This window comes from Hylobates moloch, unplaced genomic scaffold (assembly GCF_009828535.3).
Source record: "Hylobates moloch isolate HMO894 unplaced genomic scaffold, HMol_V3 SCAFFOLD_1, whole genome shotgun sequence".
NCBI classification, from domain to species: Eukaryota; Metazoa; Chordata; class Mammalia; order Primates; family Hylobatidae; genus Hylobates; species Hylobates moloch.
The window spans coordinates 235,699,983-235,771,363 of record NW_026652276.1 but is presented as its reverse complement, the minus strand read 5'-3'; the positions used below and the strand labels follow the sequence as shown (position 1 = coordinate 235,771,363).

Below are 71,381 nucleotides of genomic sequence, written 5' to 3'. Positions count from 1 at the left end.
CCCCACAACCAGGAGCCAGATGGCCACAAGGCCGTGTAAGCAGCTTGTCTTCCAAAAGCCACCTTGTGTCTGCAGCACACGGAGCACCTGGCAGCCTGGGCTGGTCCTCCTCGCCGGCACTCCTCAGCTTTGCCTAATGAACGTCAACACGGTTTTGAGCTTCCATCCAGCATTCCCAGCTTACTTGTGAGATGCCAAGCTGGTGGGTTGAAACCCAGTTAGGTCACTTTCTAGAAACATGACCTTGATCTGGCTGAGTTTTCTCCATCTGTGACGTGGGGAAAAGAGTTTCAACCTTACAGGATGTGTTGAGAATTCAACGGAATATGTGTGTAAAGTGCGCCAGCCTCACTGAACATTGAAGCTCTCCATGCCGCTGTCCTCATCAGAGCAACACGACCATGCACCACGTTGGTCTTGTTGGCTGCGGTTGACTTGGCACAGCGGGAGGGCTTGGGAAGAGTGGATGACTCTCCCACTGGAAGCAGGCTGCTCAGGTCTGATGGACAACGCCTGCTTTGGAAACAGGCACCAAGAGCTCACCTCTAGCCCATTTTTCACCAAGCACCTTTGGTTGCGTCAGCACTGTGGTGGGTGATAGGACAGGCAGGGAGAGGGCGGGAGCCCAGGACATGCTTTCATCTTTAGGAACCATATAGGCGTCTTGAGCTTTTTTAATTAGATTATAACTCTTGCTGGTACTGTTTGTCTGCTTTTTAATAAAATTGTACAAATGGGTAGAGAGTGGTGAAGGGTCTGAGATCTTACTCTGCTTGCGGGCTAACAAGTTAGGCTGCCATAGTTTTGGGATGCTGGCAGAAGACACAAGACTCCTGCATCAGAGACAAAGGATGGTCTATCACTCACAGTCACAGCAGCAGGCAGAGTACTAGCCATTTTTGTCTAAGTTATTTAAGCCCTAATCCCCACGGAACCAGACCTGCACTCACTGTGGATTCCGGGACAGGAGAGGATCGTCCAGCTTAGGGAACCGGAATCTTTTCTCTGGAGGGGACACTTCATATTCCAAAGCAGGGTTGTCTGCAGACATCCATGACAAGACATCCTGGGGCAGAGGTTATGGAGATCTTTGCTTTCAGGATGTACAGACAGGAGACCCGTGGAAAATTGTGTCCCTACAAAATATGACATTGTTTGCTACTATTTATTAATAGGCAAAAACTGCAAATACTTTTGCACCAACCACACAGGGAAGAAATCATGCCCTTCTTGAACATTCAGAGCAATGAGGACTGAGATCAATGAGGACTGAGATCAATGAGGACTGAGGGCCATGAGGACGGAGATCAATGAGGACTGAGGGCCATGAGGACTGAGATCAATGAGGACTGAGAATAATGACTGAGAGCAATGAGGACTGAGAATAATGACTGAGGGCAATGAGAACTGAGATCAATGAGGACTGAGGGCAATGAGGACTGAGATCAATGAGGACTGAGATCAATGAGGACTGAGGGTCATGAGGACTGAGATCAATGAGGACTGAGGGCCATGAGGACTGAGATCAATGAGGACTGAGAGCAATGAGGACTGAGAGTAATGACTGAGGGCAATGAGAACTGAGATCAATGAGGACTGAGGGCAATGAGGACTGAGATCAATGAGGACTGAGATCAATGAGGACTGAGGGCAATGAGGACTGGGAGTAATGACTGAGGGCCATGAGGACTGAGATCAATGAGGACTGAGGGCAATGAGGACTGAGATCAATGAGGACTGAGAGCAATGAGGACTGAGAGTAATGACTGAGGGCAATGAGAACTGAGATCAATGAGGACTGAGGGCCATGAGGACTGAGATCAATGAGGACTGAGGGCAATGAGGACTGAGATCAATGAGGACTGAGATCAATGAGGACTGAGGGCCATGAGGGCTGAGATCAATGAGGACTGAGAATAATGACTGAGGGCAATGAGAACTGAGATCAATGAGGACTGAGGGCAATGAGGACTGAGATCAATGAGGACTGAGGGCAATGAGGACTGAGAGCAATGAGGACTGAGAGTAATGACTGAGGGCAATGAGAATTGAGATCAATGAGGACTGAGGGCAGTGAGGACTGAGGGCATTGAGGACTGAGGGCAATGAGGACTGAGATCAATGAGGACTGAGATCAATGAGGACTGAGGGCAGTGAGGACTGAGGGCAATGAGGACTGAGAGCAATGAGGACTGAGAGTAATGACTGAAGGCAATGAGGACTGAGGGCAATGAGGACTGAGATCAATGAGGACTGAGGGCACTGAGGACTAAGGGCAATGGGGACTGAGGACAATGAGTACTGGAACCGCCTGGGGAGAAAGACCGGGTTGCTGTGGGCATGCAGAGCCAGGCTTTGCAGAGTGGGACGCATCCACAATCTCGTCTTCTGCTGACAGCCCAGTGAAAGGCCCCTGAGCCCAGCTGGGCATTGGACTCTGCAGGCATCCAGATAAGAGGTGAGAGCTCTACGGAAGATTCTTTATTCTCTCTTAGGCTGCAGATCTGCCATGCGCTACTGTCCACTCTCAAGAACAGCCCATTCCCTCTCTTCAGCCAGATGTTCATGCATCAGTCTCAGATTACTCAACAGAGATGGGAGATTTGTGCTGGCCCTGCACAGGATGCCTCGAAGGAAGCCCTGTGGCGAGAGATGAACCTAGCTCAACTTCCAGTCTGCTGCTGGTGCCTGCCCTGGTGACCTCCATGTTACATGCAGGTCTCTGTCCTCAGAACTCCTGCACACGTGTCCGAGTGCTGAGGCTTTCACTTTGCAGTGTATTGCAAATATCTTTCATTGAACACAAATATTCATCTACCATGGAGTAGCTAACATTCGGTTTAGTGTTCCAATATGTGGGCGACAGCTCACTTAGCCAGTCACACTCAGCCGGCCAGCGTTTGACCTCTTCCCTGCAGCTTTGTCCTCTCTTAGCTTCTGTGATGTTGAGTTTTCCTGGACCTCTCCCTGTCTCTCTGATGCCTTCTGTCTCCTCAGAACACACCTTTGCTTGTTCCCTCTGTCTGCCAAATGTCTTCCCCAATGCCTTGCCTCCTTCTTCACTATGTTCTCACTCTCTCAGCGGCCCCAGCTGTGTGTGGGTTGTGCCTGCAGCTTCCTGGGGGCATCTAGGACGTCCTGTCCTCCTCTCATCCTCAACTCCTCTGCCGCTGAGCTCCCATTCTCATTGTAAAGCCAGGATTTCCATCAGAGCATCCCCATTCTTCCCAGCTTCCGGGCGGGCCATCCAGAGACTTCACATGCAGAACAATGGGAGACAGAAAGCACCCAGTAAGTGTGTGCTGAATAAATGAATAAATGCAGCCCATGGCCGAGAGGGACTTGTGCATTGTGCACATATTAGATCTGTTCTTGGAGCGACTGCATTTGCTGTCCTCTGAAGCCTTTCACCTCTGTCTTGAGCCTGCGCTCGCCCCCACCATTCCAGGTTAGCCGATCTGCTTTGTAGCCAGGGGTCTTGGTTGCTAGCAGCAGAAATCACTCTGCTCAGCTTACATGGAGAACAAAGGTACTGGAAGAGTGTGGGATCAGGAAGACGTGGGGACCGAGGGCACCGGGGTTAGATTCCAGATAGACACGGAAGGTCCAGATGCAGGCACGGCATTCATTCCCACGGCCATGCCACACCCATCATGCATGCCTGCTCCCTCCTCCCCACTCACTGGAGTCTCTCGAGCTGCGGCCAGCCCTGCCTGCTGTGGAGGTCTTCCCGCATCACTCCGGTCTGCATCTTCTTTTCTATTTCCCACTGCACCTCATTTGTTTCTTCACATAAGGAGCCCATTTCTTAAGACAGGCCTTACACTTTTTAGATCCCCCCCACCAAGCTGGACAGATGCTCCTGCCACGTCACTCTCCGAGGTCCTCATTGACTAACTGCATAGGGTGGTGTGGCCATAGACCTGTCTCTAGGTGAGGCCCGCGTGGCTAATGACCCATCAACATTCGTCTTTCCTTTCTCCACAGCAGCAGAAATGGAGCTGGGTCCTGGAGGCCTCATTTTCCAGCCTCCCTTGTAGCTGGTTGTGACGTGTGGCTGTTACCCTGAGGGCAATGTCACTAGAAACCCCTATGAGTTTTTGGGGCTTCCGTAGCAAAGCCCCACAGCCTGCAGGCTTAAACGACAGAAATGTCTGTTCTCCCAGCTCTGGAGGCTGGAAGTCCAAGACCAAGGTGTCTGCGGGACTGGTTCCTCCCCTTCCTTACAGACAGCGTCTTTTGCTGGGTCGTCCCACTCTGTGTATCTGTATCCTAATCTCCTCTCCTCATAGGGACATCAATCGTATTGGTTTAGGGCCCACTCCTATGACCTCATTTAACTTAATCGCCTCTTCAAAGGCCCCATCTGCAAATACAGTCCCATTCTGAGGTCCTAGGGTGAGGATTTAATGTGCAAATCTTGGGGGGCAAAGCACTAACAAAGCACTCTGTGCAATTTCCATATTGCTGGCCTAAGAGAACTTCCTGGCTTCCAGCTGCAGCCCTTCCTCCTGGCTGGAATGGCATCCACTGGGGTGGCCTTGGAAGCCGCGGGGTCAAGACGGCAGAGGCTCTGTCCACTGAGCTCTGTCCACCACCCGCCAGCGGGGACGCTCACCGCTGCCTGCTGCGCGAGTGGGTAGTACCTTCTTTGTTCTTTCAGCTGTGCTTTCGTTGGGGTCTCTTGTTAGAGGGGCTCCTCCTAGCCTAATGAAAACACCAGGTGCAAATGGAATAGGGAAATGTTCACAGGAGAAGTGCAGCTCAGGGTAACTGAATTCATTACCTGCTATTCTCTGCGTAGGCTGGGAAAGGCAGACGCCATTGTAATGGCAATGATGCCCCCAAGCCATCCGGTCTCCAATGAATCCTGGAAATAAATTGAACTGGCAGGAGAACATCAGACCGAAGGAAGTGCTTGACAGGAGCAATCGTGGGTATATCTAAGCTTCCTGGAAATGTGCTGTAAGTAAAGTTTTGTTTTCTCTTTTCCCCATTCTCCGTAATTAAAATATTATGTTAAAATATTTCAATACATAAAAATATATGTAACATGTAAGTTCCAAAACATACTCATATAATGAACCCCAGGGAACCAACTTCTCAACTAAGGACTGAAGTGTAGCCAGTAGCTTGCATGTACCTAGGATTCCCATCCCTGTACTCCGCCAGAGGTGACCAGGATTACCGTGGCACAATCGTTGTGTGTCTGGACTAGTGAGTGTTTGCTGCTCCTGAAAGACCATCAATATAACAAAGCGAGAGGAACTTAAGATTAATGGTGTAGCTCTTGAAAGCACTCAGTGAAGACTTTGATGAGTGCTGTGGAATGGTGGGGAGGCACGGAGCCCTTAGAATAAGAAGTTCGTGGGTTTTTATTTATACACTTTTGACTTTTAGAAAAGTTTATTTATTGTGCCTACATTGCTTCTCCAGTGCACTTCTGTTAGTGCTATGCAGAGCTGTTGAACCTTCTTTCTTTTCTTGTTGGCACCTCTTTCAAGATGAGACGTTCTGGCATCCACCCTACTGCTCAATTAATGGCGATAATTACAAATTTTAGAGATGCAAAGGAAATGAGTAACTCTATTGTAATCTTTGAAATTTCATGTCACCTATTGGGAAAATGGAATTCTCCTTAGACTTGGCTTACCTTCCTTGACTGTGTGTTGATGAACATTTGCAAATGCTTCACAGTTTGTAAAACCATTTCAAATCCATCACTTTAACAAACAGACATTTTGCAAATAAAGCAATCATCTCTCGAAATTACATGATGGGTCCTAATGTAGTGAGAGTCAGAAATTAGACCCAAAATCAAATGCATGCACCTCTGTGATTTTTTCCCCGCTGATGTTGACCCCCAGTTGGAGTGCTTGGTCAGCAGGAAGTATTCTGATGTTCTGGAGGGGCGGGAGTTACCAGGGTGTATTAGTGTCTTGTGGCTGCTAAAGAAATTACTATAAATTGGGTGGCTTAAAACAACAGAAGTTCTTCTCTTAGCCTAGAGGCTGGAAGTTGAAAGCATATCCAGGGCAGAATTGGAGGTGTCAGCAGGGCCGTGCTCCCTTAGGAGGCTCCAGGAGAGAATCTGTTCCCTGTCTTTTCTGCTTCTGGGAGCTGCTGGCATTGCTGAGCTTGTGGCCGCATCGCTCCAGTGTTCAAGGCCTGGATCTTCACATCTCTCTCTGCCCCATCTTCTCATGGCCTTCTTCTCTGAGTAGATCTGTGTCAAATTTCCCTCTGCCTCCCTCTTAGAAAGACCCAAGTGATTGCATTTAAGGCCCACCTAGCTACCACCCCCCAACCTGAAGATCTTTAATTTAATCATAGTGTGCAAAGCCCCATTTACCACATAAGGCAACACTCACAGGTTCCAGAGATGAGGATGTGGGTGTCTGGGGGGAGGGAGAGATGAGGATGTGGGTGTCTTTGGGGGGAGGGAGAGATTAGGATGTGGGTGTCTTTGGGGAGAGAGAGAGATGAGGATGTGGGTGTCTCTGGGAGGAGGGAGAGATGAGGATGTGGGTGTCTTTGGGGGGAGGGAGAGATGAGGATGTGGGTGTCTGGGGAGAGGGAGAGATTAGGATGTGGGTGTCTTTGGGGAGAGGGAGAGATGAGGATGTGGGTGTCTGGGGGGAGGGAGAGATGAGGATGTGGGTGTCTTTGGGGGGAGGGAGAGATGAGGATGTGGGTGTCTTTGGGGGGAGGGAGAGATGAGGATGTGGGTGTCTGGGGGGAGGGAGAGATGAGGATGTGGGTGTCTTTGGGGGGAGGGAGAGATGAGGATGTGGGTGTCTTTGGGGGGAGGGAGAGATTAGGATGTGGATGTCTTTGCGCGGAGGGAGAGATTAGGATGTGGGTGTCTTTTGTGGGGAGGGAGAGCCACCACACATAGTGAATCGATTCTTTAAAAATAAATTATATATTTGTAATCACGATAATAATCCTTAACAGCTATTTTGAAAGTTGGGACCATTTAAAAAGTTACTTTCCATATGGAAGTGAGATTAGAATACTTTAGATTATAAACCAACCAAGGGCAAGAACACTGGAAAAAAGTAACTCTGGATTCAGCCAACAGAACACACTAGAAAGCCTTGGGAGCCCGTGTTAGATGGTACCATCCTGTGGCTGCTCACCTGGCTGAGGGCCACACACCTTCCAGGTGGCAGATGTGCCTGGGAGACCCTGCTCCCCTAGTCTAGGCACATGCCTCCAGTCTAGACACACACCCAGGGGTGGTCTGAGCAGGGGTCTGCTTGGCCTAAGCCAATCAGCAGTGCCCACCCCGTCTCTGGGAAGGGACCTAGGGAGGCTCAGCGGCAGAGTGCCCAGTGATCCTCTGCAAGATGCTTGGACCCATCCCACCCAGGACAGAGGATGGTGGCCTGTGGACTCTGCACCCAAGGCCTTGGAGAGGGAGGGCTGGGGCCGGCATGGGAGGCATGCTTAGGGATCCTGTAGGGGGAGGGACTGCAAAACGGGGCTAGGTTTTGTTGCGATGGGGCTCAGGGCTATGAGAGTGGCTAGGAGGCGTGTTTAGGGCGGGGCTGGTAGGCAGAGCTACGAGGTGTTTGGGGGTGGGGCCGTGCACATGGCCAGGCGGTGCACAGGGAGCCCAGCTGCCTGGCTGTGGTTAGGGTGCAGGTTGGGAGGGTGTGATTTGGGCATGGGACTGGGAGGGGGTTTCAGGTCTGGGTCTGATCAGAGGTCAGAGGTAGGGGTGGAGGTTGGGATCGTGGGTGGGGCTGGTGCGGCTGGTGCAGCCGTTGTGGTAAGGGTAGGGTCAGGGCCGGCAGGGTCAGGGTTGGGGGAGAGAGGGGGGCGCAGGGGTATCTCCCAGTTAATGCCCTTCAGTAGTACAGAGTGTCTTTATTGTCATTACCAGTCTTCAGGAGTCCCCGTCACTCGCTCCCACCACTGTGAGATGGCTGCCCTGGCACGTGAGTCCCGAGGTCGCCCCTGACTTGAGGTGACCTGGGCCAACTTTTAGCTTTCTGTCCAGGTGGAGGAGGGAGGAAGGAATCTCATACCGTTACTCTATGCAGTAGCTCAGAGATAATATACTTAATTTTGTAGATACATAAATCTGTGTGATAAAGACTCCAGAAATAGCAAGGACTCATGGCCATAAGAACATCCTTTTAGAAACATTGAATGTGCATGCTTTCCACCTATCTGTGGTGTTGCAGACCTGGCATTCTGGTGGCCAGTGTGCCTGCTTTCCTGGGGCTCCCTGCGGTCTTGGGGGCCCCTGCTATCTTGGGGGCTCCTGCTGTCTTGGGGGTGCCTGCTGTCTTGGGTGTACCTGCTGTCTTGGGGGCCCCTGCTGTCTTGGGGACCCCTGCTGTCTTGGGGGCCCCTGCTGTCTTGGGGTTCCCTGCTGCCTTGGGAGCACCTGCTGTCTTGGGGGCACCTGCTGTCTTGTGGGTGCCTGCTGTCTTAGGTTCCCCTGTTGTGGGGCTCCTTGTGGTCTTGGGGGCGCCTGCTATCTTGTGGGTGCCTGCTGTCTTAGGTGCCCCTGCTGTCTTGGGGTTCACTGCTGTCTTGGGGTTCCCTGCTGTTGTGGGGCTCCCTGTGGTCTTGGGGGTGCCTGCTGTCTTGGGGGCCCCTGCTGTCTCAGGGTTCCCTGCTGTCTTGGGGCTCCTGCTGTCTTGGGGGCCCCTGCTGTCTTGGGGGCCTCTACTGTCTTGGGGCCCCTGCTGTCTTGGGGGCCCCTGCTGTCTTGGGGGTGCCTGCTGTCTTGGGGGCCCCTGCTGTCTTGGGGTTCCCTGCTGTCTTGGGGGCCCCTGCTGTCTTGGGGGCCCCTGCTGTCTTGGGGTTCCCTGCTATCTCGGGGTTCCCTGCTGTCTCGGGGTTCCCTGCTGTCTTGGGGGCTCCTGCTGTCATGGGGCTCCCTGTGGTCTTGGGGGTGCCTGCTGTCTTGGGGGCCCCTGCTGCTTCGAGGTTCCCTGCTGTCTTGGGTGTATCTGCTTTCTTAGGGCCCCCGGCCATGAGAGAATGTACAGCATCCCTTCTGAAAGGATCCAGGGCCCTGCACATGGGGCCTCTGCTTCTTGGGTGAGCAGCGGGCAGGGGCCCCACATGGTTACCCCCTAGGAAGGCACAGCTTCTGGCGGGGTCTCCTCTGACCTCCCCGCCATGTCTCCAGATGTTTAATGGCCCCTCCACTCTAAGCATAAGAGAAAAAGGAGGTTTCTCTTGGGGAGTGTTTTGTGGGGCTGGGCAGGGTTTAAGTGCCTGAGGGTCGAGTCTGCTTGGCCTTCTCCTCATGTTTGTTTCTGCAGCCACCACTGACCATGGAGCAAGAGTGGGTGGGCGCAGACAAGAGCAGGGCGCAAATTCATCAGGGAATACCCCGGGCTAGCTGCTTCTCCACTTCCCCTGTTTGACAGATTTATCCAAGTAACTGCTAAGATCTGTGCTGGGGTCTGAATGCGCCCTGCAGATTTCACGTGCTGAAACTTAATTGCCACTGTGATGGTATTAGGAGGTGGGGCCTTTAGGGGTAATTAAGTCAGGAGTGGGACTCGTGTTTTGTAAAGGAAGCTTCACGCAGGGCTTACCCCTTCGCTCTTCTGCTTTCACCACGTGAGGACACAGTGTCCCAGCCACCGTCCTGGAAGCAGAGACTGGGCCCTCTCCAGGCACTCAAGCTGTGAGAAGGAGATTTCTAGTATTACAACTTACCCAGGTGGTGGTGTTTTGTTACAGCAGCAGAAACAGGCTAAGACAAGAGAAATAGCTCAAAAAACCACCCTCAACGGAGCACAATCTTGAATTTGTTTCCTAATTGCTTTGGGTCCAATGGTCTATGGGCCTGCACCTGGCCAAGCTCCATGGCTCCCCAGAGTACTTGGAGCCAGTGCCGGGGCCTGGTGGACAGAGGGCTCCCTTGGGATTTAGGATTGTGTCTGTAAAGCTCCAACCACCACTTGGTTCCCCATCTCAGATCCTGGCAATGTGACCTTCAAGGTTTTCAAAGCAAGGACAAAACTTGTGATGATGCACCTTTTTTGTTTGTTTGTTTGTTTGTTTTTGAGACAGGATCTCGCCTGTAACCCAGGCTAGAGTGCAGTGGCATGAACATGGCTCACTGCAACCTCCACCTCCTGGGCTCATGCAATCCTCCCACCTCAGCCTCCTAAGTAGCTGGAACCATAGGCGAGCGCCACCACAGCTGGCTAATTTTTTGTATTTTGGGGAGAGACGGGGTTTCACCATATCAGCCAGGCTGGTCTCGAACTCCTGAGCTCAAGTAATCTGCCTGCCTCTACCTCCCAAACACTGGGATTACAGGCATGAGCCACCATGCCCGGCTGATGATGCACCTCTGACCACAAAGCACTTCTGGGTAGAATTCTGAGTGAGTCAGGGTAATAGAGTTAATTTTAATTCATCAACAGTAGTCAGGTAGCTGGAAAATTACCTGGGCTCTGTGGCCAGAGGGCTGAACTCCAGCCTAGGTGATAGATGGATGTCTGTTCCAGCTTTTCACATGTCTTTTTTCCATTAATAGAAGCAGTGGGAAGTCAACCAGACATTCAGCCTAGTTCTAGAGCTCAAGGATTCCTTTACTTGGGATGGTCTAGATTCTGGAAGGCCATTTTTAAATTTAAGATTACAGAAAATACAGCCTCTGGAGGCCTTTCCACCAAATTGGAATATGAGTCCATCCTCTGCAGCTTTTAATCCAGGCACTCCTTTGATCTCTGCTCAGTTTGTTGCCAAAAGGTTATCTATGTTAAAAATCTGTAGAGGCGAGTAACTATTCTTTAATCTGACCAGTGTTCAAGACTCAGACTGGCTGAATTTTGACCCCAGCTCTGCCACTTGCTGACTGTGTGACCTTGGGCAAGTTACTCAACCTCTCTGTGCCCTGTTTTCTCATCTTAAAATGGGAGTAATCCCACTTCATAGGTTATGATAAGGATTGAATGAGATAATACAGACAAAGGGTTAGAACATTGCCTGACACACATCGAGCCCCCAGTGAGTGAAGCTGTGCTTGGGATTACTGTTGCCACGTTCCGTGTTATACAGGACGCCTTGGCAGTTCTGGCCTCCACAGTAGCTGCCTTAGAAATCACTGAAATGACCCATGGCTTCGGATAAGACTTTCATCACCAGTACCTGCAGCACGCTTAGCCTTTAGCTTCCAGAACACACACCGGTATTGCTTTGGGCACCCAGCAGCGGTGCAGATGCCCTGGCCATCCACTTAGAGCCCTTTCCATCTGCTGACAGGACTCTTCTCAGCTTCTTCTGACGCTCTTGGTTACACAACAGAGTGCATGGCTGAGGTTACCACGTGCGCCATAACATATGCGTCTTCAGAATCACTGGATGAGGTGTAGAAGCACCAGGAGGGGAGATTAGGTGGTACTTTGTTCTACTTAATTCCAAGTTCTTGGTTCAGATCCAACTTTTCTTTATGTTCCCACCATTTACCTTCAACTAAGAATGTAATCCAACAGAAACATCCTTATTTTTGGTTCCTCATTCATTTGCTCATCCATTCAGCAAACACATGTTGATTATCTCTACTAAGTAATGCAATAATGCATTGTGTTTATACAGCTGAAAGATCTATCCTGGGGATTTTGTTTTTAAACTAAGAACTGTCTGCTCTAAAGGGGAATTGAAGTGTTTATCTCCAGAGACAGACAGCTTCATGCAACTCTGGGGCAGTTGATTCTGTGTTATCTTTATCATACTTGGCCTTTGTAAATAAAAGAAACCCAAGTGCCATGGAGGAAGAGAGAGGCAGACACAGCTAGGCTGCGGTGTCAGGTATTGTTTATCGCTCCAACCCAGATGCTTCAGAGTGAAGGGGGAGCAGCTAATCAGTACACCAAGACAGAAGGCACAAGCTGGGACCGTCCCAAGCACACCAGGGCATATGGTCGCCCTGTACATAAAAGACAAAGGGTTTATGTTTCTAACATACAAATAGGACCTGGAAGTTAGAAATAGCAACAATTAAGAATAAACAACCATGTAGAAAAATAGATCAGCAACCAGCACCCTCATCAATCAGCAACCAGCACCCTCATCAATCAGCAGCCATCAACATAGAGACAAGATCCTTCGGGAGTGAAGGAATTCCCACTCGCTGACGGCTCAGATGATTGTTAGCCTTTTTTAGCAATAAAGCATTTTTAAATTAAAAAAATGAAAAATAGATCAGAAAATCAGAAAAACACAAATGACTAATAAACAAATGGCTAGTGATCAGAGAAATGCAAGATAAAAATCAGAAAACATTTTCACCTGTAGACTGGCAAAAAGTTAAAAGCTGCTCAGTATTGGCAAGGTTTATTAGTTCATTTTCACACTGCTATAAAGAAGTTTCCAAGACTGGGTAATTTATAAAGGAATGAGATTTAATTGACTCACAGTTCCATATGGCTGGGGAGGCCTCAGGAACTTACAATCATGGTGAAAGTGGAAGCAGGCACTTCTTACATGGCAGCAGGCAGGAGAGACAGAGAGAGAGAGAGAGAGAGAGCAGGAAAAACTACCATTTGTAAAACCATCAGATCTCATGAGAATTCACTCACTACCACAAAAACAGCGTGGAGGAAACCACTCCCATAGTCCAACCCCACTTCCCTCCCTTGATTACAATTCAAGATGAGATTTGGGCGGGGACACAGAGCCCACCCATATCACAAGGGTTCAAGGCTCTGTAATGGGGGAATAAATAGGAACAAAATATTTGAAGGGAAATTTCACAGCATCTGTTAAAAATGAGCTATGCAAATGCTGTTAAGTCCGGAAATTTCCCTTCCAGAGCTCTAGCAGTAGAGATATTCAGGCAAGTTCCACAAGGATCTATGGACAAGTATCTTTGCCTTGACAATGCTGATTAGAGTGAACAACTGGAATCAACTTCAATGCTCTCAGAAGGAGATGTTTAAGTAGTTTAAAATCTATTCCATAAAATTGCATGCCGCTAATAAGAGGAAAGAGATTGTCACACAAAGAATGACATAGGTAGTTTGCATCTGACAAACCATGCCTCTTCTGAGTCTCTCAGCCTTTCTGTCCCTAGAAACGTTGGTCATTTGCTCGCCATGGAGACCTTCCTGACTGCGTGCTCGGAGCCTCAGGTTCGTCTCGCCCTTTCTGGACACTCCTCAGTTGCAGGACATGGGAGCTGCTTCCTGCAGGAGTTGACAAAGTGTCCAAGCGACACAGCTCAGAGACCAGGCGACATGACTCATGACTCCTGTGGCTCCAGCTGCATCTGATGGGAGGTAGGAGTGAGCAGCCAAAAAGATTTCTCTCTCCCTGCTTCCAATGGGCCATTCTCAGGCATGGTTTTTCCATGTGAACTGTGCGGAGATGCCCCTCTGGCTGAGCGCCTGGTCTGTATCCCTGTGGCTCGTAATGAAGCAGTGGTCAGCCCGCAGCCGTCTCAGCCTGCATGGTCTTCCCTGGCTTCCCTGCCTTGATGCCCTGTCTTCACTACTCTGCTCTGGGATGGCACATTCCAAGGAAGTGTTGGCACTTAAGCCTTGCCTAGGGCTCTCTTTTCCATTTTTTTTTTTTTTTTTTTTTGAGATGGAGTCTCGCTCTGTTGCCCAGGCTGGAGTGTAGTAGCACGATCTTGGCTCACTGCAACTTCCGCCTCCCAGGTTCAAGCAATTCTCCTGCCTCAGCCTCCTGAGTAGCTGAGATTACAGGTGCCCACCACCATGCCCAGCTAATTTTTTGTATTTTTAGTAGAGACAGGGTTTCGCCATGTTGGCCAGGCTGGTCTCGAACTCCTGACCTCAGGTGATCCACCTACCTTGGCCTCCGAAAATGCTGGGATTACAGGCGTGAGCCACCATGCCTGGCCTTGGGCTCTCTTTTCTAAGGAACATGGACTTAGCCACTTTCTCAAGGAGATTTCTAGTTCAACCATCCTACTTAAAATCACAGCCCATCTTCCCATCTGCCCTCCTAATTCTCCTCACTCTGCTGTACTTTTTCTTTTACGTCCACAGTACCTATCAGGTCCTAATTTACTATACCATTTATTTACTTATTAGCCTGGTGTTTAGTGTCTGTTTGTCCCTGCTAGAAAAGAAGCTTCAAGAAGGCAGGGACAGGCTAGGTGCAGTGGCTCACACCTGTAATCCCAGCACTTCGGGAGGCCAAGGCAGGCGAATCGCTTGAGCCCAGGAGTTAAAGACCAGCCTTGGCAACATGACAAAACCTCGTCTCCACAAAAAATATCCAAAAATTAGCCGAGCATGGTGGTGTGCTCCTGTGGTCCCAGCTACTTGGGAGGCTGTTGTGGGAGTATCACTAGAGTCCAGGGAGGTCAAGGCTGCAGTGAACCGTGATTACACCACTGCACTCCAGCCTGAACCATAGAGTGAGACCCCATCTCAACTCACCAATATATCCCAAGTGCCTAGAACAGTTCCTGGAATATAGTAGGCACTTATTGGACTCTCACTGAATACATGGATGGATGAATCTGTATGTTTGACTCATGATGATATATTGTTGAGTAAAAATCATCATTTTCAACATCCTATGATCATGGATCAGAGGACTTAAGTCCTTAAGTTAGGATGTCACTACTACCCAAAGCAATCTACAGATTCAACATAATCGCTGTCAAAATCTCAATGGCATTTTTTGCAGAATTGAAAAAGTCATGTTAAGATTTATAGGGAAGTTCAAGGGACCCCACATAGCCAAAAAAATTGAAAAAGAACAAAGTTGGAGGACTTACACTTCCTGGTTTCAAAATATATTAAAAAGCTATAGTATTGTAATCCCAGCACTTTGGGAGGCCAAGGTGGGCAGATCACCTGAGGTCAGGAGTTCGAGACCAGCCTGGCCAACATGGTGAAACCCCGTCTCTACTGAAAATACAAAATTAGTTGGGCATGCTGGTGCACGCCTGTAATCCCAGCTTCTTGGGAGACTGAGGCAGGAGAATTGCTTGAATCGGGGAGGCAGAGGTTCCAATGAGCCAAGATCGTGCCACTGCACTCCGCCTGGGTGAGAGAGTGAGACTTCATCTCGAAAAAAAACAAAGCTATAGTAAGAAAAACAGTATAGTACCAACATAAAGAGAGACATATAGACCAATGGGATAGAAGAGAAAGCCCAGAAAACCCTTGTGTATATGGTCAAAATGATGATCTTTGATCTTTCACAAGGATGTCAAGACCATTTAATAAGGAAAGGACAGTTTGTCCAACAAATGGTGCTAGAAAAACTGGATATTCACAAGCAAAAGGATAAATTTGGATCCTAACTTTATACCACATACAAAAATGAACTCAAAATGGGTTAAAGACCTAATTATAAGACTCAAAACTAAAAAACCTTGGAAAAAAGCATAGGAGAAAAACTTCGTGACACTGGACTTGGCAGTGATTTCTTGGATATTACACCAAAAGCACAGGCAAAAAAGCAAAAATAGACAAATAAGACAACATCAAACTTAAGAAACTTTTATGTATCAAAGGATACAATCAACAAAGTGAAAAAAAACAACCTATGAATGGGAGAAAATATTTGTGAATCATATATCTGATAAAGGGTTAAGATCCAAATATATAAAGAACTCCTTCAATTCAACAATATTAAAAAATGGGTAAAGGACTTGAATAGACATTTCTACAAAGATGATACAAAATGATCAACAAGCCTATGAAAAGAGGCTCAGCATCACTAATAAATGCAAATCAAAACCATAATGAAATATCACTTCACACCCATTAGGATGGTTACTGTCAAAAAAAAAACCCCAAAAGACAACAGGTGTTGGTGAGGGTGTGAGCAGAAGCTGGAACCCTTGTACATTCTTGGTGGGAATGAAAAGTGATGCAACTGGTATAAAACAGTATGACAGCTTCTCAAAAAATTAAAAATAGAACCACTGTATGATTCAGCAATCCCACTTGTGGGTATATATCCAAAACAATTGGAAGCAGGCCCTCAAAAAGATATTTGCATATCCATGTTCATAGCAGCATTATTCACAATAGCCCAGAAGTAGAAGCAAATCGAATGTCTGTTGGTGGGTGACTGGTTAAATACAATGTGGTATATACATACAATGGAATACTATGCAGCCTTACAAAGGAAGAAATTCTGACATGCTGCAACCTGGATGAACCTTCAGGATGTTATGTTATGTGAAATAAGCCAGTCACAGAAGGACAAATACAGTATGATTATATAGGATATCTAGATGAGTCAAATTCATAGATAGAGAAAACAGAATGGTGGTTACCAGGGATTAGTGGAAGGTGGCAAAGAGGAGTAGTTATTTGATAAGTATACACTTTCAGATTTGTAAGACAAAAAAGTTCGGAAGATCTGTTTCCCAGTGCTGTAAATACACCTAACAACACTGGACTATACACTGGAAAATTGTTAAAAGATAGTAAAGCTTATGGCAGGTATATTTTACCACAATAAAAACAGCACAGCTTTCTTTCTTCCTTTTTCTTTCTCTTTTTTTCTTTTTTTTTTTTTTTTTTTTTTTTGAGACAGTCTCACTCTGTCACCAGGCTGGAGTGCAGTGGCATGATCTTGGCTCACTGCAATATCTGCTTCCCGAGTTCAAGCGATTCTTCTGCCTCAGCCTCCCTAGTAGCTGGGACTACAGGTGCGTGCCACCATGCCCAGCTAATTTTTGTATTTTTAGTAGAGACAGGGTTTCACCATGTTGGCCAGGATGGTCTCAATCTCTTGACCTCATGATCTGCCTACCTCGGCATCCCAAAGTGCTGGGATTACAGGCGTGAGCCACTGCACCCAGCCAATTTTTTTTTTTACCGTTATAGTGCATCCATTATTCTGATTTTTTGTGTGTGTATCGATGAAGACCTGGAATAATACACACCATCTTATAAATAGTATTTACCCTGGCAAGTGGGAGGAGAGAATTCCAATTTTTACTTTATCCATTTTGATATTATTTGACATTTCCAGAAGAAAAGTATATTACTATTGCAGTTTTAGAAACCATAAACATAAGTTTAACTATTTGAACAGTTTAAATAGGTAGACGGACAATAGCTGGTTAGCTAACTAAAGACAAATGCATGCCTAGGAGTGCTGAAGCTCAGTTCATTTTTCCGTCTTAAGAAGAATTGTTATTTTTCACTTCTAGCACCCTGAGCCCTTAGGCTTCAGGGTTATAATTCTAGAAATCAGAATTAGGGTTCTGTAAATGTGAGCTGTATAATTTTCCTGATGCACCTCTCTGTGGATTGACATAGACACAAAGCAAAGCAGGGCAGAGCAAATAATAAGAATAAAGAAGGCCAGGCGCAGTGGCTCACACCTGTAATCCCAGCACTTTGGGAGGCTGAGGCAGGTGGATCACAAGGTCAGGAGATTGAGACCATCCTGGCTAACACGGTGAAACCCTGTCTCTACTAAAAATACAAAAAATTAGCCGGTCGTGGTGGCGGGCGCCTGTAGTCCCAGCTACTTGGGAGGCTGAGGCAGGAGAATGGCGTGAACCCGGGAGGCGGAGCTTGCAGTGAGCCGAGATCGCGCCACTGTACTCCAGCCTGGGGGACAGAGCGAGACTCTGCCTCAAAAAAAAAAAAAAAAAAAAAAAAAAACGAATAAAGAGATGATGATGATTATTATGAAAATCATGATAGTGATGATTATGATGATGGTGATTATGATGTGATGATGATTGATGATGGGGATAGTGATGGTGGTGGTGATGAGGATGATGGTGATGATGACAATGATGATGGTGATGGTGATAATGATGGTGATGACAATGATTATGATGGTGATAGTGATGGTGATGATAATAGTGGTGATGATGATGATAGTGATGTTGATGATAGTGATGGCATTGATCATGATGGTGATGAAGAAAGTGATGGTGATGATGGTGGTGCTGATAGTGATGATGATGGTGGTGATGATCATATGAGATGGTGATGATGGTGATTATAGTGATGGTGATGGTGGTGATGATGATAGTGATGATGATGATGATGGTGGTGATAATGATGAGGATGGTGATGATAGTGATGGGGATGGTGGTGATGATGATGGTGATGATTATGATGGTGATGATGGTGATGATGGTGGTGGTGATGATGGTGGTGGTGATAATGATGATGAGGATAGTGATGGTGATGGTGATGATGATGATGATGGTGTTAGTGATGATGATGGTGGTGATGATCATGATGGTGATGATGATGATAGTGATGATGGTGGTGGTGATAGTGATGATGAGGATGGTGATGATAGTGATGGTGATGATGGTGATGATGATGATGATAATGGTGATGATGATGATGATGATGGTGATGATTATGATGGTGATGATGGTGATAGTGATGGTGATGATAGTGAAGATGATGGTGATGGTGACAATGATGGTGATGATGATGGTGATGATGATAGTGATGACAATGGTCATCGCTAACATTTGTTGAGCTTACACTCTTGTCAGGCAATCACAGCCCCATGAGGAAGGTACTATTATTATTCCCATCTTACAGAAAACAAAAGTGGGATCCTGAGAGGTCATGAGCCCAAGCTCATGTAGCTATGAAGGGATGGAGCCCTGGTCTTGAGCCTGGTCTCAGGAAGGATGTCCCAGCTCTCTCTTTCCTTGTCTCCACTGTAGGACTTGACCTGAGGCTTGCAGAGGCACTGAGGAGGCCTCCTCAGCTGAGAGAAGGAAGGAGTTAGCCAGGTAAAGCAGAGCACTCTGGGACTAGAATACCTTCAGGCAGAGGGAGCAGGCCTCATGGGCCTGTGCCAAGGGTCTATTCATAGCACCCCAAAGCTCTGAGGAGACACCCTCAGAACACTGGAGGGAAGTTCGATGTACCTGCCTTCCAGTAGCCACAGGGCTTCAGTTATCAGGAAGGTCTAGGGAGACAGTCAGGGCTCTGCTGCAGAAGGGTACCAGCCTGCAGGGACAGGCACCAGGACCAGTGCACTACAGGGTCTAATTATGTGAACTGGACACATGGAGCTCACAGTGAGAGCACAACATGGTTAGGTCTCCCTTATTAAAAGATCACAACTGGGTGCTCTAGTGCAGGGGATGAAGGACAATGGGGAGTGCAAGGCACAGTGGCTGGGGGCAGGCAGGGCAAGGGCACTGGAGCTTCTGGGCTGTGAAGTGGAGGTGGGGAAGGAGTGGATGTGGACAAGTCTGAAGACATTCTGGTCTCTGATGTGACTGTGTTCCAAATAACAGGGGGCATTCCAGCCATGGAGTCCACAGTGGGAGTGCCCTTTGGGCCCCCTGGGAAGGAAAGCTGCTGGGCCATGGCCCACAGGGGAGGGCCTGCTGCCAACCTTGCTTGAGTCTGAATGCGGTGCCCCCAGGCCTATGTGCCTCTGCTTTCGGTTCTTTCTATTTTGTTTGTCTTCTTGAGTCGGTTGTGTAGGGGCTGGCTACTGAAAGGAGGTGGACTGATCTGCTCAGCAGGGGAATTTGACACTGGGTGTTGAAATTCTGCTGCTTAGTGCTGATTTTCATCTGAGCCAAGTATGTTTACACAGGACTAGCAAACTTTCCCCTGCTTGCTAAGGAGAGCCCTTCAGCAACCATCTTCCATGGCCCTGGTTCTCCGTGTCCTGGTGTCCTCACCCTGGATGGAAATAAGTGGTTCCACATGAGGACATTTTCCAAATAACAGAAGCTTTTGCTTCAAGTAGTAGACTCTTAGATTTTAACCATTTTTAATGGAACTCTTTCTGAAATATTTTGTGTCTTTCTCCTGCCTTACATAGAACACCCTGATGACGAGCGTACCCTGAGGCCATCAGGAGCCTCTGCCTCCCATGCTCTGCCCCCTGCCCTTGCTCAGGCCTCAGCAGGCTTCACCTACACCCGCTGCAGCTACGCATTCACGCCATGGCCGAGGCGTCCCTCCCCACCTGCCTTGCTGCCCGCACAGTTGTGGAGGGAAGTTCTGGGTGCAGAGCCGCCTCTTTTCAGGCTCCTCCAGACAATTATCTCAGAACCTATAATTGTGTCCACACTCCTTGGGAAGCAGGGGCGTTGCAGCTGCCTTTTCTTCCTTCCTGTTTGAAGCTGGAGACCTAAGCCGGCTTGATGCCCCCTCAGCACACATGGTCTTCAAGCTGGGACTGAGGTCGTGGTGCATTCTTAGTCCCCTGGGGCTACCCCAACAAAGTACCGCAGACCACCTGGCTTAAACGGCAGACATTTGTTGTCACACAGCTCTGGGAACCAGAGGTCTGAGATGGAGGTGTGGGCTGTACTTGCTTCCTCTGAAGGCACGGGGAAGACTGTGTCCCAGCCTCTCCCCATCTGTGGCAATGGCAGGCATTCCCAGGCTTGCAGCTGGACCCCTTGATCCTCTGTCTTCATGTGGTATTCTTTCTGTGTCTCTTCACGTCGTCTGCCTCTGTACGTGCCTGTCCAAGTTTCCCCCTTTTATAAGGACCCTAATTTCTTCGTCCTAAATTGCTTAATTTTGCAAAGACCTTATCTCCAAATTACATCACATTCTTTGACATTGGAGGTTAGGACTTGGACATATCTTCTTGTGAGGGAGGACACAACTTAACCCAGAACACAGAGTGAAGAACGTGAGATCCCAGAGCAACATGACCCAGGATGGACAAACTCCCAGCCTGTGGACTCAACACAGGAGGCACGCTGACACTGACAGGGGACGCTTCTCCCAGCTCCACTTTCTTCCTACTGCCCAGAGAGCCAAGGGGACACTAAATTCAGGTGCTAGGTAGGCTAGCACCTGAATTTGGTAGGTGGTTATAGGCTATTTTAAGTTAAAAATTGGTTTAATAATGCTCAGCACCTGAACGTTTAACAGCTAACCTCCCTCTCTCTCCCCCCTCTTCCTTTTTTAATTCTTTCCTGTCTTCATTCATGTTTCTTTTGAATATCTAGTATGGAGAAAACCTGGGGTTACTAAGATGAAACAGACAGTGTCCCAAAAGCATTTTATTTTTTATTATACTTTAAGTTCTGTGTTACATGTGCAGAACGTGCAGGTTTGTTACATAGGTATACACATGCCATAGTGGTTTGCTGCATCCATCAACCCGTCACCTACATTAGGTATTTCTCCTAATGTTAGCCCTCCCCCAGCCCCCTGCCCATGATAGGCCCAAGTGTGTGATGTTCCCCTCCCTGTGTCCATGTGTTCTCATTGTTCAACTCCCACTTATGAGTGAGAACAGCATTGTTTGGTTTTCTGATCTTGTGATAATTTGCTGAGAATGATGGTTTCCAGCTTCATCCATGTCCCTGCAAAGGACATGAACTCATCCTTTTTTATGGTTGCATAGTATTCCATGGTGTACATGTGCCACATTTTCTTAATCCATTCTATCATTGATGGACATTTGGGTTGGTTCCAAGTCTTTGCTATTGTGAATAGTGCTGCAATAAACATACATGTGCATGTGTCTTTATGGTAGAATGATTTATAATCCTTTGGGTATATGCCCAGTAATGGGATTGCTGGGTCAAATGGTATTTCTGGTTCTAGGCCCTTGAGGAATCACCACACTGTCTTCTGCAATGGTTAAACTAATTTACACTCACACCAACAGTGTGAAAGCATTTTCTATTTCTCCACATCCTCTCCAGCACCTGTTGTTTCCTGACTTTTTAATGATGGCCATTCTAACTGCCATGAGATGGTATCTCATTGTGGTTTTGATTTGCATTTCTCTGATGACCAGTGATGATGAGCATTTTTTCATATGTCTGTTGGCTGCATAAATGTCTTCTTTTGAGAAGTGTCTGTTCATATCCTTTGCCCATTTTTTGATGGGGCTGTTTTTTTCTTATAAATTTGTTTAAATTCTTTGTAGATTCTAGATATTAGCCCTTTGTCAGATGGATAGATTGCAAAAATTTTCTCCCATTCTATAGGTTGCCTGTTCACTCTGATTGTAGTTTCTTTTGCTGTGCAGAAGCTCTTTAGTTTAATTAGATCCCATTTGTCAATTTTGGCTTTTGTTGCCATTGCTTTTGGTGTTTTAGACATGGAGTCTTTGCCCATGCCTATGTCCTCAATGGTATTGCCCAGGTTTTCTTCTAGGATTTTAATGGTCCTAGGTCTTACGTTTAAGTCTTTGATCCATCTTGAGTTGATTCCTCAAAGCATTTGAAGTCCCCAGAAGTGTAACCAGGATCTCCGGTGAACAAGTAGATTTCTGACAGCTCCTATCTGGGCAGGAATCTGCTTTGCACACTGCTGGGCTCCCAGAGCACAGCATGATTCCTGGCACGCGGTAAGCGTTCCAGAACATTCCCCCACAGTTTCACAATGAACAATCAAAGAATTGCAAATACCTGTATGTGGAGCTTAGGAAATGCAACAATTTCATTCAGGAGAAACCTTAGGAAAGGGCTTTTCCATGTGCCCAGCCTAATAAAAGGACTCATGATTTATTTCCAGTCCTGGCAAGATTAATACGGTGCAGACTGTCCCTCCTGGTTGATGCGTGAAACTCAGAAACTGTCTTCCACGTAATTTGTTGGCGTGCTGACCTTCCTTCAGGGAGCTCCTGCAGCTGGCTGGATGTTTGAGGAAGACATGAAGAGCGGTGTGTGATGAGGAGAAGGCAGGAAGCCCGAGCCGGCCCAGCAAGCCGGGCTTGTGGAGGGGGATTGAGTACACGCAGGCTCGCACACCACTCCTGGGCTGGCAAGGACGGGGAACAGGCGGTAGGAAGTGGCTTTTTAGGAGCAAGGCTGGTGCGGCTCCATGGACACTGCTGCCCTCCTGACCCTGGGATCTTTCTCTCGTAGTCATCTGCTCACATTCACCCTGCCCTAGCTGGGTCTTTGCAACTAACATGATTGACGTGGAATGAGGAGAAAAGGGGATGCCAAATGTCCACATTAGCCTGGGTCAGTAGGCCCCTGGGCACTAAAGAAAATAGGGATGGGTTTGAAAGCAGTCGATGGCAAATGAGACCTAATTTGAAGGGCAGGGACAGATATCACATGCCGAAGCAAGCAGCCTTCCTCCTTGAAAAGATGGAATTTCTGAGGAATCAGTGTGTACCTGGGAAAGGCAGACTGGCAGGTGGGAATGGGCGAAGGCTCTGAGGGATTCAAGGACTCTGCACTGGTGCTGCCCACGGGGTGCTTCCTCCTGGGCCTGTGGGTGTTACACTGGCCACCCACAAGCAGATGCCGGGCACCAGGGCAGTGGGGCGGGAGGGTGTGGATGGTTCAGCACACTTCCAACCCCGTTCCTGGGAAAAAGAATCCCTAATTCTGTAGCAGCTCATATTGGTGTTAAAACAAATCCTGCCACTGAAACTCATCCACTCTACTTGGAGGAGTCCTCCCTGGATCTTGACTCAGATTTTCATTGTATGATTGATTCTAACAGCTTTATTTATCTCATTCCCCACAGACTGGAGATCACAAATCAGAAGGGGACTTAAGGGCTGTTGGCAACAGGATGGGACTGTGGACAGCTCATGTGCCTGCCTCTGTCATGATAGGCACCCAGAAATATTTCCTGGATGGCCAGTGACCAAGTGGAGGAAGTCATGTCTTCACACGCTTCCAGCACACACATGTGATGAAGCAGGATCCAGGCCGTGGCAAGGCACCAGCATAGGACAAGCAAGGAGGCGGCTCCTCTCTGCCGGGGGTCTGGCCTGCGGGAGGAAAGCAGCCTGACGGCGCCCACTCTGGTGACCGCTGTGACAAGTGCTCTGCAGCCCGGAGGAACTTTGGGAGGTTTGATGTGAAGAGGACAGCCAGGGATGACCCTCGGTGAGGTCTGAGGGATGAACTGGAAGACACTTATGATTTTAAATGAAAAACTTGCCTGAGAGAAGACACAGAAAAAAATACGAAGAGCTAGGTTCTGATGAGGAAATTACTTCTGTGGACCCAGTGCTTTTGACTTCATCTTCCTTCTGTTCCTGAACTTCGGAGCATGGAGAACAATGACGAAAAGGGTGTCAAAGCACTCAGAAAAATTAAGTGTCGAATACGTGGAAATAGTAATAAAAAACCACTTTTCATGTTATGTGACCATTTGTCTTTTTTTTTTTTTTTTTTTTTTTTGAGACGGAGTCTTGCTCTGTCGCCCAGGCTGGAGTGCAGTGGCGCGATCTCGGCTCACTGCAACCTCCGCCTCCCGGGTTCACGCCATTCTCCTGCCTCAGCCTCTCCGGGTAGCTGGGACTACAGGCGCCCGCCACCACGCCTGGCTAATTTTTTGTATTTTTGGTAGAGACGGGGTTTCACCGTGGTCTCGATCTCCTGACCTCGTGATCCGCCCGCCTCGGCCTCCCAAAGTGCTGGGATTACAAGCGTGAGCCACCGCGCCCGGCCCCATTTGTCTTGAAGACTACAAACGTAGACTGGCACTACCATACCTAAGGCACGATCTCAGCACGTTTATTCTTCCCTGAGAAAACCGGGACAAGAAAGGAAAGTAACATTTATTGAGAGCTTATCTTGTGCCAGGCACTATTAGGTGTTTTTATAAATGCTCAGGGAAGCCATTCTTCAGGTATGAATCTTACCAAGATTTATAAAGTCCACAGGGCACCATGTTTGGGTATTAGGACTTGGATCTATTTAATTTTGAGACGGAGTCTCGCTCTGTCGCCCAGGCTGGAGTGCAGTGGGGCGCTCTCGGCTCACTGCAAGCTCCGCCTCCCGGGTTCACGCCATTCTCCTGCCTCAGCCTCTCCGAGTAGCTGGGACTACAGGCGCCCGCCACCACGCCCAGCTAATTTTTTTTGTATTTTTAGTAGAGACGGGGTTTCACCGTGGTCTCGATCTCCTGACCTCGTGATCCGCCTGCCTCGGCCTCCCAAAGTGCTGGGATTACAAGCGTGAGCCACCGCGCCCGGCCCTCTTTGCATATTTTGACTACGTTTAGGGATCAATATGAAATCCGTCCTGTGACTAGTTTATTGCTTACAAGCTCACCTCACTCCGAGTAAGCAAAATGGTAGATTAGTGAGGACTAGGCCAGCTCCTTATTGCATAATATACATTAAGGCTAAATTTTAGTATCTTTATTAATATTTTACAACGTTAATACTCTTCAAAGAGAATATCCCTACAAGTTTATGCTAAAGTTACATTATTACAAAGAGAGAATCTGAAACTCTGAGAAAGTGAACATTCTTAGTAAAAGGTCTGTTTTAACAGGTAAAGTAGAAAAGACAAGTTTAGATTTATAATTGTTCCCTTCTCTCATTTCTTTTTACCACCAGGATAAAGGAAATGTCTATAATTCAAGGGTGGGGAGAGTGCCAGGTCACCAAATGATTGTATCTAATTCATTTAAACCAATCTGCTGGAAATCTTGCTTAGGTTAAGATCACAGGTAGCTTTTAAAACTAGCCAAACAAACAAAACATCCTTGAGTCTATCTTGAGTTCCTATTTACTCAGCCTTGCTCGTTCAGTTGAAAAGAAGTGAACAAGGAAATCTTTTGTAAATTACACACGTCCCCTTAATGAAATGGTTTAATCCCATCACTTGCTCAATAGATCAGAAAAATTCCAGGAAACGTTTAACCTCCAAAACTTAATTCTAAAACATGAATAGGCCAGGCACGGTGGCTCACGTCTGTAATCCCAGCAGTTTGGGAGGCCGAGGCGGGCAGATCACTTGAGGTCAGGAGTTCGAGACTAGCCTGGCCAGCATGGTGAAACCCCATCTCTACTAAAAATACAAAAAAATTACCCAGGTGTGGTGGCACATGCCTGTATTCCCAGCTACCTGGGAGGCTGAGGCAGGAGAATGGCATGAACCCAGGAGGCAGAGGTTGCAGTGAACCAAGATCGCACCACTGCACTCCAGCCTGGGCAACAGAGCAAGACTCTGTCTCAAAAAACAAACAAACATGAACTTAGACTAGTTCACCAGGTATTCCTATACTCGATCCACATAAATTGGGTTAATCTCAGGCAAACCTCAAGTCTCTGTAATGAGGGAAATGTTTTTATCATGAGCTCTACCAGTTTTTCCATACATGGATGTTTTATGTTTTAATGTAGTAGAAACCTATTGGTTTGGATCTGTATTATAAAATGTATTGGTACATATAAGGTAAGGCCTTTCTCTGCTAGTACTGAAATGCGATTTCACAACTACAAGTAATGTTAAGCCTGCATGGCATTAATGTTCTGGGTGCTCAACGCATCTCTTCAGTTCTCGTCCCATCGTCATAACCTGTGAGTGCAAGTAACTCCAGCCATGCTGGCTGGCAGCAGGGGAGCTGCCCCTGTGACAAGCCAGGCACGCCCACTCCTCCTGCCTGAAAACCGGGTGCCTGCGGTGGGGAGGGGTAAGGTGGCAGGTTCAATTCAGCTTGTGCTGCACTTAACTTTCTACCATAAGAAAAACACATACTTGACCCTTAAACAACACAGGGTTTGAACCTGTGGGTCCACTTATACAGGGAGCTTTTCCAGCCAAACATGGTTTATTTGCGGAATGTGAAACCCACGTATACGGAGGGCTGACTTTTAGTGTACGCAGGTTCCATAGGGCCAAGTGCCAGACTTGAGTATGCAGATTTTCGCATCCGTGGGGTATCCTGGAACCAATGCCCTGCGTATATTGAAGGACAATTCAAATACTTCCCAAGAGGTTGTGTCAAAATTCAGTAAAATTTGAAGAACTGCAAAATATTTCTCCATTACAAATTCTAACATCCTAAACAGAGAATACCACCCCAACTGTTTTTTAAAAAGCAAACAAACATAAATACAACACTTGGTTTTGAACCTTTAATAAAAGTAAAAAATGAATGCAAAAAGAACACAAGGTTGAAAACTTAGTATCAGTGTGAGTCTCACTAGATGTTCAAATCTGGTATAGTGCAAATTTTGTTCATACTATTTTACATTTTTACAAACTCAAATCACTTTGGTTCATATATTTTCTATAAACTATTGGCAAAAAAAACTTCAAATTTACATTTTTTTTGGCTACATTATTTCTAACAGATATAGATTTACTTCTGGTTTCGGAGAGAAAGACTTATTGTTTGTGCATCATCAAGTCTGTTTTAAAGATTCACTCACTGCTTTCATCTAATAACTTCTGGTTTTTCATAAAATGCTGACATCTTCATTGGAAATTTTTTTTCATGTAACCGTTTTCATTTTCAGAAAATATATAAGGGGGTCATTCCAAAGTTCAGAATGATCCTATTTAAAAAAAAAAAAAAAAATTCCTCTAAAACAAATTAGCTCCAGGAACTTAAAATTTACTCCAAGACATTTCCCTCAAAACAAAGCAAAAAACCCCAGCAAAGATCATTCTATACACAAAACCAAACACAAAGACCAGCGCTCACAGGCAAGTTCCTCTAAGCTTCCATTCTGCTGACTGGTGGCTTCCATTTAAAAGGGGTCTTTTAATCAAGCCACTTTCACAGAATTTAAAACAAACCAAACACATGTAAATTGCAAAATACAAAAAGGTAAATTTGTAAGTAAAAATGACTAAACCCACAAAACTGGAGTATTTCGAAGGTTGAGGGTTCAGTGGAGGGTGTAACACGAAAGGAACTTCACAACTGAAAGAAATCATTGCCGAGTTTCCTCCATGCAGCACTGAAATGAATGGAGAACCCTTCTCTCGAACATCTCACACGTTAAAAAAAATAAATATTTAAGAGATACAAGGCTCAGATTGGTTTTCATATACATTGCACTTGAAGTTTAAGACCCAATACTTGCAAATTAGGTCTGGTATGGTCTATGCCATTAAATGAATACGTTGTGCTCACCAATATCACTGACTATTTAGAAACACCACATGTTTAATGCAGTGACATATGCACTCTCCTTTTTACAAGGCAATCACAGATTGCAAATTCCATAGGGCTGTGGCAAAAAACAGTCATCTCTATATCCTCTAGTAACAAGGAAACAATTTTGGCTCACTAAGATTGAAATACGTGGCAGACAGGTATTCATTCTTAGATGATTATGGATTTCGAAATAAACTTCATAAACTGAGGTGAAAATTCCAATATATCGCAGTGTGGGAACCAAGACTTTTCATTGCCTTTTGCTCAGTAAGATTGTCTACACAAACTTCCACGGGTGGAATGAAAAGCACAGTTGACCCACTGGTGATACACACACTTGTGACCATGTAAACACGCCACTGCAGGATGAACGAGCGTGACTGTGAAGGCGTGGCCACACCGCAACCCCACTTAGAGTGTGACCTCTCTATAATCACTGCTGCTTTTCTTGTTGTTGTTGTTTTTTTTATTATTTATTTATTTATTTATTTTAAACACAGCCCTATTTTTAAAAAGCTTTTGGATAAATATTATTCCTATTACACCATACTTCATGTTTGTTAAGCACCATCAACCTACCTCCTTTGGGCACTGATACAAAACTGAGAGTTGGTAATTGAGTCTTAGTTCAAGGCTTTGAAATACGGCAACTTGTTTTAATCACATGAATGAAATCTAATACCTGGGGAACTGCCACCTGCCTGAACCCATGCAGCCTGGGCAGAATGATCCAGGGCACAGACAGGCGCCAGTGCAGTCAGTCAAGGGAAGACTTCAGGGTGAGTCGTCATACTCTCCACCTCCCTATTCTAGACTAGGTGGACAGTTTTTTCCAGGAGTCATTTGTACAGTCAGCCCGATCTAAATAGATTATTTAAGAAAAAAGATAATCTTTGTCATAATCCACAATCAGATTTTCTTCCAAAATCTTCCTCGCTCTCAGAATCGGTGGTTTTGAAGACTCAATCACTATGGGGCTTTTCAGGAACACCCTATGTGTAGAAAGGAAAAAAAAAAAGGAAAGAGAAAATTAGCACTAAATGTATAAATATTTTAATTACCAATTAAGTAGGTCCTAACATGGGAAAGATTAACACTTTCTTTGACTGAAGAAACAAGATTGAGACGTGGGACATGTGGAGAGAACTACAGCCCACGGCCAGCTCTCCCAGCTCCCCTGCGCCGTCTTCATGGCTCTGGCCCCGTGAGCCACAGCTCTCACCTGCAAAATTAGGATAATTCTCTGCCTCAGGTGAAATTACGCTGCTAAGGCCCTTACATAAAGCCTGTTATATAAGTGTAAGATATTGGTGAAAGTATAAATTAATATCTATATAAAGGAAACACCCAATTTCATCAAAGCATGGTGATGCTTAGGGTATGATAGGTTCCTGAAAGTTCTAACTGCAATTTAAAGGATTGAACCTTTATCTGAAGGGAGGTTTTTGCCACAAACCTTTATTAGTATCTGATGCTTGTGTAATAACCCACCTTACCAGCAGTTTGTTGAAACAGACACTGGAAATAGGTCATGCTTTGTAATACTGAATAGTAACTCTGCCCTCAGTTCACACAGAGCTTCACAGTTTGGAAATCCTTTCTACATATTCTTCCTCATTTGACCCTCACAGAGCTTCTGAGAGGTAGACACTGCAGTTACTGCTATGACCAGGCACCTCGGGTAAATTCTCAATAGTGAACAGTATTTCACTGACGAAGCAGCAAACCCAGAGAGATTCAACGACCTTCCTGAGGCCACGGAGCTTCTGCTAAACGGCAAAAGAGAAACCTCCATACAGATTGTTTTTCCCTCAGAATCGTGACTTCCCACGTTACTTAATTGCCCTCCATTCACTTTCAGAGGAAGGAGCTGAGCTCCTCACCTTTGGCAATGAAGGAGATGACTCATCCAGAAAACCACAAGATCCTCTCATCTCAACAGACAGGTAAGAAAGTCACGAGTCTGGGCTGAGTCACCCAGGTATGCCAGTTACTACCCTGGGGACACACACAATAAAATCTTCTAGGAAACATACATGCTTTTAGGAATTGATAATGTGAAAGCATAGCCAATTGTTAAATATGAACACTAGGAGGGTTCTATACAAACTGCAGTGAGAAAACAAAAGAGCAAACTCTTGGCAGCAACCTGGAAAGAAAATTTGACTACCTGTTCACTAATGTGCTGATAAATAAATGGGAAGCGGGCTTTTAGAATCCCTGGTCGACAGAGGCCACAGTGAGGCCTGGCATTGGCGTAAGAACACAAAGACGCCAGAGATGAATGACAGCCAGCCCGGGCGGACCTGACATGTGGCACAGGGACTTGCAGCAGTGTTGCCTAATGGTGGCACATTGTAAATGGCAATATGGATCCTCCTCTCAACCCAGACACCAACACAGGCTGCTGTAAACCTACTTCCAGGGTGAAGGCAGGTGCGAGCCATGTGTTGAAAGGGCAGTGTGGTATACTGATGAGAAGCATGGTGCCACGTCCACCTCCGCCACCCACTTGGCCAAGTTGTTTAATCTTCCTAAGCTGCAATTTCCCCTTTTAAAAATGGGCTAATAATAGTTTCTACTTCAAAGAGCTGTGTTATGAGGACTAAACTGGCTAACAATCGAAACGTTTAGCACAATGCCTCCTGTGCAGCAGTAAGAGCCCAATAAATGTAAACCCTCAATAACAATAATAGTATTATCATTAGCAGCTGAATTGGGTCAATCAAAAACAGGAACAGCAAATTAAATCCCAAGCTGACACTGAGGTGGGTGGGACTCTGCCTCCAGGTGGCCCAGTGGGGCCGGGCAGTGGAAGCAGGACAGGCTTGATTGCTGTTGGCAGTTTGCAGCTTACTCTTGAGAAAAGACTTGAAGCTACAAACAGCAACAACTACAAGTTCTATAAATGATGGTTACAGACTCATTTTCTTTTAAATATTCAGGCTGGGCTGGGCGCGGTGGCTCACGCCTGTAATCCCAGCACTTTGGGAGGCTAAGGCAGCTGGATCACCTGAGGTCAGGAGTTCGAGACCAGCCTGGCCAACATGGCGAAACCCCATCTCTACTAAAAATATAAAAATTAGCCAGGCATGGTGGTGGGCGCCTGTGATCCCAGCTACTTGGGAGGCTGAGGCAGTAAAATCACTTGAACCCGGGAGACGGAGGTTGCAGTAAGCCAAGACTGTGCCACTTCACTTTAGCCTGGGTGACAAAGCAAGACTCTGTCTCAAAAAAAATAAAAATAAAAACAAACAAAAAACCCCTAACAGGCTGGTAACAAATGTTTCTGCTGTATTTTCGGACACAAAGGACAACGGCATTTCGGTGGGGGGAAATACCACGTAGAAAAAGCTAGGAGAAGGCCGGGCGCGGTGGCTCACGCTTGTAATCCCAGCACTTTGGGAGGCCGAGGCAGGCGGATCACGAGGTCAGGAGATCGAGACCACGGTGAAACCCCGTCTCTACTAAAAAATACAAAAAATTAGCCGGGCGTGGTGGCGGGCGCCTGTAGTCCCAGCTACTTGGAGAGGCTGAGGCACGAGAATGGCGTGAACCCGGGAGGCGGAGCTTGCAGTGAGCTGAGATTGCGCCACTGCACTCCAGCCTGGGTGACAGAGCAAGACTCCGTCTCAACAAAAAAAAAAAAAAAAGAAAGAAAAAGCTAGGAGACCATATAGCTTGAAGCAAAGCCAACTTGTAACTTTTGCGCATGGTTATTCTTGCAAGTAACTACGTTTCTTCTTAAGGGAGGGAAGCCTAAGTTAGAACAAAGGCATCTGAAGAGAACTGAGACAGCTAAGAAGGACAGGGTGTCAAGCGCACTGGGCAAAACCATCAGCACCAAACACAGACCTCGAATTACCCTGGATCTGGGCGGGTCTGGTCCCGGTACTGAACTGAGCCTCGGAATCTCTTCACCTTCAGACTGTCATCAACTTCACTCTCGTCACCTCCCTTCACAAAGCCCTACTTGGTGTAGGTTTCAACATTAAACCAATAGCTCGTAGATACTATCCCTGGAACATCCAGGCACTTTCATTTTGTGAGTCAACAGTATGACAAGAGTGGAATGTGGGGAAGGCTGCCCTGGGAGAAAACACGCACCACGAATGTGACGTGGGGCACAGCCTGAGGAATGGATGCGGTAGGAGGGAGGGGACTGCACTGTGAAGCCCCTGGGCCATTTCTGGGGTTTGATGGACGGAAATGAGTTTGCAAATTTTGAAGAGACAAAAGAGTAACAGTTGGGATCCAGAGGTAAGGATTTAAGTTTTTATGAATAAAAATGGTGGTAGGCGGGGTTAGGCTTAGAACCTCTGAGGTCAGTTTCATGTGATAGCCCAGTAGGGAAGGGGATTAAGGCGGTGATCTCTCTCCTCCAGTTTTTTTTATTTGTTTGTTTGTTTGTTTGGTTTTTTTTGAGATGGAGTCTCGCTCTGTCACCCAGGCTGGAGTACAGTGGCGCAATCTCGGCTCACTGCAAGCTCCGCCTCCCGGGTTCACGTCATTCTCCTGCCTCAGCTTCCCAAGTAGCTGGGACTACAGGCACCCACCACCATGCCTAGCTAATTTTTTTTTTTTTTTTGTATTTTTAGTACAGACGTGGTTTCACTGTGTTAGCCAGGATGGTCTTGATCTCCTGACCTCGTGATCCGCCCGCCTCGGCCTCCCACAGTGCTGGGATTACAGGCATGAGCCACTGCGCCTGGCCTCTCTCCTCCAGTTTTAAGATACGAGAACATCCAAACATTTTCCCCCCAAGTTTAAAGAATAAAAAGGATGAAGAGAAAGCTGAAGTAAGGAGAATTATAATTACACCAACTATCCTATTTTGAGTTATCTTTAACATTTTTTTCTGTAAGCAAAGGAGCACAGCAGGGATTACTTAATGAAACTATCTTCAAAACTGAAAATGTTTCCTCCAACCATTTCTAGATGTTCAGAACTTATGAATGTTGTGAAATTTCTACCTCCACCAAAATAATGCTTATTTCTTAAAATCGATTTAAAAAGCCTTTACATATAACAGCATCAACCTATCATACAGAAATAACCAACTCTTTAAATGTTATTCAAGTTGTAGTTATAATGTGTAATTAGTCAATCTGGTTGAGGACAATTTTATTTTAAAAACCTTCTTAGGAATTCTCTCCCAAAGAGTACCGGAACAAAAATCTCAAAGCAAGAAAGCAATGATGGAGTTGCCAGCTCTCCTTTGAAGACTATTAATGGGGATGATGGCGAATGCATGAAAACAACATACTATTTTCCTGTGGGACCATCTGACCAGATTTTTAATATTAAAAAAAGCAAGGCCAGGCTCATGCCTATAATCCCGGTGCTTTGGGAGGCCAAGGTGGGAGGATCGCTTGAGCCCACGAGTTCGAGCTCGGCCTGGACAACGCAGGGAGATAACATCTCCACAAAAAATAAAAAAGTTAGCCGGGCATGGTGGCATGTGCCTGTAGTCCCAGCTACTCGGGAGGCTGAAGCGGAAGGATTGCTTGAGCCCAGGAGCTCAAGGTTACAGTGAGCTATGATGGCACCACTGCACTCCAGGGCTCTTCCAGAGCTCTGTCTCAAAAAAAAAAAAAAAAAAAAAAAGTAAGCAAAGTCCTTTCTTCTCCATCACGAGAAATTTGGCAGCAGAGACTCAGTAACCAGTGGAACACTGCAAATTCTACTTGTAATTACTTCTCTTTTTGTGAAACAGCCAAGTGGCCTTCAAATTCAACTCCTCACAGAAGGGTATCAGCTGGCAAAAATAAATGTACTGTTTTAAAAATAGCATGAGGTACCAAGATAAGTTTTCCCAGAGCTTATCTCCGAGAGCAACAGCTCTAGGTTTTTTTTTTTTTAATTTACTTTATTTCAGCCTGCCAAAGTCAACTCAAAATAACATTTAAAAGTCCACCTCTATTTTTTTAAACTGAAGTGCTAAGATGTCAATTTTGAACTAATGAGAACTGCTAAAGCCATCCTGGCATTCATCTACCTTTCCATCTCCGTCAGGGCGGCTGTGAGAGAAGCTCTGCGGGGTAGCGCTGCTTTCTCCTGCAGCAAGAACAGATGCAGTGTTCAGGCAGGACAGTCCGGCTACATGGTGACCCGGCCACGTGCAGCGGTGCTCTCATCAGCACTTCTCCATGCCCAGGGCCACCTGCCCCACAGAAAGGTGCTGCCCGCCTGAACCAGGCTGTCCCCTTGCCCGCCAACACCAGGCCCTGCCCTGGCCCGAGACAGACTCTGCAGCCTCAGGCTCGATTTGCTTGACTGTGGACTGAGGCCAGCATCATCTGCATCCACTCTGATTCTGTGAAAAGGAACACTGGTGGACTGATGCTCAGGGAGTAAAGTATCACTGCATGAGGTCATCCAGATCTGCTTCTGATGGTGAAGGAGGAGGGGACACTCACACACCAGTCACTTTCTCTACTGCTTACTACAGAAATTTCAAGAATTCACAACACTGACCACATCTGCAATTCAAAGGGGCAGTGTGAGGGCTCTAGTTCCTATTCTAGATCAAATATTATGCATTTATGCATCTATGAATCTTTATAATTTAGCAAAGAATTACCTGGGTATCATTACCTATTTTTTAAAATATAAGCTTTGCTCAGTAATTGTCACTCAAGTCTGAACCAGAATATATAAACACAAATTTGAACATATCATGTAAAGTAATTCTTTCAAGGTAAAGAGATGCAAGTTTTAGAAGATAATATGATCATTTCACTTACCATAGCTAACTGTCGTCCTATGTTCCCCACTGTGACACCTCCTGAGAAAAATATACAAGGGAGCCAAGAACGAATATAGAGGAAATCTGGGGATGTATACCTGGAGCAAGAAAAGACACCATACCTTAGCAGTCAATTTCACCTGGCTCAATTCTGCATCGCAGATTCTCTGTAGTGGGGATATGCAGAATCAGCCATCAAATGTTACAAAATGTTCATATTTGAATGTTTGGTTGTAACTGCTACTACTTGGTTTTCCTTTGCATTAAGTTATGGATAGCAGCATTTTTGAGCATTTCATGCCTAAATCTATATCATTCTATATAAAAACCAAATAAAATATGAAAATATCTAAGCTTAGTGGATGTTTTAATGGGAGTTAAGTAAGCTTTCCAAAGCCAATATTTGAAAACACACACTTACTGATAGACACCATTATACACGAGAAACTGCGTGATCAGCGTAGCTAGAAAAGCTATGGTGATCCCCAGCCCAAGGCCACTTCTGGAACGATCAAATGTCCACCAAAGGCCCAAAGATAGGGCTGCTAAAGTCAAGGACAGCTGGACATTATTGGCAAAATCCAATTTCTGGTGATGTAAAAGTTAAGGAAAAGTTTGCTGATTCTTAATAAGATCAAAAACAGGAAGAAAACCACAAGGGTTAAAAACATGGGTATTTTATTATTGTACCACAAATAATTCACTGTCCATAAAAACTGTGTCATGAGCTAAAGAAAGGATTTGTTGGACACAGGTTACACAATCATTAAGATCACCTGGAATCTCCCTGACATCACTGAGCCAAAAACTTAACCATAAGAATAAACTTGCTGAAAGCTATATATAAAATGCTGCTAGCGTTTTGACCAGAAAACAATACATTTTACTATAGAGTCATCGATAGCCCCATTCTTCTTTCTCTTGTTAGTAATTTGAAATGGGCAGGTACCACCATCATGTCTGTATTATGACATGGAGTCATTTGAGTATATAACAAAACAAAACGCTTCAATATAGAACCTAAGAAGATACTCTGGACATAGCACAGAAAATTAAGGATACAGCACTGGCGTGGTTAATGCCAACAAAAACTGCTATGCAACGCATGACACTGGCCCATTCTCTCTTAAATTTGTGGGGTTCTCCGAGGTGACTGTCGATACAGGGGTACAGTAGGCCAACAACGGCTGTTTTAAAAAAAGATGACAATGTTAGAATACAGCAGATTCAAGGTCCAGAATTTCAACGTGGTCATTAGTAACACAGTACATTACTCAAACCAGTCCTTTTCCTAGAAAAAATTATCAGCTATAACTTAATAGTTAAGAGCGATTTTATATTCTTGTTCTCCTTGAGTACCACTCCCACAAAATTGTACTGTTTAGAAAAGTTTTTTAAAAATCACTATTACTTAGTGTAGTTAAACATGTCTCAGTAAACACAGAAAGGAATCAAGCAGGGATTATTCATATTAATATGAGCAATATGTAACCTTATATTTAATATCCACATTTGCCTAAAGCACACAGAACTTAAATGACTAAGTAGTTCACCTTGTCTTTTCATCCAGTGTGATTTCTATCTTACAATAAAAAGGTTAGCATCTGTCCACACCCTGTCACATCACAGCTCTGACACTCCTGCTACCACCCAGTACTGGGATTGGGCACGTGATGAGATACATATTTGCTGATGTGACTTTGACAGTCTGGGTCACATGCTCCTAGAGTGGCCCTGGAGTTGATTTTCGGGGGTTCTAGCATGTACTGTGAGACACTGAGCACCTACCGTGCACACATGCCCGTGGGCAAGTACAGGGTGAGACAGCCCCACACAGGCTTCACTTATTCTCCATCTGGTTCCCGCATGGTCAAGCCTCAAGTTGTGGAAAGAACAGCAGACCAAGAAGAGAAAACTCAGCCTCAAATCCCAGCTTGCCCTCTGATGGGACACGGCTCTGCATGTTTGTTTTCTCATGTGTAAAATTATAAGGATTATGTAACTGGGACACAGAGAAAGCAGAGATCACTGTGGTCTGGAACAGTTATTCTTTATAGACACGAACTTGGAATTTGGACAGGTGGGAAGGAATGGCATTCCAAAAGAGAGGTAAAATGGCAAAAATGAAGAAGGCAGGAATGAATGTCTGTAGGGGGGAGTGGGGTGCCGGCCTGCGGGGCTGGATGCTGGGACACAAGGGTCACTGTGTCCCAGGGCTCTTGAGAACCCTGCAATTGTTTCACCTCAGTCTAGTATGAAAGAAATACACATTTTAGGTTCAACTGAGAAACAGGAAACACAGTTTGCGTCAAACATTCAGATAAAAAATGTTCAGTTTTCAATTTATTATACTTAATCATGTTCTAACTTTGGAGTTTTGAAAAATGGATCCCCCCAAATTAACTTCACTGTAGCTTAATCTTACCTTTTAAGGTTAAAAACTAAATAGGCAAAAAAATACTATGAAAAATTTTACTTATGCTCTTGGCTGATGGTTTAAAAAAAAAGTACAATATAAGAGTATGAGAAATTGTCCAGATATTCCTAGAAACCCTTGAGGCTCCAATTACAAATACTGAAGGCTAAACCATTTCATTTCTAAGATCAAGTTTTTGATTAAAGGAAAGAAACTATTCTGCCAAATGTATATGAAACATGGAATTTTAAATCTAGATATATTTCTCAAAAAATTTTCAATTAGTACAGCCACATACTTAAAGTGTTTTGAAAAACGAAAGTGGATCCCGTCCCTCCGAGAACAAATATGAAAACATTCTACTCACTACTTAATAATTACAGACACACGTCCTAGTTCTTGAACACACAGCCCTCTGTTAATCTTACAAAACTCTTTGCTGCTTGCTGTTTTCAGTGAGTCAGCTGAGGCAATGTGTTTCCACAGTGCAGGAGACACACCTACCGAGGCAGCATGAGCAGTTAGCAACGATGGCTTGGCCTGTTTCTACCTGCGCACCCTTGGATGTGACTTCACCTGTGATTCAGTTTCCACATCTATAAATGAGGCTACACGTGGTATTGCTGTAAGGAATGAACACAGCAAAGCATCTGAAGCCTATGGTCAGCAGTCAGCTGACAAACGTCAGCCACAAGGCGAACAGCATGCTCCCTGCACTGCACTGGAGTCACTAACATACTGGTTTGTTTTCCCCACCAGACTCTAAGCTGCTTAAGGATAGGGGCTTGTGGTGCTCACTTTTGGATTAACATTTCAACAGCTTATAGAGTTGAGGTTGCAGAAAGCACCCGACAAGCTCGTTAAATAAACAAATGCTGTGTGACTACAGGAGCAGTAAGTGATCTGCTGGGCCAAGATTAACTCAACATTTCTATAAAAGCGGTTCAATGACAGCCAAGAAAGTCTAGTACACACCCCCAGCAGTCCCCGTGTCCACAGTTCAGACTGACCCAGTGTTACATTGTACAGCATCTATGCTACTGCTTGGGTGTACGAAAATCTAAACGCCGTAAGGGGGTTACTCTTTTCCTTAAGAACGTAATCTACAGAGCTCTAACAGTTCAGGGGGTAGACGGTTTGGCTTCAGACCACAGTTTACTCAGCGACCCGGCAAAAGGAAGTGCTGAGAAGTTGCTCCCCTGGCAACCGCCTCCTGAACACATGTGACGGGTTTGTTTTCAGTTATCCAGCAGGGTAGCATGTTTGCTGCCGCGACCAATGGCCTTTCAGTCCCGCTGCTCACCAGTTCCCCAGGCGGCCAATCCGGGGCGGCTGGCGCGGGATGACAGCTGGGGCTGTACCCGGACGCCAGGAGGGAAGGGCCCTCAGTCAGCTTGGCACAGCACCTGCTTGAACAGCCAATTATCTCCCTGCCTCATCTCCATCACTGTGCTTCCTCAAACTTCAGAAAGCTGTGGCCCGAACCCGCCCTCGGGGGTGCCAGGTCCTCTCTACCCCTCCTTCATTTCTCTAAATCCCAAGACTGGAGATGCACACTTCCAATCTGTGGATAGTTCCAGTTTCAAATGCATGTTTCTTATAGGCTGAAAAGTACTTTCAACCGAAAAGACACCCTTTTTACTTCCAGAAGAACCAGGAGGGGTACTCACCAGCTGCTGTCCCGCAGCAGGGAGGGACCCACCAGGCGGAGGAAAAGATGGTGGCGATCACCTCCTCGGGGAATAGAGTGACATTCCTCTGGATCTGCAGCAGGTTGAGCACCAGGGCTAGGACCACCCCAACCGAGAAGAGCACGAGGCTCCTCTGCACCAGGCGATGATGCCAGGTGTTGGGGTAGGGGCCGTTGGGGTAGGGGCCGCCGGGCTCGGGGCCACTCATAGCAGCACTGCGGCCCCCGGGCGCGGGGTCAGCGTCCGGGGCACCGTGGGCCGCCAGCAGGGAGGGCCCGGACACGGAAGCGTTGATCATCTCCCCAACCTTGGCCGCCAGCCCCGCGGCGCTGGCTCGCGGGGGGCCTCGGCGCCTCGCGCTGTGCGCACAGGAGCAGCTCCAGAAGTGGTCGTGCAATCTGGGCATCGGTCACCCGCGTCCAAGAGGCGCTTCCTGGAAGAAGGGGGTCATCAAGTTCACTCAGAAGAGACAAAGAGCGAGGAAGGCCCCGCGGGACGCGAACCCCGGCACCCGGGCCAGGCGGCAGCGCCGCCCCCCAAGGTTAGACCCCCGTGCGCCCGCCCGGGGCCAGCGGCGGACCGGACCCGCGCCCACAGCGAGCAGCACCCCCGGCCCCAGCGCGGCCCGCGCCCGCCTACCTCCGGGGAGGACCCGCTGCGGCGCGACCAAACCCCTCCCGCGACCCCTATCCCAGCCCGCCGCGTACCTGGCCGAGAGGCGCCCGCCCGCGGGCTCTCCGAGCGGAGGCGGGGCGGGAGGAAACGAGGAGTCACGGCCCGGGACGGCCCCAAGTGCGGCCGCAGCGCCTGGCGGGCGCGCGGGTTTATATGGCGGGCCGCGGGGCCCGCATCATGTGACCCTGCCCGGCCTACCCGCCGCCCGCGCGCACCGCCCAGGGGCGTGGCCTGAGCTTGCCCCGCCCCGCCCGCCAGCCGGTCCGCACGCGGTCTGGTGAGGCGGCCGCAACCAATGGGAGGCCGGCGGCCCATATGACGTGCGCACACGCCACCGCTGGCCCGCGAGCGCTCGGGCGGGAGCCTCGGCACTGACTGCGGGGCTCGTGGCGGCTGCGGGGCACGCGGGCTTGAGCGGGACGGGCCGGCTGCGAGGGGGCGGCCGCGGAGCTGGGGCCTGGGAGGGGATGGTCCTGCCGGGAGGAGGCGGAGGGAGGACAGGGTGGGGTTGCGGGCCCGGCGCCGCCCCTCCCGGCTCCTGGCTCCCCTCGCCTGGTGTCCCGCGCCTGGCCGGGAGGCGGCGGGTCTCGATCGCGCGGGCCTCCCCGGAGGGGCGCGGGCTCTGGCGGCGGGGCCAGACCCTTCTCGGCGCAATGGCGGGCTTGCATCCTTGGGTGATTTTTTCGGGCCTCTTGTGGCCTTTGCTCACGCCTGGAGAGCAAACCACCCGCACCACCCAGGAGCACATAAAATCGAGACCACAGTCTCCAAAGGAGGGCGCCTCCATCCTGTTTGCCCCTCGGGTCGCCGTCTAAGGGCGGGCCCGTACCCGCTCAGAGCCTACATCCGAGTCGTATAAAGCGCTGACAGCAGAGAAAGCTGCGGCTTTGCTCCGTGCAGATGAGCAGGGGCTGAGGGAGGACGCTGGGCTCTCAGTAGCCGCGCTCGGCCCGGGGACCCTGCAGGCTTAGAAACGTGAGTCACGCCTGCAGCGTGGCGAGGAGACGCCGTTGATGTGGCATCCTCAGCCTGTGGTCGTGGCTCTAAGCCAGAAGGTTAAAAAAAGTCTTCCTGAGCTGGGACTGCCCTGAGTCGCTTTAGGGGCGAAATTCTGAGCATCCGATTGCATTTCCTGAGGATGACACGCCCGGTGGGTGTGGACGGCCTGCAGGGGTCCGTCCTCAACGGTCCCTCTGCAGGGCAGAGTCTCGCTCTCACCCTCCCAGCTGACTCCTCTCAAGCCTGTTAACCATTGTACACGTTCCCAAGGGCTCCAAGCAGGTTGGACTTCAGGGAACGTTGCAGTTTGGGTCTTGGCCATTGTTTACACTCCACCTTGCATAAGTGCTTGAGGATCACACAACCAGATACGTAGATCATCCGTAGATCATCGAAGTCACATCGAAGATTTGTTTATAGTAGGAAAAAAACAAGCTGCCCACTGTCATGCGCTGGGAAACTGGTGAGCTGAAGGATGACCCATCTGTAAATGGGGTGCTCCCTAATGGACAAGGCACCCTTCAGAAGCCTGTGCTGTGTCTCCTTGACCCCACTATGAGCTCCCCATCCCTCACACTGATCTAAATCAAGCTGCTAACCTCATGGAGAGGCACGGCAGCCCCGGCCCTGAGATGCAGGGCAGTCACCCATTCAATTAGGAAACACCAGCAAGTGTCAGAAGCTTCTCATTAGCAGGTCAGCTTTCAATAACTGGTTTATCCAGGTGTGTGAGACCCGATAAGCAGAAGGGAAAGCTCTTAGCGACCTATCCAGCTGCTCTACAGTGGGCTCCTGACATCCCAGAAATCAGTACGTCTGTCTTCTGGGGTCCAAGAGGTATTTCAATTTCTCTGGCTTTGTTTCCTGTCATTTCTACCTGGCCCTGCAGACTACCCCAGTATTTCCATCATAATACCCCTGTGGGCAGGTGCATACCTCATGACGATATTTAATATTAATAGATTTCTGTGTTGTCTCCAGAATGGAAAGGAGCTATCTATTCCTTGAGCTAGTTGGCTTGCTAAAGACTATTGACTTCATCTTTTCCTATCTACCTAATAAACCAGTGTTAATACAACCCAGCCTCTCTGACTCTGTCCCTCCTCTCATCTGTACTGGGACATTATGAACCATGGAAGATCCTGGAGTCATAGAGGCACCCTGTGGCTCTGTGGCTGTTGCACTTACACCGACCAAGATGTCCTGTGGGAATGTGGGAGGGTTGCCCGTGGGGTTCCTGCTGAGGGCCGTCAGCGTGGCCTCTGAGTCGTAGGTAGAGATTGTCACTGCGTTCCCAATGTGTGTTTGCCCAGGTGCCTGTGGAGTCTGGCCCCCATGAAGGAATGCAGCCTGGGGTAAAGACAGTGGGAGAGTTTGAGTTTACCCCCTTGACTACCCCCCTTGAAGACCGAGCCTCCATATCAGTCACCACATTCCAAGATTTTCCGGGGTTGAAATTTGCTTATCCTCAAGCAAAGCTGTTGTTGATTTTGTTTCCCTGCTAATCGTGGGCTGTGTGTTGAGGATAATGGGGTTCATTCTCTTCAGCCCCTGTCAGCCACTCTGAGTTAAGCATTTAGGGAAATCTGCTCACGATGGCACTATTTAGTTCTTAATTGCCCCACAATGATCATCACACATGTGGCCTTACTCTAGGGGAGCTGACTATTGTTGAGTTAAACACCTCGCCATGCCTTCTCAGATCACTAAGTAACCCTCAGAGTGGTGGCCTCTGTACTGAACAGGCTGGTAGAAGGGAGTACAGGACGGCTGTAGCTCTTTCAGATACGGAAGAATCATGCACTCATAAAGGCCTAAAGACTGGGAGGTGTCAAGAAGTGAGCAGTCTTGCCTTTAGTCTGTTCTTGCTGTTCTTTTTATTATAACATCAATAACCATTTGTAAGAAATATTCTTAAGGTAGATTACCAAATATATATTTTTCATATAAAAGCATCACATGCTCATTGTAAAACATTGTGGAAAAATATATTTTAAAGAAATCATCTATAATCCTACCAACTAGAGATAACCACTGTTAACATTTTGGGGTATTTCCAAATATTTTTTCTATCCATAAATGTGTTTAAAAAAACACAAATAGGATCAACTTCACATTAGTGGAACCAGTTACTAAGTAATCATGAACATCTTTCAAAAGCAATCAATACAGACTATGCCATTTTTTAACAGCTTTAGTGACAGCGAATTCATGTATTGTGCAATTCACCCATTTAAACTGTGAATTCAGTGGTTTTTTGTATATTCACAGAGTTGTACAACTGTCACCGCAGTCCATTTTAGAACATTTTCATCACCCCAGAAAAGACCTTCATATGCTTTAGTTATTGCCTCTTTACCCCCTGACTTCCACCGCCAGCCCACAGCAACCACTGATCTACTTCCTGTCTCTATGGATTTCCTGTTCTGGACGTTCGTATGAATGGAATCATATAATATGTGATGTTTTGTGACTGGCTTTGTTGACGTAATGTTTTCAAGGTTCATCCATGTCCTAGCATATGTCAGCACTTCATCCCTTTTTATGGCTGAATAATGTTCCATTGTATGGAGAGGCCACATTTTGATTATCCGTTCACCAGCTGATGGACCTTTGGCTCATATCTCACTTTTTGGCTATTGTGAATGATGTTGCTATAAATGTGCACAAGCTCCATGTGGATGTAGCTCTTCGTTTCTCTTGGGTGGAATTACTAGGAGTGCGCTTGCTGGGTCACATGGTAACTCTGTGTTTAATCGTTTGAGGAACTGCTGGACTTTTCCCAAAGCAGCTGCATGATTTTAAACCTCCATCAGCAGGGTATGAGGATTCTGATTTCTCCACATCCTTGCCAACACGTGTTATTCCTTGAGTTTTTGATTCTAGCCATCTCAGTGGATGTGAAGTGATATGTCATCGTTTTCAAAAGCGGAATAGTGTTTGTCTATGAAGGGAGGTGACTTAGCTTACTTGCCATGAAAGTACAATCCCCTAAGAGTGAGGGAAAGAGGTGAGTAAAGCAGTGAAGGAGAAGCTATGGTGAGGGTTACCTCACTGAGCCCGCCATGGCTGTTGTGTGACATCTGGTTGCTAGTCACACAGGGTACCTTCCATACAGGCTGTGGAGACCCATCATGCCTTGCAGGAACCGCCCTTTGGGGGAAAAGAAAGAAAAGAAATGCATCTGGTAGCTCTCTATCTTCTGTCTCTTACTGGCCCCAATTTACCCCTCCTTCATTAACTCAGTTTTTCTGATTCTAGTACAGTCATACACTGCACAATGACATTTCTATCAATGATAGGCTGCATCTACGATGGTGGGCCCATATAATACCATATGTTTATTGTACCTCTTCTATGTTTAGATATGTTTAGATGCACATATCCGTGCCATTGTGTTCCACTTACCTACAGTATGCAGTACAGTCACGTGCTGCACAGGTGTACTAGGAATGCCCTCCAGCCTAGGTGTGTAGTGGGCTCTACTGTCTAGATTTACGTAAATGCACTCGATGGTGTCTGCATGACAAAATCACCTAACAATGCATTTCTCAGAATGTATGCTCGTCGTTATGTGACACATGACTATACTCAGCCCCTCACTGCGGCTGATGGGACAGCCAGATTCCACAGCCAACAGTGGGCTCATCGTCAGAGCCCCAAGTGGTAAGAAGAGACCAGAGCTGCTTCTGCAAGTCAAGTTGGTCAGACTGTCCATGCCTATATTGATCACTGGAAAGGGGAGTAGAAGAGTTATGACTGGCAGAGAGACGACCCTCCAATGTGAAGAGCTGTTGGTGAATCCATCGCAGAGACTACTGCAGATGGTGACTCTGCATTGGAGTGGAGGATGGGCCAAGGCAGACTGTGTAGGATGAGAAGTCAGTGTCCTCGCACAGCCCTGAGGCTGAAGCAGAGGAAAGGGGCTGCCAGAGGCACTGGCAGAAGGTCCAGTAAGATAGGAAGAAAGTGTGTGACCAAGAAATCCAGGGAGGGATGTTCTGGAAAGGAGAAAGTGGCAGCCATGGCAGGCAAGACAGAGACCAGTCATGTCTGGGGGTCCTGTGATGTGGTCAGCAGGAAGCTCGGTGAGAGTGGCCTGAGTCACGGGGGAAGCTGGGCTTCCACGAGATAAGGAGACAAGGAAAATGAGGCTGCCAGTGGAGATCCCTCTGGAAGGGGTCTGGCTGTGAGAAGGAGGGGAGAGATGATGGAAGCTGGAGGAGAGAGTGATGGGGAAGGCGTTTAGTTTGTCTGTCTGTCTGTCTGTTTATTTATTTATTTATTTTGAGACAGAGTCTTGCTCTGTCACCCAGGCTGGAGTGCAGTGGCTCGATCTCAGCTCATGCAACCTCCACCTCCTGGGTTCAAGGGATTCTCCCTCCTCAGCCTCCCACTCAGGATTACAGGCACCTGCCACTACACCCGGTTAAGTTTTGTATTTTTGTAGAGACGGGATTTCACCACGTTGGCCAGGCTGGTCTTGAACTCCTGACCTCAGGTGATCCACCTGCCTTGGCCTCCCAAAGTGTTGGGATTACAGGCATGAGCCATGGCACTCAGCCTGTTTTGTTTTAAAAATGAGAGAGACTTGAACAATTATAAACGCTGATGGACCCGGTAGAAAGACTGAAGAAGAAGGGCAGGGCGTGGTCTCTCATCCCTGTAATCCCAGCACTTTGGGAAGCTGAGGCAGGTGGATCATGAGGTCAGGAGTTCGAGACCAGCCTGACAAACATGGTGAAACCCTGTCTGTACTAAAAATACAAAAATTAGCCGGGTGTGGTGGTGCGCGCCTCCCAACTACTCGGGAGGCTGAGGCAGGAGAATCGCTTGAACCCAGGAGGTGGAGGTTGCAGTGAGCCGAGATCGCTCCATTGCCCTCCAGTGTGGGCGATAAGAGTGAGACTCTGTCTCAAAATAATAATAATAAAAAAAAGAAACACTGAAGAAGAGGGAGCGAGAGCAGGCAGTGGAGAGTGAGGTCCCTGAGGAATAGAGGAGGAGACTGGTGTCTAGGACCAGAGCCTGAGTGGGGATTCCCAGGCAGGCACACCCTCTACTGAGGAAGTAGGTGGGAGAGATGGGTAGGTGTGGTGGGGTCGCCTTCCCCTCAGGAAGTTTCTGTCATTTCTGAAGAAGGAGGAGAGCGCCTGAGTTAGGAGGGAGACAGGAGCGATTGGAAACTGGGAGTGTACACCCTTTGGTGTGGAGTGCCTGGTGGAGGTTTGTGATGGCGACTTCACAGGGCCCGATCTGCAGAGTGGCGTGGGAGTTCTTCTCTAAGGCTCTCCAGGCTGGGTAGCAATGGCAGAGCATTCGAGGGGCCCCTAGAATTGGCTTTTTTCCTGGTGGTGCCAAGGAGGGACAATGGAGCTCTGGAGTGCAGGTTAGTGGCAGGCGGCTGGTGGCGTCGTGGAACCTGGGTCAGGTGAAATGGAGGTGAAAGGAGTATGCCAGGAGGAAGAGGGCCCCACAGAGGGAAAGGCCAGTGTGTAGAGGCTCACCCTATGTGAACACTGGGTGTTGGCCCCACAAGGGCAGCAATATTCATTGATGGATAGAACCCAAGCTCCCGCAGATTCATTACTGGATGGGTGATCTGAAGGCGAGAACCTGGGCAGGAGGAGGCTGTGTGGGCGCGTGGCGTCAGGGGAGAGCCACTGCAGAGGGTGGCAGTCCCCGTGATGAGCCTGGGATTGGGTGGCTGGAATGGTGTGGAGTGAGTCACCAGGGCCAAGGAGGTCAGGGGACCCAGAGGCGAGGCCTTGGATGAGTCATGCTTGAGTGGGACGAAGTCCTCAGCCCAGTGACAAGTTTGGGATATGGAGACAGACTGTGTGTCAGGTATCTGAGTCCCTGGGGAGTGAGGGCAGCAGATAGCAGTGGCAGAGGGGGTGCACTGGGTGGGATGGTGTGCCCCCAAATTCCTGTCCTTCCGGGAACCTCAGAATGTGACCTTATTTGGAAATCGAGTCTTTGGAGATGTAATGAGTTAAGATGAAGTCCCACTGGAGTAGGGTGGGCCCAAATCCAACATGACTATTTCCTCCTAAGAAGAGGAAGTGAGACCCAGAGACAGACATGCAGGAGAAGCCGTGTGAGAACGGAGGCAGAGACGCGCCACGGTTTGCTGGGAGCCACCAGAGGCTGGAAGGAGTAAGGAAGGATTGTCCCCTAGAGATCTCACAGAGAGCAGGGCCCGGAAACACCTCGCTTTCAGCCTTCCGTCCTCCGGGACTGGGAGGGAGTGTGGAGCATGGAGCAGGAAGGAGTGAGGGGCGGAGGGGCCAGGGGCTTGCCACCTGTGTGGTCATGTCAGGCCTTGGCCCCACTGTCGGTGGCTACCACCCAAAATATAGACACACCATATAATCTGTGTTACTCAATTTCACTGCACCTGAAAGGTGAGTGTTCTCTCTATCTGGTGAAGAACGTGAAGAAATGGAGTCCTGAAGCAAGCAATGTGCTCAAAGCTGTGACAATGCTGAGGGGCAGAGCAGGGGTTGAGATCCTGCCTCCCTGAGTCCATAGCGGGGCTCCCCGCACCCCCATTGCTCTCATCCCTGGAGTTCCTGCTGTGCCCAGGCACTGTGCTAGAGACGCAGAAGGGCTCTTGCTGCATGGTCCTGGAGCTGCTCGCAAACGAATGCGGGAGAAGGACCTAGGAGGAGGCTCCCAGTGCTGCTGTGACAAACGACCACAAACACGGTGGCCCTGCGCAGCACGCATGTGTCATCTCAGAGCTCTGGGGTTGGGTGCCTGAACTGGGTTCCGCTGCAGTAAAATCAAGGCACTGGCAGGCTGGGTTCCTTCTGGAGGCTCCAGGGGGTCTGTTCCCTCGCCCTTCCCAGCACCCAGAGGCTGCCTGCCTACCCTGCTCAAGGTCCTGTCCTGGTATCACTCTGGCCTCCTGCTCGCTTCGAAGGGCCTGGAGTTAGGTTGGACTTGCCTGAATAACCCAGGTGTTATAAGCTGAGTGTTCGTGTCCTCCCAAATTCATACGTTGAAAGCCACACCCCAAGGCAATAGTGCCAGGAGGTGGGGCCTTTGGGAGGTGCTGAGGTCATGAGGGTGGAGCCATCATGGATGGGGTCGGGGCCCTGAGGAGAGAGCCCCAGAGAGCTCCCTGGTCCCTTCACCACGTGAAGATGCAGGAGGAGGCGCCATCTCGGAACTAGGAAGTGGCCCTCGCCAGACACTGTCTCCCAGTGTCCTAAGCTTGGACTTCCAGCCTCCGGAACTGTGAGAAATGAATGTCTGCTGTTTATAAGCTCAGTCTCTAGTACTTTATTAGAGCTCCCCACATGGACTTAGCCACCAGGAGAATCTCCTTATCCCAGGATCTTTAATCGACTTTGCAAAGTCCCCTTGCCATGTAAGATCACACATTCATGAATTCCAGGGATTAAACTGTGGGCTTTTGGGAGCGGACTGGTATTCTGCCTACCACAGACATGAAAACATCATTTCAATGCATTTTGGTGATTTTTATCATAGAAATTCATAGACAAGCGGTGCTATGGAAACACAGAAGAGGGACAATAAGAAAATGCTTCTCTGGAGATGTGACATTTGAGCTCAGTCTCGAAAGGTGAATTTGTCACGCAGAGAAGGAGCAAAGCCATTCCAGGAGAGGAACAACTTGTGCAGAGGCATGAGGCCCTTGGGGGATTCTGAGCGCATGGGAGACAGAGTGAAGAAGTTAGCTGGGCTGAAGCCTGGGGACAGGCTAAGCAGCTTAGCCTTTGTCCCAGGGGCTGGTGTGGCTAAATCTTTTTTGATCATCTGTTTCAGTTGGCTGATGTTTACCTTGTTCCCCCCAATACATCTATCAATGTATTTACTACATATATATATAGCTGTCCTCATATCTTATATGCACTACATGATATATTATAAATAGATATTTAATTACAGAGCCTCTTGAATTTTAGCTGAACCAGCTAAGACTGGGCACCAGCTAGACTGACCGTCTTAGCGGTCGGCGTGGCCATTTGATGACTGAGCTCAAATGTCACATCTGAGCCTAAATTTGGGCCGGTGGGCAGTGAGCAGGTGGGATGTTTGCAACTCCCAGTCACTCTCTGAAGATGAAGGCACTTCCCTGGGCTCCCTCTTGACCTCTGTTTTTGCCTCCAGCAGGGAGTGTGGGTGTGGCAGCAACCCTGCATCTACCATGCCGACCATGTGCCATGCCATGCACCGCGTGTCATAACAGGACAGCAGAGCAAGAGACCCAGCAGACCGGGGTCCCCAGTAACCTCATGAAGCGCCATTCACTCACCTCCAGACAGTCTGGGGAGAGAGACTGAAACTTCTGTCTAAGCCATTTCATCTTTGATCTCCTTGTTTTTGCGGTTCAGTGTGTATCTTAATAAATAAAATGTGTTTGAGTTCATGTTTACATCCAGCCATTAAAAAAGTATATTTTGCCATGAGATAAACAATGAGACCCTACACGAGATGAAATATTTCCACGGTCACTCGTCATCTCCTTACAGAGAATTACTAAGATTTTATTAAAACAGTGTAGATTATGAGAGTTATGGTGACTCTAAAGTGATGTTTACGTTTAGATGACCCCCGGGCCCGCGTAGGGAGCTGCGGTGCTGTAGCTGAAGATGGAACAGAGGCGCAGGGAGAGCTGCAGTCGCGCTCTCCGAGGCATGGCCCCATGTCGATCGGACACGTCATGTTCAGTCAGTGCCATGCAGGTGTGCAGCGGACAGTCTGGCTGAGGCTGGGGGTGCCACGGTCCCCCCGTCTGCTGAGTAGTAGCAAAGCTGAATATTTTCCTGGAAACATTTTGTGCACCCCTGGGGTGTGACAATGGGAAGTCTTTGGAACTCAGCAGCAGCACACACTTGGTGTTTGTGCTGGAAGATGACCAGCCACAGACTGGAGATCAGGATGGCCCGAGACCAGGGCCACTGCCTACCCTGGGCGGGCAGGATGCGGTGCGGCAGAGGCCTGCACTTGTGGGATGGGAGGAGGCCTTGCTGGGGAGCTTGGAGGTGGAATGTGGTGGTTGAACGTGGCTTCTCTCACCACAGACCCCAAGACAAACATGCCCACTGGTGGGAGGCTGTGACCACTGTGGTGAGTTGCACCACCTGGAGCATCTCTGAGAGAGCAGAACTCACCGTCCCCACTGCATAGCTCTTCAGGCCCAGGGCTTGCGAGGAAGAAACAGGTGATCATCTTCCACCTGGCAGCTCCCAGGAGACGGGTGGGGTCAGTGGACCCTGCTCTCAGAACTAAAGGCGGGAAGACCCTGGCTTCCACTCACGCCCTCAGAAGTGAGCCAAGGGCCCTGGGCTGAGGACAAGGACTCTAAGAACCTTGCAGGACTGTGCAGTGTTCGTGACTTCCCCTTGCCTGTTGTTTTTAAAATCCTTTGTCAGTTTCTCCGTAGTTATTGGCAGAAAAGTCTTTATTCGTGCCCCTGTTCAAGATTAGCAAGAAAGAGGAAATGTGGAAAAGCCACATCCTGTTCTGCAGCCAGGCTTTTGTATGGTGGAGGGACAGGGGACAGGACCTCGTGGGATGGGATGAAAAGGGATAAAGACGGCCTGGGATGGAGACAGCAGGAAGGCACCTGGGATTCCTTAGAGCAGCACAGGCCCCAGCTGGGGTCTGGAGGACGAGGCTGCCATCAAGCTCCATCATGGGCCCTGGGGAGGGGTAGGCAGGGCAGGGGGACAGCCAGAGGAAGGGGAAGAGGAATGGGTATACCATAGACCTGCGGTGACATGGAACGGGCACTGGTAGGAAGGCAGCCGGGTGTTTGGGGGCCTGGGCCACAGCAGATTTCAACAATAACGTGGATACAACATGAAAAGAGCAAAGAAGACAGTACAGGTGGCCCATAAGCACATGGAAAGGCAATGGAAAGGCACTTAGCTTCACCAGTCAGCAGGGAAATGTGAATCAAAACCACAGTGAGTCCTCACTTCACACCCTTTAGGATGGGTATTGTAAAAACAAAAACCAGAAAAGAACACGCACTGATGAGGGTGTAGAGAGACTGGAACCCTTGTGTGCTGTTGGTGAGAATGTGAAATGCTGCAGCTGCTCCAGAAAACAGCATGGTGGTGTATTTGTCAGGGTTCTCCAGAGGGACAGAACTGATGGAATAGATACATAGATATACAAAGGGAGTTTATTAAGTATTAACTCACACAATCACAAGGTCCCACAATAGGCCGTCTGCAGGCTGAGGAGCAAGGAGAGCCAGTCCCAGTTCCAAAACAGAAGAACTTGGAGTCCGATGTCCAAGAGCAGGAAGCATCCAGCACGGGAGAAAGATGTAGGCTGGGAGGCTAAGCCAGTCTCTGTTTTCACATTTTTCTGCCTGCTTATATTCTAGCTGCCCTGGCAGCGGATTAGATGGTGCCCATCCAGATTGCGAGTGGATCTGCATTTCCCAGCCCACTGACTCAAATGTTCATCTCCTCTGGCATCACCCTCACAGACACACTCAGGATCAATACTTTGTATCCTTCAATCCAATCCAGTTGACACTCAGTATCAACCATCACAGGGGGTTTCTGAAAAGAAATAAAAGAAAGAAAAGAACTACCATGTGAGCCAGCAAGTCCACTTCTGGGTATTTGCCCACAGGAATTGAGTGCAGGGCCTTGAAGAGATACGGGTACCCCTGTGACCCTCACAGCAACATTCACAAGAGCCAAGGGTGGAGATAACCCAAAGTCCACTGATGGGTGAATGGGCGAGTGAGCAAGATGGAGCCTTTCCGTACCATAGAATATCACTCAGCTGTAAACAGGAAGGAGATAGAGGAATCTGGGGGACGTTATGGTGAGTGGAATCAGCCAGTCACAAAAGGACAAAGACTCCTTCTCCACTCATATGAGGTCCCCAGAGTCGTCAGATCACAGAGGCAGACAGGAGAGTGGGGGGTGCTGGAGTCTGGGGGAGGGATGGGGCATGAGTGTTTGGTGGGGACAGAGTTTCTTTTCAGAAGATGAAAAGGGTCTGGAGATGGATGGTGGCGATGGCACAACAATGCGAGTGTGCGTAATGCCACAGAACTGTGCACGTAAACATGATTAAAAGGGTAAGTTTTATGTTATATATGACTTACCACAATAAAAAAATATGGAAGGAGACAAAAATGACATCGGCCTGGTTCTTCCTTGACATGAGGTCCCGCCGGGGCCTGTGTTCCGTAAGTCCCTGGGGTCGGAGTGCGAAAGCGATGAAGAGGAGACACAAAAGCAGAGGGGTGAGGGAGGGGCATCGTCTTTGGGTGCAACGCTCTGTGCTCTCAGCTGCTGGAAGCTCCAGCGGCATCCACAAGGCAGCAGGTCCTTCATTAGGCTTCTTTGTCCTTCTTGAGGTTCTCTGCATATTCTCTGGCCTCTCTTCCCTGCCCTCTCAGGCCTCCACCTGTGTACTGTCATGCTGTCATGCTGGAGGTTAGGGTTTGCTAGAGCTGAGCTTCATTGCAAGAATTCTCTCCACTCTCATCTCCTTCATCTCTTCTGGGTCACCAGGTAATCCAACGATGTGTCCCTGGATTGAGTTCTCCCAGGGTGAGTCCCCCAGAGGTCTCATCCCCTGTGCTGGTCTCTCTCCCTTTGCTCTCAGTCTACTGATCCATTTTCTGCCCTTCTGGGCCCTGCCTGGCTCCCCAGGCTGCCTGCTGGCCCACTGCCTCTCTCTGACCCCTGCTGGCTGACAGCAGGTTGAGAGGGCGAGAGAGGGAGGCTGGATGCCCATCCTGCTCCCTCCTTGCCCAGCTCTCTGTCTGTAGCAGTGGCTGTGCCCCCATCCCTGGACAATAGCTGCTCCCAAGGCGGACCCTCCTAGCTCCCCACTTAGTCTGCAGCCCTGAGGATGGGAAGGTGGGTCCTTCTGGCTCCTTCCTTGGTCTGCAGCCCTGGGGAGGAGAATGACTTCCTCTGTCTCTTGTATTTGGTTGCCTCACCAGCCCTTGTTTGTTCCTTCGCCCTGGCCACACCTCTCCAAGTAATCTTTTCATTAATGCATCTTTCTTTAAAGGGTCCAGGGGACTTCTGGTTCCTGCTGGGACCTGAAGGACTTATCACTACTTCTTGTCTCACTCTCAGCAAGCTGCTTTCAGGAAGAACTGACCCCTCCGCAAGCCTGGCTGTCCTCAGTCCAGTTTCCCAGGGATGACACGGAAGCCTCTGAAAGCCATCCCTGGGGCTGAGGAAGTGGAGGCTGCTGCGAACGTGCAGGCTTCCTCACACTTAACCCAAGATCGCTGGGGGGCCCTTGCCCTACACCAGGGCAGGGCTCCCTGGGAGCTTGGACACAGAGACACTGAGCTATTTAATAATATTAGAAAAGCCCAGCCAGGCGAGGTGGTTCATACCTGTAATCCCAGCACCTGGGGAGGCCGAGGCAGGTGGATCACTTGAGGTCAGAAGTTCGAGACCAGCCTGGCCAACATGGTGAAACCCCATCTCTACTAAAAATACAAAACTTAACCGGGCATGATGGTGCATGTCTGTGATCCCAGCTACTCAGGAGGCTGAGGCAGGAGAATCGCTTGAACCCAGGAGGCGGAGGTTGCAGTGAGCCAAGATCATGCCACTGCACTCCAGCCTGGGCGACAGAGTGAGACTCTGTCTCAAAAAAAAAAAAAAAAGCCCCAGACAATAAAAATATGATTTGGTTTTGGTGGGGTGGGGTTTTTTGTTTTGTTTTTCCTGTACTTGCACCAATAGGTACAGTAGGATTACTGAGAGTGGGATTAGGAGACACAAGGGTGACAGCCAGGCACCACTAACCCCAGCGACCGTTTGAAAACAACATTCTCGGCCAGGCGTGGTGGCTCACGCTTGTAATCCCAGCACTTTGGGAGGCCGAGGCGGGCGGATCACGAGGTCAGGAGATCGAGACCAAGGTGAAACCCCGTCTCTACTAAAAATACAAAAAAATTAGCTGGGCGTGGTGGCGGGCGCCTGTAGTCCCAGCTGCTCGGAGAGGCTGAGGCAGGAGAATGGCGTGAACCTGGGAGGCGGAGCTTGCAGTGAGCCGAGATCGCGTCACTGCACTCCAGCCTGGGTGACAGAGCAAGACTCCGTCTCAAAAAAAAAAAAAAAAAGAAAAGAAAACAACATTCTCTAATTTACAAGGCAAGACATACGGTTTGCCCACAGCAAGGAGTTTCAGCCACGCTCTAGAGACTGCATATGATTGGGGTTGAGTGCACCTAATTTAGAGAATGTGTTTATTAATAGTGTGAAAAATACTATGGGGATTTCATTGCATAAGCTTGAATAAAGAATTGAGATATGTTAGAAGTGGGAAATGCCCTGGAAGGTTGCCTTAAAAAGCTTGTTTGTTTTTAGTTACCTAAGTAATTCATGCAGAAAAGCCAGAAAATACAGAGAAGTAAAAACAAGAAAATAGAACTCACCTATACTCCCCAGACTCATGGCTGGTCATAGTTAGCATTTTGGCATATACACTACCAGGTTCTTTTGTGACATAATTATACACGTAAATTTATGTACCAGTTTTGGTATGTAGAACCATATACTCTACAGATTATTTTGTATCCTGTTCCTTAGCCTATCCCTTCCCCAAGAATTCAGGGCAAATATTATTCTGGGACAAGAAATACCTTCTCAACTGGGCACTGTGGCTCACACCTGTAATCCCAGCACTTTGGGAGGCCAAGGCAGGTGGATCACTTTAGGTCAGGAGTTCGAGACCAGTCTGGCCAACATGGTGAAACCCCATCTCTACTAAAAATACAAAAATTAGCCAGGTGTGGTGGCGGATGCCTGTAATCCCAGCTACTCGGGATGCTGAGGCATGAGAATCACCTGAACCTGGGAGGTGGAGATTGCAGTGAGCTGAGATTGTGCCACTGCACTCCAGCCCGGGTGACAGAGCAAGACTCTGTCTCAAAAAAAAAACCTTCCCGACAACATTTTTACTGGCTACATAAGGGGGTGTGTGTGTGTGTGTGTGTGTGTGTGTGTGTGTGTGTGTGTGACAGATTTGTTACCTATCTAATATTGTTGGGCATTAATAGATCATTTCATACTTTTCAGTATCATAAACAAAGCTGCAACAAATACGTGTGCTAAGTGTGTACACATCTTTTATTCTTTTTCCTTAGGATCAATTCCAGGACTGTCTTCTGATAAAATAACCTGGTTGCACAGTCAACCAAGTGTGGTGAAATTCTTTCTCATGTGTGATCCTCCAGCCTGGCTTCTGCCACTGGGATCAGATGCCCTGGGGGTGCTGCCTCTGGACAGGCTCTTCCGCTTCCTCCGGTGGGCACGGGGTGCCATCAGTCATCAGCTTGGCATCACCAGTCCCCTAGTCCGTTACTTGTGGGACAAATGGCTCTTGTTCTGCTTTCCATTCGTAATGATTTCCTGTTTCCCTTTTTAATCAGAGCTCACCTAAAACATCTTCAGCTATGCTTTAACAAGAAACCCTTAAACTGTACTTTTAAGTATTCAATAGCAGTTTTTTTCCTTAGTGTGTTACTCTTACTAGAACTTTCCATATGTATATAACTAAGGAACTGTGTGTACGACAGAGCTGAGAGAATTCACCAAATCAGAGCAAAATGTCCACCCCTCCTCACCCCAGGCCATTGCGATCCAGAAGCAAAGAATGGCAAGTAGGTTAACAGCAGTAAATTTGGTTAAGGTTTATTATGTGAAGTTTTATCACTGCACTGCTGCTGAATGGGTCGCACTGGAGGCTGACACCTCGCTCCAGGTAAAACAAGTTACACTGGAGGCTGTCTCCTCTTGCTTAGAAGTAGAGGTCATCTGTCCCTGCAGAGAAGTCACATGGCACCCACACATCCCAACTCCTAATGGTTCTCTCCGTTTGGGTGTGACCCCCTGGCCAGAGAACAATGCCCCAGTGCGTGGGGAAGGGTGAGCCTGGTCTCTTTTCTTAACCCTTAATGTGTAGACATGTTTACACCCAACACTCTTGTATCTGAGGAGGAAATTAGTCCAATACTTAATTATAACTACTAAGTTAACAATTTCAAAGATTTTACTTAGTGCAAAAAGAAAGAAGAACTTCATTAGCGAGATTCAACTGTTATTTAGCAAAATTTAATACACAGTGAAAGCAAGCTAAATCTAGCCTCAATGAAGTGACCTATTCTGCTTATTAATAGCACTGTCTTACTTTAAAACTGCGAGTAACAAAAGCAAGCTGAACTAGTTTTGTGTTGACACACTTTATTATCACTAGTATTGTGTGTTGAGATCACAGTGATGGCTATGACAAATAAGGTGATGAAATGTCGTCCCATTCCACACTGAGTCTACAATTAAGGATCCAAGCATAAGAAACACTTGGAAAATTCTGTGTTCTCCAAAGTGGACGGGGGCATGGTTTAGTGTGCCAGACACCAGAAGCCTACCTGTGGGCTGCTCCAAATGTGGTCCTGGTATGGAGGTCCAGGGTGTGGACCTTTTATCATTGCACTGCTGCTGAGTGAGTCGCATTGGAGGCTGACACCTGGCTCCAGGTAAAACAGGTTACACTGGAGGCTGTCTCCTCTCGCTTAGAAGTAGAGGTCATCTGTTCCTGCAGAGAAGTCACATGGCACCCACACACCCCACCTCCTAATGATTGTCTCCCTGTGGGTGTGACCCCCTGGCCAGAGAAGGTCCACACGCTGTGGGGTCACTGAGAAGGCGGAACCTGGGGCCCCACCCAGACCCTGGCACCGGAACTGAATGTCAGTAGCTTGGTGATTCGTGCATACGTTAACCTTTGAGAGCTTTGCTTTAGATGGAACTTGACAAATATTCCTTGAAGATGCTGAATTTACCACTCTTTGTCTTTTTTATGTAATGAAGAGCCAACTGCTGTCAAAAGAGGCTTGTTATCCTCAACAATGCTGAACAATTACTACATGTTTTTGGTAAATATGATGTTGTAGTAGGCACTTTTGAAAAAAAAGAGGAACACATTTTTTTTTCCTTCCCAAATAGGCTGAGTTAAAATAATTAACTGGTCTCTTACACAAGGGAGGGAGATTTCAAAAAGTCTCTTCAAGAAAGAAGCCTTCATCTAATTCCTTTAAGTTAAGGAAAGTCAGAAATTTAGGAACCAGCAGAAAGAGGTTTTGAAGGTGCAAGAAAGAGAGGATTACTGAGAGAATGTGGTGTCTTAGGATGGGTGGTATGGAGTCACAGGCTTCTCCAGACCGGAAAACAAAATAAAATAATAAAATAAAAGCCTGTAACATGGGGTGGGGTGGAGAAAAGTAGAGTAGCAGAGTAAGAAGTGGAGGAAGTTCTTTGTCAGATGGCCCCATCAGATTGAGTCAGGGGTGAGAACGTTTGTCAAGGAAAAGGGAAGTGGCTGCTGTGATTAATTCGACAGGCGTCACCAGAGATGGGGCTGGGGGCGGAGAGGGCTGCCACCCCATGTGGGGGAGACCCTGACGTGAGCACAGGCTTCTCCCCAGACCTGCACAGGTCCCTGGAGATAAGAGTGGAGAAAGCTGATGTCTCTGCAAAAGATACAAATTCTCGTTTCAGGTCATGCAGACTCACAGGCAGCCCTGCTGGGCGCCCGGTGTCTCCTGCTGGGAGGGCCACGCTCACTCCACAGTGCACCCATCTACACAGTGAGACCTCACTTGGTGTCGTCGATAGGTTCTTGGAAACTGTGACTTTAGGTGAAATGACGCATATCAAACACCAATTTCTCCGGAGGCTAATTGATATAAACAAGAGTTACGTTCCTATGGTGTAGTTCTGGCCACAAAAAAAATCACCAAAGAAGCACACTTCTAATACGAAACACTGAAATACATGTGAGCTCTGCGTGCATTTAAGAAAGTAAGATCGCCCTGTCTGGGAAGTGAGGAGCGCCTCCGCCCAGCCCCCGCATTGTCTGGGATGTGAGGAGCGCCTCTGCCCGGGGGCCCCCCGCATTGTCTGGGATGTGAGGAGCGCCTGTGCCTGGCCGCTGTGCAACCCTCCAAGTGTGAAGTGCCAGCCTTGTGTGTGATCTTTCTGCCCTCCCCAAGTTTGCATTTTCGACATTAAAGTTTACTTTTTAATTAAAAGTTTTAAATTGGAGAATATATGTTTAAAGTAAAAAAAAAAAAAAAAGTAAGATCATTACCCAATTTCTGGTGAATCCACGAGTGACCGGGTTGTGGAGGGGGCTGCGTTAAATCAAAGATAGTGTTGGCCAAGCCAAAGCTCTGAAGCGCCTCCCCCTACCATGCAGTTTCAAAACAAACAAGAGCCAATTCTCAGCCCCTGGGCCTTTCCTACTGCATCGGGTATTGTCCTGCATCTCTGTGTGAATACCGTATGCTTCACGAAGTTTTATTTGACAGAATTTGTATCCTTTCATTCATTTTCCAACCTGCTTATTCCAGTTCAGGGTGGCAGGGGGCTGAGCCCATCCAGGCAGCTCAGGACCAAGGCGGGCAACAGTCCCGGAGAGGACGGCATCCCACGGCAGGGCACACTCACACTCACACTCACACTCAGACGGGGACGCACCAGTGAGCCTCACGTGCACAGCTTTGGGATGTGGGAGGAACCCGGGGTACCTGGAGGAAACCCACAGCACATGGGGCGGACGTGCAAACTCCATACAGACAGTGGCACCTCTGGGGATCAATTTTTTTTCTCATCCATGTTATAACTACGTTATCACTAAATGATGTTGAATGAAGGACTTTAGTGAGAAGTGTGCCCTCGCCCATCTGTGACACTGCAGCTGGCTTTCCTAAGGGCTTCCTTATGAATCTGCTGACTCTGGTCATTTCATCTTCCTGTGTGTAGGCAAGTTGCTGATTTTTATTTTCTGAAATAACTTCTAGAATCAGAGTGAGGTCCTTAGTATCTTGCTAGTGCACCCTGGCTTCAGAATAAAATGTATTGACTGCAAGAATATAAGACCATTCCCTGGCTTTATAAATAATATTCTGTTTCAAATGTTTCTCTTACTGGACATGAACTTCAGAACCAGCTTGGGATCAGCCACATCACGTTCAGAGACAAGCTTCCCAAATGCTGCGTGATGGAGAAGCTGACCGCCCTTTGCAACCATTCTTGACTGAGAGCCATGGGTGGGGCTCGTCGTGGGTGCTGTGAGAGCTGCAGCCTGGGTGGAGGCTTTCGGGGCTTCAGCTGCAAAGTGCTAGGAAGACTCGAAGGGCAGGGCCTGAAAGTCCCCCTGAGAGGCAGCAACACAAACCCAGGGAGGGCTCTGTGGGCACTAACATACCCGTGCCTCTGCTTAATTCATCTAGAACCCCTATGGCTGGTTACATAACAACTATAACACTTCATGCGGCTTATACGAATGTGGAGGTAACACGTATGCCACTAGGAAGGGGGACAGTGGTAGATGGACCTTTTTTAGTTGCAAAGTTCTTGGGTTTATGTGAAGTGAAGCAGTATTAACTAAATAGGCTGGGGCAAGCTAAGGATGTATATTGCCATCACTAAAGCAACCACTGAAACAAAAGTGCAAAAGAAGATACAGATTATGATGGGGTGGTACAAAAGTGTTGGAAATAAATGGTGGTGATGGTGGCACAACATTGTGAATGCATGCAGTGCTACTGAATTATACACTTTATACACGGTTTTCACCATTTGGGAAGTTTTATGTCATATATGTTTTGACGTGATAAAAGAAAAATTACAAAACGTAGCTTAAAAAGCCAATAAATAGAAAGCCAATAGGTAAATAAAAATGGGATTGTAAAAAAATCAGTCAACTCAAAAGAAGGCAAAAAAGGAAGAAAAGAACAACAACAACAACAAAACTGAGGGACAAACAGAAAGCAAATCTCCAAATGGAAGACCCTGAGCCATAAGGAAGATCACATTATATGCAGTGGATTCCACTTTCCAAAGAGAAGGCAGAGATACTCAGAGTGGATAATAATGCAAGACGCAGTGCTATGCAGAGAAGCTGAAAGAAAAGATGGAAAAGGCAAACCATGAAAACAGCAGTGGGAAGAAGGCTGGAGGGGCTTTGTGAATATCAGATAAGATCCCTGAAGACGGAGTGTTACCAGAGACAATGAGGGATGTTCATAATCATGAAACGGTGCATTTAACAGGAAGACATAACAGACATAACAACCATCAATGTATATAAGCCCAATAACAGAGTTTCAGAGTCATGAAGCAAGGCTCAACAGCATTGAGGGAGAAGCAGGCAGACCCCGGGCCAACTTCCTTGGAGGGCTGCTGGGTGCACAGGGCTGAGGTGTTAGTACAGGGGGCCCCGTCGACACCCGGCTATGCACGCTCTGCAGAACTGTCTACAAATCAGGAGAAAACCCCTTTCCCCCGTTGTGATCAGAAATCCTGACTTTAATTCCAGTTGCAGTGTGTGTGGCAGAATGTGGCCTGTGAGTCAGAGGTTCTGAGTTCCGGTTGTGACTTGGCCACTCAACTCGTGACCTGGAATAAGTCATAAACTTATTTGAACTACAGTTTCCGTAAAAGTCAGTGGACAATTTAAAAAGTCATCAGATAATGTTTAGGACCATTTCTACCTCCAGGAATTGGATACTCATTCTAGGCTTTGGATATTTGAACCAGTTTTACAAAAAGGTATAAGGTACACAGTTTTATTGCATAAAGTCTTTGAAGAATTATCTAAGTAAAACCATTTCCCTTGAAAGCATATTGAGGAAATTTGAATAAGGCTGGAAATATTTTCATAATCTTGTGCTTGCATAGTAAACATACTAAGTTCTTTTGTGCTGAACTTAACATCTGCTGCAGCTAGATTCCCTCACTACCTTACCTGCTCCCCACCGTCTTCACGGAATTGTTGTAACCACAGAAAGCAGATACAGGTACAAAGCACCGGCTCCCCCTTCACAAGCACTTTTGGGAAGTGGTTTCATGTCCAGTGCCTCAGTGCTCCCATGATTGAGTAAAGGGAGAAAGGAGTCGTCCCCAGCTCACAGAACGGTCCTGCGGCCCCGGGAGGCAGTGCCTACAGACAGCCTGGAGACCCCGGAACCTGCTCGGCCCTCCCCTCCTGCCAGCTTTCTGCAGTTCCCCATCCCCCATTCTGCCTTCTCTCAAGGTAAAATTGTGGTTACAGCAATTAAAAGTCTTCAAACACAGCAGAGCAGATTTACATCAGCTGTGATGGCTTTGCAGGCACTAGGTCCTTCAAGACCAGGCTCGAGCGTGCGGACTGTCCTCTCTGTTGGGTTTGGAAGGCTTCCCTGTTCCTGTCCTCTCTGGTCATGACCTGTGGTGACTGCGTCAGGAGCATTTGTTTGGCTCAGCATTATTGATTTATCCTGCAGTATTCCTTTCCCAAACTGAGAGAGGTCCAACAGCAGGAAGTTAAAGAAAGTCAGCCTTTTGGGATATGGCCAAAGAGGCCCTCTTCCCAGAGATTTTGGCTTCACCCGCCACTGCAAGTAGCCTGCAGGGTTGTCATTTTGGATGACTGTGGGACAGTACACTTAGAGGCAGGTGGCTGTCTGCAATCCCCTCAGCTTCTTTTAACATGTGACAAGATACGGTGGCATCTGCAAGTGGAAGCTGATGCTCAAACCGAATCATGGCTTCACAGCCCCTGGGGCCTCCGTACCCAGATTCTGCAGGTGAGCAGGTCTGGAGTGGGGCTCAGGCTTCTGCATTTCCAGCAAGCTCCAAGGTGAGGCTGAAGCTGTGGGCCTGCGGACCCCACTTTGAGAAATGGGCTTTAAGGAAACCCATGTCATGAATGATGCAACTTGCCTTGTGTGTTTTCTTTGTCTCCCATGAGAACGTGAGCACGATTTTAGTCAGCATAGACTTCCACAGAAAAACATTCATCCAGAAACATATATCATGCTGTCTCCTCTCTGCCTCATCTCCCTTTTCCCTGGATCTCTTTCCTTCAGACATTGGTAAGCCAGTTTGGGAGAGGATTTAAAAAATCTTTATCTGTAATGTATTTCCCTGTGAACTGGGAAATCAGGAGAGCCCATGAACCATGGAGCATCTGCATCATGTAACGTGCTTATGTATTGAAGATAATCAAACACTCTGTCAGCACATTATTGGGCTAGACGCTGCGTCCGGTGCTCAGTTTCTGCCCTCAGGGAGCTCACTTAAAGGAATTGCTTCAGGAAACGCTTAGTGATCACAAGGCATTAAATATTAGGATAGATGTGTGTCCAGTTTCCTATGTACTGTGATATGTTACTAAGCAAAAATTTGATTTAACAGGCATTTATTAATTTAAAATTGTGTTTCTAGAAATGAGGCTCGAGAGAACTGCGACCTTATCCGTGGTGCAGCTCAACTGCCCTACCCTGGTCTCCTTGGAAGGAGACAGTTTTTCCCACTCGTGGTTGCTACCACACTTTTTTTTTTTTTTTCAAGACAGGGTCTTACCCTGTTGCCTGGGGTTGTAGTGCAGTGGCGCACTTTCGACTCACTGCAACCTCAACCTCCCAGGCTCAGGTGATCCTCCCACCTCAGCCTCCCCAGTAGCTGGGACTACAGGCGTGCACCACCACACCTGGCTAAGTTTTGTATCCTGTGTAGTGATGGGGTTTTGCCATGGTACCCAGGCTGGTCTCAAACTTCTGGGCTCAAGCAATCTGCCCACCCCGGCCTCCCAAAATGCCTGGATTACAGGCATGCGCCACTGAGCCTGGCCTGCTACTACACTTCCTTTGATTCTTACGAGCTCATTAACTGGTATTAGTAATATTTGTGAACCTCTCTGCTGAACTATAAATCCTTTGAAGGCCGAATTTATGTCCTAGTCATCTTCACGTTGCTCACAATACCTGGCACAAAAAGGTGCTCAAAATTTCTCCTTCAATGATGCTCACTACTCCCTGGAGCCTGGAGTTGCTTTGCTCCAAACCAGTGTTAGGTGGGGCCAACTGGCCCACAGGAATGGGATACAGACAGGATTCCTCTCTCCCTTTCCATAGTCCTTCAGGCCCAGGATTTGAGGGCTGATGATGTGTTCATAGATTGATGCCCCAAATTCGAATGCTTTCTCAGTGGAGAGGGCTTTGGCATGGTGGTCGTTGCAGGCAGGGAAGCATTGGTTGGCACAGATGGAGGCACATAGGACTCCAGGCGTGGGGTTTGATGTCAACAACACAGTGGCGTTTGGTGTCAATGACTGCGTTGCAACACAGATGTTATTGACATTTTAACAAAGTGTTCTCTATTCCCAACCTCAACTGAGAAAAGCAAAATACTGATTTATTTTCCAAAGCTTTGAGTGTTCCAGAACATATTTGCTGGCATAGAATCAACTTCTGTTGTCTTGATTCTATATCGAGTGTCATCAGTTTAAAAGCTTGTTTTCGCTTAGAAGAAAGAAGGGAAAGATCAAGTGGAAAAACTCACTGTTCAACCTGAAATGTTGTTTGGGAGGGAAAGCAAAAAAAAGTTTCTCAATCTTTCTGGCACTTTTAGCTCTCAAAAATATTTTTTTTTCCTCCTTCCAGCCAGCTTGGGATTCTCTCCAGGGCTGAATCCATTCATGTGCTTTAAGAAATTATCTTAGCAGGGGTTTACATGTTTAAAAAGTAAATCTAGGAAACCTTTTTTCTAATGAAATGCTAACTGACACCTGTCTCGTAAATGATCCACATACTCACATTCTCCAGCCCTCCTGCCACCATTTTATTTGTTTATTTATTTTTTGTAGCGGTGGGTTTCTCACTATATTGCCCAGGCTGGTCTCAAACTCCTGGGCTCAAGTGATCCTTCCGCCTCAGCCTCCCAAAGTGCTGGGATTACAGGTGTGAGCCACGGTGCCTGGCTGATCATTTTCTCAACTTGCCTTATGACCTCATCCAGACCCTCTTTCATGAATAAGGGAGGTGCCGCCTTTGGCCAGGGTTCCTTCCGCAAATATTTCTGCCCATTCTCAGGGAAGGGCCCCTCCCTGCTGCCGGCTGGGCTTGTCACCCTCGAGTGGCCTCTCACCCCACACCTCACCAAGCCCACCCCGTCTTAACTCCTGACAACACAGCACACCCAGGTTTTCACAGATAAGACATTTTTACTGAGAGTTTATGGGAAATTGAAAGGAATTACGTTGTGAAAAAGAAAACATAAGCTGAGGAGCAAAAAAAAAAAAAAAAAGCAAGACTTTGGGCATTCTCCCCCTGGCCCTGAACACTTTAAGCTCACCTGGCCTCTTTCCCCCAGTCAATATGACACTGTGCTGTGGTTTGAATGTGTCCCCCAAAGCTCATATGTTGGAAACCTAAGCCCCAGGGCAACGTTGTTGAGAGGTGGAACATTTAAGAGGTGATTAGGTCATAAGACGTTACCCTTGAGAATGGATTAATGTCCTCATCAAGAGAGTGGATTCAGCCCTGGGGGAGTGTGTATGTTACTGTGGAGTGAGTTCCTTATAAAAGCCAGTTCAGCTCCCTCTCTCCATCTCTCTCTCTCACGCCCTCTTGCCTTCTGCCTTCTGCTCATAGGATGATGCAGCAAGAAGGCCCCCAAAAGTCATGAGACCCTCAGCCTTGGACTTCCCAGCCCTCAGAGCTGTAAGAAACAAATCTCTGTTCTTTATAAATTACCCAGTCCTAGATATTCTGTTAGAGCAGCACAAAACAAACTGTGACACACGGTCAGGGTGGGGGCAGCCTTCCACATCCTCAGGCAGAGCGGATCGGCCCCCGGAGCCTCCGTCTCTCCATTGCAGAGGGTAAACTGAGCTTCAGCATTGAGTAACCAAGGGACCATGTGAGGTCCTCCCTGCTCCACCCCTGTCCCTTCCCCACAAAGGTCACTTTTTATAGTAGGAATTCTGCTTTAACGGTGATACCAGCTGAACCAGAAGCCAATGGCAGCTTGAAACAGCAGCTTGCTCCCATATCTGAGAATTCTGTGGTCCGGAATCAGCACCTGCCACAGGTAGAGCAGAGCTAGGAAAGAGCAGCTCTGGTCAGAGGGGTGGGGTGACCAGAACGTGCACCATCCAGGCCTCTTCCGAGATACCCCAAGGACCTCAGCCCACTCCCTCGCAGCAGGGAGCAACCCCCTCCTCTATTGTTGACCAGGTGCAAGTTTATATCATTTTTAACAACCACTATTAATTGGCTCGTGTTATTTTTCACAGCCAAGCTTTAATCACATTTGTCAACATACTGTGCCTCACCCCTCACTTTAGGTTGTTGCTTATTTTGGTCAAATCATCTTTTGTTATTTCAGAGAGCAGCCATAGGTGATAAACCCTCAGGGTTTTCAGACATCTGAAAATCTTTTTAGTCTTGCCATCACGTGCATGCGAATTCAGCTGGGTGCAACATTACGGGCTTGTAGCTATTTCCCCTCACATCTCCGAATACATTATTTTGTCATCTTTTTGTTCCTATGGATGGGAATTCAGTCTAATTTTGTTCCTTTATAGTAATGTATTTTTCTTCCTCTCATAGTGTTTAAGAAATCTTTTCATTTTGAGATAACTTTAGATTTACAGAAAAGTTGAAAAGATATGTCTTCAGTTTTCCCCTGATGTTATTTTTTATTTTATTTTTTTTTGAGATAGGACCTAGCTCTATCACCCAGGCTGGAGTGCAGTAGCACAATCATGGCTCACTGCAGCCTCGACCTCCCAGACTCAGGTGATCCTCCTACCTCAGCCTCCCGAGTAGCTGAGACTACAGGTGCATGCCACCACGCTCAGCTAATTTTTAAAAGAGTTTTTGTAGAGATGAGGTCTCACTATATTGCCCAGGCTAGTCTTGAGCTCCTAGGCTCACGTGATCCTCCTGCCTTGGCCTCCTAAAGTGCTGTGATGAGAAGCACGACCCACTGCGCCATAGCACATTTATCAAAACTATGAAGCCAATATTGGTGCATGCGGTCATCTGCACTCTAGGCTGTGTTTGGGTTGCCCGGATTTTTCTGTTCCAGGATTCCATCCAGGAGGAGTCCTGCGTCTCCCTGGTCACCTCTGCTCTGGGGCAGGTGCTTGAGCTTCCCTTGTTTTTCAGGACCTTGGCAGTTTTCAGGAGGACAGGGCAAGTATGTCATAGAATGTCCTGCAATTGGGAGTGTCTGACATTTCTCTCACCATTAGACTGGGGTTGTGGGAGTTTTGAAAACTACAGAGGTGAGGTTCCCTCTCATCCCCCAGTATCCAGGGGTCCTGGCACCCCACAGGATCAATCCCCGCTGAACTTGGCCTTTACCACTTGGGAAGGCAGCGTCTGGCAGAGTCCCCACTGTGAGCTGTAAAGTCACTACTGGCTCTTCCCAGACTCCATGATGTGGAAGGGACCCTCAGTCCTGCGCACACCCCAAAATGGGGGCTCACCTTGGCCTCCCAAAAGTGCTGGGATTACATGCGGGAGCCGTGACACCTGGCCAACTTTTCCATTTGAATGAAGTATAGCTTTATCATTTCCTTTGAGAGTGGGATCGATTGTTAATTCATTTTCCCTTTAAGACAGGAATATATTCAATCTTGAAAAAGGTTTTAGGCCTCTTTACACTGAGATGTTTACCTTTTTGACCTTGTTACATAAAGTAAGAAAAATAAGTTCATTCAATAAAGGCTTAGATAAATCCATGTCTTACAGAAAACTGAATATCTAGAGTGCAGCCTTAGCCTTCCTAATGACAGCATATTCTTCTACGAAATATCCCTTGGGACTCCCATCAAAGACAGAATGATGATTTTGACCCAGTGTGACATTTTATTTTGTCCTTTTGATTTCTGAGACTATAAGTACATTCATAATCCATTGAGGGATAAGGACACTTACATACCTTGCTGAAAAAATAAATATCGTGAAATTACCTTAAAATTATTTCTCTAATTGCTCTCTTCTGTGATGATCATTGAATGCCAATTCTGTTGCTATAAAAACCCTACTGATATATTGCTCTCCATGTGTGTACTGGGACTGAAAATCGGTGAGACCAAAAGTCAGGCCTATCAGTGGAAAAAACTGGTAAGAAATCGTGGCTTCCTCTGCTTCTTGTCACCCTGTGTTTTTCTGGCATTATTTACATTTACACCAAATCGTGCAGGTGGAAATCTTTTTTTGTGGTTGGGAAATATGTTAAGTTGCTGCAATTCAAGAAGTTTCTTCTGGGTTTGTCAGAACAGATGTTTTGCAATGATGAGAGAAGAGTTTTTCTCACCTGAATGATGAGTGGAAATTAGTGGCTGTTTACGTGAGACTCTACCTGGTGAAACTCAGCATTACGTTTAATTTCTTTATTTTTTATTTTTATTGTTGAGGCAGAATTGTGCTCTTGTCATCCAGGCTGGAGTGCAATGTCACAATCTTGGCTCACTGCAACCTCCGCCTCCCGGATTCAAACGATTCTCAGGCCTCAGCCTCCCCAGTAGCTGAAAAGACAGGCACCCGCCACCACGCCTGGCTAATTTTTGTATTTTTAGTAGACACGGGGTTTCACCATGTTGGCCAGGCTGGTCTTGAACTCCTGACCTCCAGTGATCCACCTGCCTAGGCCTCTCAAAGTGCTAGGATTATAAGTATGAGCCACTGTGCTCAGCTTATGTTTAATTTCTATGAATGTGACACATTCGGGTGCCAGTGGTCCCACCTGCAGATTGGGGGTCATTTGCATTTGCTGCCACCCCCACTGTAAAATGACCTCTGCTTTTGTTTCCCTGCCCCACCCTTCACTCCTGGTGCCGTCACCAAGGAGGGTCTCGTTTGGAGGAGACCAAGAGTGTGCTGTCCGCACACATCATCCGTGAAGCAGTGGGGCACAGTTCCCCCCTTACTTCAACCTGTGCATCGCTGTTCTGTGCATCATCATAAAAACAACACATTCCAAATGCACTGTCATGGGCTTGGAAGGAAAGTAATAAAGAAAACAAACCTCAAATGAAATTGCACAATCTCTAGAGTGTCTTCAGTGCATTTTCTTCTGCCTTAAAGAACCAACTGAACAAAAGCGACCTACTTGAGAGCATACAATGAGGCAGACACTGGATGTTTAACTCCCAGCCCTTGACCCCCCCTGCTGGCCTGGCAAGGTGAATCTTGGGGATATACAGACCTCCCAGCTGCCCTGGTTGCTGGGTGCGGGTGCAGGACCCAGACTCAGCCAACAGCACACCTGGCCAGCTCTGAAGTGGAAGCTGGTGGCACAAGGCAAAAGGCCAGCATCCTTGGCTTTGGAGGTGGCCTTGTCCCCTCTTCAGGAGCAGTGGGTCAGTGGCACTGGGGCCATGTCCAGGCCTGACCTGTGCTGGCCCTGGAGCTGCAGTATTGCTGCCCCCCAGGCCCCTGGCTGGGCTCCAGGTCCTGCCGCTGCTCGGCCTCTCCCTCGTTTCTAACTCACATCTGAGCCGGCTTCTCCAGCAGTTCTGTGAGTTACCCCCAATAGGAGATTTTCAATTAGTCTCATGTTGGCTTAAATCCGCTGGAGTCAGTTTCTGTTGCTTGCAACTAAGAACCTGCCTGATGTACATTAACAGAGACAGTTTCAGGACCTGAACTTCTCATTTAACCGCATGTCTTCATTAGCTTGGATTTTTCTCTTGTCAGAGCTTCCTCATGTGAACACTTTGGTTCATTCTTCCTTACTATTTATTATTGCAAGCACATATAGGGGCCTTGGTCCGTGCCAGGCACAACCCTAAATTCTCAGTGTATGTTAGCTCCACTCTGCACAACAACGCAACCAAGTGGGTTCTGTTATCATCTCCACTGTACAGACCACAAAACTGATATGCATTGTAAAAGGGGGCCCACTCGGAAAGGGGTGAGAAGAAAAACAACACTTCCCTCCCCATTCTCTAACCCCACCTTTGTATCAGACCTAAAGTAGACAAAATTTTACATCAGCCTCTTCTGGCAGAAAACAGAATGGATCAAATTCAGGCTTCCACTGCTAAGTGCAAACCCAGCACTTTGGGTTGAAACTCTCCTGGATATAAAGTTTTGATTTCTTTCGTAGGAAGGTTATGAATGAGGTCACAGTGGAGCCAACTCCAGTGTCTACCGTGGCTCCTGCCCCAGTCCCTGTTGGTGGAAGCTGTGATCTCAGCCTGGGTAGAAAGATGAGAGGCCAGGGCAGGGGGTGGTGGAGATGTCAGGGGATGAGGCATCAGGAGACCAGGCTGGGTATTGATCTGCTATCCTTTGCTGTGTGACTACGCAGAGGCCCTTTTCCCCTCTGGCCGAGGTGCCTGTATTAGTCTGTTCTCACAAATGTTAATAAAGACATACCCAAGACTGGGTAATTTATAAAGGAAAGAGGTTTAATTGACATGTCTGGGGAGGTCTCACAATCATGGCAGAAGGCAAAGGAGGAGCAAAGTCACATCTTACATGGTGGTATGCAAGAGTGCGTGTGCAGGGGAACTCCCCTCTATAAAACCATTAGATCCCATAAGACTGACTCCCTACCATGAGAACAGTATGAGGGGAACCAACCCCTTGATTCAGTTATCTCCACCTGGCCCCACCCTCGACATGTGGGGGTTATTACAGTTCAAGGTGAGATTTGGGTGGGGACCCAGCTAAACCACATCTGTGCCTTATTTCTAAAACGAAGAATTTGGACACAGTTATTCACTCACTTGTTCCCAAGCAGACATGGTTTGAGCAGTTGCTATATGCCAGGAGCTCTTCAGGTCCTGGTCACACCTGCAGGGCCACGTGCTCCCAGTGCTCTCCCCTGCAGATGCCAACCCCCGCCCCCTACAGTCCTTAGGGTTAGCACCACCCAGTCCCGTGAGCAACCGAAAGCCGTTGGCAGCAGTGTCCGACACAGCTGGAACAATGCGGAACCTTGCAGGGTCCAGGAGGCTCCCGGGAGAAAACGATGACCTCACGATGGGGATGGGGCTGTCTAATTAAAAAGCCTGTTGTCACATGGTGAAACCCCATCTCTAATAAAAATAGAAAAATTAGCCAGGCGTGGTGGCACGTGCCTGTAATCCTTGGAAGGCTGAGGCAGGAGAATCACTTGAACCCGGAAGGCGGAGGTTGCAGTGAGCTGAAATCACGCCATTGCACTCCAGCCTGGCGAGAGAGCGAGACTCTGTCTCAAAAACAAACAAACAAACAAAAAACCAAAACACGTGTCGTCATGTATCGTGCTTATCAATTCTAAGATGCGTGTTTCTTCTCCTCCTGACATCTCTGTTAGGTTCCGTCTTCCTCTTAGGTTCCATTTTACTCTCGAAGGCACCTCACGGTTTAGTTGCCAGCATTTTTTTCTTCCCTGTTAGTGCATAAAACAATGGTACAGCTTATAGTTTACAGCATCTGAGAGGAGGGTGGATGTCAAACAAAACCAGGAAGCGAGGGAGAAGACCATCACTGTGTGCTGTGCTGATAGAAACGCCCTCAGACCTGCCCGGGATGCGGTCGTTCAGCCCACGCCGGGGAGAAGATGCCGCGCGGCCACGGAGGCAGAGACGGCGGAGAGGCAGCTGCAGCTGGGAAAGGGTTGCGGAAGCCAGTCTCCTCAAGACCATCTGCTCCCCGCGGCTCCGTGGAGGAAGCGTGGCCCTGCTGGCGCCTTGGTTTTGGAGTTCGGGCCTCCAGGACTGTGAGGAAGCACGTTTCAGTTGTGTTGAGCCTCCCGTTCCTGGTTGGTTGTTACAGTGGCCCTGGGAAGCAAATTCACCTGCTAAGTGCAAAATCTGATGCAGACCCCGTGGGAGCACGGAGAGGCTCAGCCCACCTGCCTGCCGGCTTTGACCCTGCATGTACTCACGTGTGCCCAGCACATGCGTTCCCGGGACCTGCGTCTCTCAGTCCCTCCAACAGGGCCTACCCGTAAGGCCCTCTGTTGAGACCCATAGGATCCAGCATCGCCTTCGTAAGGGTTCTCTATCTCCACGGCGCCCCCAGAGCCCCTGCTGCTTAGTGGTTCAGTAGAACCATCGAGTAACACGGCTTTCCTTCCTATGCATAGCGCTCCCCCCAGGAGACTGGCCCTTCCAGGACAGAAGGCCCATCTTCCCAGTGTTTTGGGGAGTTAGGGGAGGAGCTCAGGGTGGGGATAGGAATCCATCCAGGGCTTTCATCATAGAAGGTGAGTGGGGTCTGCCCAGGTGCTGACCACACTGCCGGGGGCCCACTCTTTCTTTCCCAGAAGCTCTCTGGGTCCCGGCAAGGAAAGGAGGGCTTGCTCCCGTGGGTGGTTGAGGAGGATTGAACAAAGCAGGTTTATTATATATATTTAAAAAAAAAAAAAGGTGGGAGGGACTAAGGGATGCCAGCACAGGAAGAAGAAGCATCCAGGGGCTGTTCCCATCCCAGGCCAGATGTGGAGGGAGCTGTAGCCGTCACTCTGTGCTCAGCTCGAGCTGCCGTGGTCAGAGTAGGACCACCGGAAAGGAGTGCTGGCTTCCCGGAAAGGAGCACGTCCGTGGCTGGCTCGGCCAGGGAGGGAGCTGGACACTAGCCTCATGTTTCTCCAACCTCCAGCTGCCCCTCCCAGCTTCTGCTGTGACTGAACCCACCTGGAGGCCAGAAGATAGGGAAACCCATGGACGCCGGCCATAGAGGCCAGGGCCTTGGGGCACAGAGCCAACGGAGGTGAGTGGACAGTGGAGCGGAGGGCAGTGGAGTACATGCAGCCTCTGCTGTCACTAGCCAGTTTGCTTTCCTTCTGACACCTGCCAGTCACCTCACAGTTTCAACAGGGCTGCTGAACTCCAGGCATCAAGCACATGTTCCAGCCAGTGACAGGAGGGGAAGGCAGGGAAACAAAGGCCGCCAGCAGACCTCCACTTCCAACTCACAAGCCGGAAATGGGTCCATAGTCTTTCCTCTTAGGGCAATAGCATGGGAGGTCATTGATTCCCAGGGACGTTCCCAATGTTAGGCCATCCACCAAGGGTCTAAGAAGCGAAAAGTTGATCAGTCCTGCTCAGAGGAAGTGGATAATAAATAAACAATAAGGAAGTCTAAGCACAGGAATCCAGGCTGGTGTTGCTGTATTAGACACCACAAACATCACGAAGTGAAACACAGACAATTTGTGATCTTCAACTGCAATCTGAACGGGATTTTACAATGAGGAAGTTGTGATAAGTTGTCCTCCTTATTCCACGGGATCTGGTAAGGAGACCGTTTGCAT

At 47.9% G+C, this 71,381-nt stretch overlaps 1 protein-coding gene and 1 long non-coding RNA gene across 3 annotated transcripts; one reads left to right on the top strand and one right to left on the bottom strand.

Moving 5' to 3' along the window:
* Positions 1 to 26,737: 26,737 nt before the first annotated feature.
* INSIG1 (insulin induced gene 1) lies at positions 26,738 to 39,483 on the bottom strand. 2 transcript variants are annotated; one of them, XM_032753194.2, is made up of 7 exons: positions 39,345 to 39,483; positions 38,617 to 39,070; positions 35,593 to 35,717; positions 34,952 to 35,118; positions 34,529 to 34,628; positions 33,470 to 33,540; positions 26,738 to 28,774 (listed from the first exon to the last, which is right to left on the bottom strand). In XM_032753194.2, the coding sequence occupies exons 2-7, from the start codon at positions 39,041 to 39,043 to the stop codon at positions 28,657 to 28,659; spliced, it is 1,008 nt and encodes a 335-aa protein (XP_032609085.1). In that variant the 5' UTR covers positions 39,044 to 39,070; positions 39,345 to 39,483; the 3' UTR covers positions 26,738 to 28,656. The 2 variants fall into 2 exon arrangements, with proteins under 2 accessions (XP_032609085.1, XP_032609084.1); XM_032753193.2 differs by lacking the exon at positions 33,470 to 33,540.
* Positions 39,484 to 39,660: 177 nt separating this feature from the next.
* LOC131381304 (uncharacterized) lies at positions 39,661 to 48,718 on the top strand. The gene is made up of 2 exons (XR_009209956.1): positions 39,661 to 41,007; positions 48,457 to 48,718. It is a non-coding gene; the product is annotated as an uncharacterized LOC131381304 (long non-coding RNA).
* The last annotated feature ends 22,663 nt before the right edge of the window (positions 48,719 to 71,381 follow it).

Bases quoted from the DNA above. Each gene is read 5' to 3' on its own strand.
- INSIG1 (XM_032753194.2), bottom strand. From the start codon at position 39,043: ATGCCCAGATTGCACGACCACTTCTGGAGCTGCTCCTGTGCGCACAGC. The intron at 35,119-35,592 runs GTATCCTTAATT...TTACATCACCAG, and splicing joins GCATTAACCACGCCAGTGCT to AAATTGGATTTTGCCAATAA. The intron at 34,629-34,951 runs GTAAGTGTGTGT...TTCTTGCTCCAG, and splicing joins GTGTATAATGGTGTCTATCA to GTATACATCCCCAGATTTCC.